The sequence below is a fragment of the Hypanus sabinus genome, chromosome 1, assembly GCF_030144855.1.
Source record: "Hypanus sabinus isolate sHypSab1 chromosome 1, sHypSab1.hap1, whole genome shotgun sequence".
Taxonomy (NCBI): domain Eukaryota; kingdom Metazoa; phylum Chordata; class Chondrichthyes; order Myliobatiformes; family Dasyatidae; genus Hypanus; species Hypanus sabinus.
Genome location: NC_082706.1, coordinates 210,325,121 through 210,397,209, shown reverse-complemented (window position 1 = coordinate 210,397,209; position 72,089 = coordinate 210,325,121). Strand labels below are relative to the sequence as shown.

The following is a 72,089-nucleotide window of genomic DNA, read 5'->3' as shown; positions in this document are numbered from 1 at the left end:
GGACCGAAAGAAGCTGCAGAGGATTGTAAATTTAGTCGGCAAAATTTAAGGGCTGTAAGTTCAGCAACATAGCAAATATCTTGGTCATTATTGATCACTGGACCAGATATGCTCCAGCCTTCCCTGCAAAGGATTTGAGGACATCCACCGTGGCCAAAGTGATATGGGAAAAGAATAGTAGGCTCAAACATGAGTTACTGAGCATGCTTGTAGAGTCAAAAAGTCGAGGATTACGCCTTATCACCCTCAGGGTGATCCCCAGCCCAAGAGGTTCAACCAGACATGCTCAGAACCCTTGAGATCAGCAAGAACAAATGGAGTCAGCATATTGGGCATCTGGACTACTGCTACATCTGTACAGAGAATGAAGCTACTAGATATTCGCCATATTATTTGATGTTTGGGTGCAAAGTGAGCTCTGTTTTGGGACTGATGGGGAAAATTTGCCACAGAAGGCCTTTCTGAAGTATGTTTCTGACATGAGGAGGGAATTGCAAAAGGCTTATGAACTAGTAGTGATCTCTGCTACCAAGCAGAATCAAGAAAACTAGAAGAGATATGATCAAAAGGTTAGGTTCTCCCATCTGATGCCTGGAGACAGAATTTTCATAAAGAATTTGAGGCTACCAGGGAAGCCTAAGTTGGTTATCCACTGGGTGGGTATGCCAGTTTTCCAACTGAAGCCAGAGGATGGGAACGGGCCCATCAAGATTTTCCATTGGAACCACCCTCAGTCTCTGGGACAAGAGGTGCATGTTGACCCAGAGCCTGAAATGGACCCTATATCTAGTAAGAGGATACATCACCAATGTGGGAGAACAGGACAAGCGGTAGAAAGGCCTGGAAGGGAGTTAAGCACTGAATGTGGTATAGACTCAGAGGATGAGGAAATTGTGGTATGGTACATGCAAACTCCCTGATAATTAACAAAGAGATTCCCAAACCTCCCCACACTGTTGCAATGAAATGGGGGAACTAGCAGTGGACAGGTAGGCTTGCGCTGGACTATAAAGGAAGACTGGGTTCTGGCATAACTTGGAATGAAGCTGAGCTCAGCCAAGTGACAGGGGACCTGAGATGCTGGAAGGCATGAGTAATGGACATGGGGAGTCCTCTCCATGTAGACAGGAGTGTCTGAAACTGAAGAAGTAGGTGATGGGATAAGAAGGTCTCAAACAGTCAGGTAACCCACAGATAGGCTGGCCTATGTCATACAGGGGGGAACAGAGTGTTGTGCCTATCCCCCTAGTGAGATATATGTTACCACCATTTACAAATGGTTTGGAGGTCCTGACATCATTAAATTCTTTGAAAAATGTGTTACTAATGAGGGGATGATAAATTATTTCAAAGTCATGAGGACATAAATATTTTGGTGGGGGCAAAGTGTAACAGCCTGGTAAGGGTTTTACTGCTAATGTTGTAGGGTATTTCATGAAATAGTCTTTCTGTAGGAGCAGTGTTTGGGTTACTGTTAGAGATAAAGGATGCGTAGGGATGTGGGTCATCCAACCAGGAGAGTGGAACCGGGAGAAGGCTGGTGGAGGGGTTTTGTGACTGACTCCGGTTGTGGGTCTTTGTCTTTGTTTGGTGGGAGATGAAGAGAGAAGACACTGGAGAGAATCAGTGGTAGGATTCGATCCCATGGGAAAACATTTCGATGGACCAAGGCGCGGAGCTCTGCTAAGGATCAGTGAACAGTGAACAGTGAGCTAGCTCGGGCTTTTCTCTTTGGAGTGAAGGAGGATGAGAGGTGATTTACAACATGTTAAGAGGCATAGTTTGAGTGGACAGCCAGAGTATTTTTCCCAGGGTGGAAATGGTTAATAAAAGAAGGCATAATTTTAAGGAGATGGGAGGAAAGTATGGGGGCAGGGGAACGTCAGTGTTTTTTTACACAGAAAGTAGTGAATGTGTGGAACTCCCTGCCAAAGGTGGTGCCAGAGGCAAATATATTGGGGTTATTTAAAAGGCTCTTAGATAGGCACATGGAAATTAGAAAAATAGAGGGTTATGAGGGAGGGAAGGGTTAGACTGATAATAGAGTAGGTTAAAAGGTTGACACAGCAGCTTGGGCCAAAGGGCCTGTACTGTACCATAGTATTCTGAGTTACTCTGAATTGGGTCACAGTCTGATTGACAATTCTTAGTAGCACAGTTACCTGAAGAAAAACATTGGAGATCAAATTTAGATTGCCAGTTCCCATGGAATCCACTGTCAGCAGTAGGTAGGCCACTTCCTGTCAGAAACAAGAAGAAAAGAGACTATCTCATTAATTACTTACATTAATCTCTTTCCTTTTAGTATAACCAGATTTATGCCTGTGGGTTTGTTTTAATTGGTAAAATTAATAAAGCCAACATACTTTCAAAGCCACTTCACTTGTGAGTAACGAGAAGATTGGTCACAGAGTATTGGCTGACTGACAGAACATTCTTACAACCCATGACGCATGTGTTTTTCTGTTAGTCAAGGAGTAATTTTCTGACAAGTGTTTGGAGCTCTCATTCAAATTATATTTTATAAAATTATTCAGCACAACTGAAATCTTGGTCCACAAACAAATCCAGATGGCCTCTGCTTGAACAACAGGATCATTTGTACCCCAAAGTATAATGGCAGAATTTATACAAAGGAATTTAATCACTGTGTGATTTGTCCTCCCTGTTCTAACTAGTTAGTACGTGCAACTTCTATATTAATTGGTGGTTGTCCATCGTATCAAATGATGACAGGAAACCTGCAGGGGAGAGTCTTTACAGCAGAAAAGCCATTGCACCGGGCAGTTCCACTCTCTCAATCTCGGAAGTCCGAGATCAATGGTACAAGTAGTTATCATGGCTGGGGTCTTCCTTGGTTGCAGAGGATGACCATAACTCCTTCTGTACCTTGTCATGTCCTTCACTGTCACGAAGCACTACGGAACCATCTTCCTGGCTGTTGGATCTCCCGGTAGATCTGATCCACCCAGCCCACTGGAACTGATTTCACATGCTCGGAAAGCATGTCCCCATCTATCTGTGGTTCAAGGGCCACCAGCTACCGCCTGCCAAAGAGGTGTATTGGGGTGGAGCCACTTCACATGCAAACAGCTATTTGAAGTCACCGGTGAGAGTTGAGTGTGCGGAGAGCACCAAAAATGAGAGAGCGGCCCCAGAATGGACATCTCAAGCCCTTTCACTAGAGGTGCAACCCCTCCCTGGACACCCCATTCAGCCCATCCATACTAATTGTGTACAATTAAATTGTGAATGAGTTCAGTTCTTGTAAAGAGTATACTAACCATTTTGTCGTGTTGCCGGTCTCAGTCCCTTCTCTGAGGATCATCACCTTGTCATAGTGGAGAGTCTTGTGAGTTTCTGTGATCCCGACAGTGATGTCACCTGGAGCTTAGCTCCTGGTAGGGTTTCCCATGGCAGTAAGTTCAAAGGTGAGGTTCCAGAAAAAAGTGCAATCCAACCAAGACCTAAGTGGTAGAACTGGTGGAAGATGCTGACACAGCACAATGGCAGTGGAAGCGGAGGGAGGCTGCAGTGGTGAATGGTCCCCAGTCATCTTCTATTCCATGCCACTGGGCCCTGACCTTAATCTGTCACAGATCCTGGAAAGGCTGTTAAGGTCCATGAGGAAGTCCTCATCGGACAATGAGAGGTGGAAAGGGTCAACAACTTTAAATTCCTTGGTGTTATCATTTCAGAGACCCAATTATGAAGAAAGTATTGCAGCACCTCTACTTCCTTAGAAGTTTGTGATGATTCGGCATAAGTTCTAAAACTTTGACAAACTTCTATAGATGTGTGGTGAAGAGTATGTTGACTGACTGTGTCACAGCCCGGTATGGAAACACCTATGCCCTTAGCAGAAAATCCTACAAGAATTAGTGGATATGGCCCAGTCCATCTGGGGTAAAACCCTCTTCAACATTGAGCGCATCTATATGGAGCACTGTCACAGGAAAGCAGCATCCATCATCAAGGATTCCCACCATCCAAGTCATGCTCTTTTCTCGCTGCTGCCATAAAGAAGGTATAGGAACCTCAGGATTCACACCAACAGGTTCAGGAACATTTATTACCCCTCAACTATCAGGTTCTTGAACCAAAGGGGATAACTTCACTTGCCCCATCACTGAACTGTTCCCACAACCTATGGACCCACTTTCATGGACTCTTCATCTCATGTGCTCAATATTTATTGCTTATTTATTATTATTTTGGGTTTTTTCCTTTCTTTTTGTATTTGCAGCTTGTTGTCTTTTGCCTAATGGTTTTCTGCCCTTTAAATCAGTTGAATATTTAAAGCATTCTCTGCTTTTAGTTGCCTATTTTCCTTTATTTAATTTCCCTACCTGCATTGTAAACTCAATTCTCAAGTATTAGGGTACAGACTTCCGGGAATCCCTCAGCTGCCCCAGACTCATGTTACCTAAAGACACTGGGCCCTTTCATCCCTCCCCACATTCTCATCTCCACTGTTTACATAAGTCACAGCCCTTGGCCAATCCCATCATCCAGACTCTCCTCCAACATACCAGGCTTGAAATTTCATTTCTTCACAACAAGGATGTGATCACACCAAAGCATAATTCCCGATTTCACTGTCCCAACCCCAACCCCATTACCTGCCATGTCCTATTCACCTACCCACAAGGTACATCTCATCAAATAACTTCTCTAATATAGAGATAGAAGACATAGGAGCAGAATTAGGCCATTCAGCCCATTGAATTTGTTCCACCAGTCGATTTTGGCTGATTTATTACACCTCACAATCCCATTCTCCTGCCCTTGACCCATAACTTATCATGCCCCATCTAATCAAGAACCTATCAACCTCCATTTTAAATATACTCAATGACTTGGCCTCCACAGCCATCTGTAGTAATGAATTCCACAGATTCACCACCACAGGCCACCAACTTCCCAGAGCAACCCACACAAAATACTGGAGTAACTCAGCAGGTCAAGTAGCATCTATGGAAGGAAATGAACAGTCAACGTTCTGGCCAGGAACGTCAGGCTCAAGACTCCAGCCCCTGCAGAACATCTTTTGTCACCTACTTTCCTGAATTCTGGGCATTTAAAATTCTGCTAAGTCCCTTTTACTGGAAAATTAAAGCTAAAACCAAACCAGAACATTTGCTAAATGTCCAAGGATTTCAAAAGATATTTGAATGAGTAAATTGAAATGATTTATTAAAATAATTTCACTTATGAAAATTATTTCACAGTGTAAACATTTGCCCAGAAATTTCACAATTACTTTTTAAGGTGTTAGCCAGTGTTTGTCACATCCTACAGTTTTTTTGAAGTTCAAGTTCAAGTTTCACTGCCATTCAACCATGCATGAATACCCACAAATACAGCCAAAAGAAACAGAGTTACTCCTGGGCCAAGGTGCAAAACACAGAACCGTCATTCACACACAGCAGAGGCATATATTGCACATATCAGATAGCAAGTAAACATACAGCCACACAAAAAAAATAATACAGGCCAAGTCCTGTGGAGTGATGGTGCAAGGGTGTTGTCATCAAGAACAAGGTCACAGCAGTTCATCCTTCGTGGGTTCGTGCAGTTGTAGGTGAACACAAACCAGCTTGTCTACCACTGAGTGAACACTAGAGGGCAGCACCGACAGGGAGGCAGCCCCAATCCAACACGGATGCCCACCGCGCCCTACCACCTCCAATTCTCCTCTCCTGCACAGCAGCAACAGGCAACACTGTGGCAAGGAACTCAAAAAGCTTGACCTTCTGTTGCAAGGTCCCAAGATAAGCTTTGTCATTTCTCGTTGCCCTGCTGCACTGCCTCAGTGTCAGTGCACATACTGTACTGACCTTCACTGCTGCCCTGATGTGGATATGCCAAACACAAGCAGTATATTTCCAGTAGTGAGGAATGTTGTTGCTGGCTGGATCTACAACCCACAGTACACTGGAGCCTCCACACCAGGCAGTGATGGAAACAGTCAGAATGCTGGCCATCTGCAGAAATTTGCAGGAGTCTTTGGTGACATACCAAATTTCCTCAAGCTCCTTATATCACCACCGGCATTGTGCGTGTGTGTGTGTCTATATATATATATATATATATATATATATATATACACACATGTATACATATATATACATCAGCTGCCTTTGGGAGACTTCAGCGTAGAGTCTCTCAGAACAGGAGCCTTCGTCTTTCCACAGAGGTCACCATATACCAAGCAGTCTGTGTCTCCACCCTCCTTTATAGCTGTGAAGCTTGGGTAACCTACAGCCATCACATCAAGTCCTTGGAGAACTTCCACATAAGCTGCCTTCAGCACATCCTGGGAATTACCTGGCGTGAGCGGGTGCCTCACACTGAAATACTTGTAAAGACCAACTGCAGAAGTATTGAGGCCATGATCACCCAGCGTCGGCTGCAGTGGCTGGGGCACGTGATAAGGATGCCCCCATGTTGGCTACCCCGCAGAGTGTTATACGGTCAGCTACATCATGGTCAACACTCAGCTGGAGGTCAGAAGACACGCTATAAGGATCAGATGAAGAATGCTATAAGGAAGTGCAAGATCAGACCTGAGAACCTGGTGGATGTGGCTGCTGACCGTAACACTTGGCGACAGCTGTGTCGGGACAGGGTTCGTATTCTGGAGATGGAAAAAACAACCAGAGGAGAGCCAGGAGAAATGCAGCCATGGTTGCCATCACTACCACCACCAACACCACATATACATGTCCCACCTGCAGTAGAACTTGTGGGTCCAGGACAGGACTGTATGGTCATCAAAGATCTCACCGTTAAAGGAGTGGACGTCATCCGATTTTGATGGACAACCGAAGAAGAAGAGTCTCTGTGTGTTTCTGTGTAAATGGGGGGGGGGGGCTGTGAGAAAGGATTTGCTATGTTATTTTAGTTTGTTTTTGTTGTGTTGTTCTGCTGAACATTCTGAACATGCTATGCTGGGGTCAGAATGTGTGGCACACTTGTGGGATGCCCCTAGTAAACCCTTGGGTTGTGTCAGTTGTTAAAGCAAACAATGCAATTCACAGTACACATCATGCCTACTTCACTAGGTCCACCTGTACACCTGCTCGTTAACGGAAAACTCCGATCGTGTGGCAGCAGCTCAATGCATAAAAGCAGCAGACATGATCAAGAACTTCAGTTGTAGTTCAGACCAAACACCAGAAATGGGAAAGAAATGTGATCTACCCATGGAATGGAATGATTGTTGGTGTCAGACAGGGTGGCTTGAGTATCTCAGAAACTGATCTGCTTGGATTTTCACACACAGTACTCTCTAGAGTTTACAGAGAATGCTGTGAAAAACAAAAAAAAACACAGTGAGCAGCAGTTCTGTGGGTGAGAACACTTTGTTGATCAGAGAGATCAGAGGAGAATGGACAGACTGGTTCAAGCTAACAGGAAGGCGACAGTAATTCAAATAACCACACGTTACAACAGTGGTGTGCAGAAGAGTACCTCTGAGTGCACAACACGTCGAACCTCCCGGTGCGGCCTCCTCTACATCAGCGAGACCCGACGCAGACTGGGGGGCCACTTCATCGAGCACCTCCACTCCGTCCACCACACCAGACAGGATCTCCCGGTTGCCACCCACTTCAACTCTGCTTCACATTCCCATTTAGATAAATCCATACATGGCCTCCTCTATTGCCATGATGAGGCCAAACTCAGGTTGGAGGAGCAACATCTCATATACCGTCTGGTAGTCTCCAGCCCCTTGGCATGGACATTGAATTCTCCAACTTCCAGTAATTCCCTCCCCCTCCATTCCCCCATCCCAGTTTCACTCTGCCTCCTCCTCCAGCTGCCTATCACCTCTCTCATGATTCTGCCTTCTTCTACTATCCATAGTGCTTTCCCCTTACATTCCTTCTTCACCTTTCCTGCCTATCCCCTCCCTGCTTCACCTCACCCACCCCTTGATCTTTCCCCTTGCTAGTTTTTCACCTGGCACCTACCAGCCTTCTCCTTCCCACCCTCCCCCCCCCACCTTCTTTATAGGGCCCTTGCCCCCTCCCTCTTCAGCCCGATGGTCTCAGCCCGAAACGTTGACTGCTCGTTTCCACGGATGCTGAGTTCCTCCAGCGTGTTGTGCGTGTTGCTTTAACCCCAGCATCTGCAGTGTACTTTGTGTTTACATCGAACCTTGAAGTGGATGGGCTACAGCAGCAGAAGATCACTCAGTGGCCACTTTATTAGATATAGGAGCAGCCTAACAAAGTGGCTCCTGGTGCACTACGAGTCTTTGCTTGTGGAAATTCAGATTCACCAAGGTATCAGAAGCCATTTTTGTCCAGCTTGCATTACTGCTTCTTCACCACACATTGAAAGTATTTCACTGATTTGATATAACAGTCATCCCACAGACCTTATCCATCGCACTGAAATATTTAGTTAATATCTCTGAACTGTTAGCTCCCTCCAGTGCTTCCATGGAAACTTTAACTCTGATTTCTTAATGCACTGTACTGTGTACATGGTTACATCTTTCAACATCCTAACTTTCAAATTTACAAATAAGAACATGCATTTGGAAAGATAAGTGGTTAGGGATAGTGAGCATAAGGATATCATGTCTGGTCATACATACCATCATAGAGCACTACAGCACAGAAACAAGCCCTTCACCCCATGTAGTCCATGACAAACTATTATTCTGCCTAAGACTCTAGCAGATTACTGATGTACCATGGAGAGCATTCTAACTGGTTGCATCATTGCACAGCACTGGAAAAAGCTCCAGAGTGTTCAGCCAACTCCATCATGGATGGGTACTAGCTTCTCCAACATCCAAAAGGTAATGCCTCAAAAAGGTGCCATCCATTATTAGGGTCCATGAGACCATAAGACATAGGAGGAAAATTAGGCCATTCATCCATCGAGTCTGCTCCACCATTCCATCAGGGCTGATCCTGGATCCCACAACCCCATACACCTTCTTTCTTGCCATATCCTTTGATGCCCTGACCAGTCAGAAAACTATCAACTTCCGCCTTAAATATAATCACGGACTTGGCCACCACTAGAGTCTGTGGCCAAGCATTCCATAGATACACTACTCTCTGGCTAAAAAAATTCGTCCTTACCTCTGTTTTAAAAGGTCGCCCCTCCATTTTGAGGCTGTGCCCTCTAGATCCGGACGCCCCCACCATAGGAAACATTATCATTAGTAGCTCCTGTCTATCACTGCTTCACTTTCCCTAACAAGCTGAAGGTCATCGAGCTGCAGGTCAAGTTCACTAACACGGTCTCTGAGGAGCTGCAACTCGATGCACCTGATGCACCTGGTGCAGATGTGGTCATCGGGGAGGCTGGGAGTCTCCCGGAAATCCCACATCTGACACCCAGAACTGGCTCTGCAGACATACCCCCTATTCTCCATCACCCAGGACATGCCCTCTTCTCATTGCTGCCATCGTGGAGGAGGTACAGGAGCCCGAAGACACACACTCAGCAATTCAGGAACAACTTCTTCCCCTCCATCATCAGATTTCTGAATGGACAACGAACCGATGAACACTACCTCACTTATTTTGCTCTTCTTTGGCATTATGTATTTATTTATTTTATATTTCTTCTTATAATTTATAGTATATTTTATGTATTGCACTACACTAATGCCACGAAACAACAAATTTCACAACATAATGCCAGTGACATTAAATCAGATTGTGAATCGATAAACCAAGGCTCATCTCCTGGTCAGACCAGGAACTGCGCATCTGTCTGGAACTGCACCTTTCCGGGGCCAATTCTCTGGGCACAGGACTCGAAAAAAGCGATGCAACAAGCATTGTTAACCAGTGAGTTGTCTGTTATGTCTGACCTCTAGCTGCGAAATGGGGACACCTCATTTTCTCTTATCAGGGAAAGAGAGAGCCAGTGGTATGTCAAACTACCAGGTGACTGGGGCACTGCAAGTCTATGTCTTCATTGATGCTTGCTGTGCACTTGAGTGCTGGGTGGAGGGTGTTGGTGGGGATGGGTGGGGGGGGTTAATTGACTTGCTGCTGCTTGTGTGTGGGAGCAGGGAGTGGGGTGGAGGGGAGCTTTGGGGTTCTAACATTTAACTGTCATTCATTCTTTGGAGCATTCCATTGTTTTTGTGGATGGTTGCGAAGAAAAAGAATTTCAGGATGTACATTGTATACATTTCACTGACATTAAATGTACCTATTGAAACCTATTGATCTATGAATTTGCACTTTATGGTGGTTTTCTTGTTGATGTGATGGACAGTACAATGCACGGTAACAGACAGCATGTTTGAATTGCTGGGCTTCTTCTGAACCTGTCCAATTTAACATGGTGGTAACGTCACACGTACACTAGGTTGTGTCCTTGAAATGCAGACATATCTTACCAAGGACCGTGGCAGTGATATCAGTGCTGGCACAGATTGGTAGGTCTGCCCCTGGACAGGTGACAACGTGAAGAAAGTTTTCCCCTCCTGTGGACTCTTTCCACATCAGTTTAGTACCTGATCACTTTGTGACTCTGCAGGCTTAGTCAGTACTGGTGGATGCTGTTGGAATCTGATGTTTTTGATCCAAAGTTCTTTCAGAAGTCAGGAAAGGACAATGAATCCACGTGCACTACCTCAATATTATCTTTGATCTCTTTTTGCACTACTTATTTAATTTTTTAAATATATTTCTTATCATAATTTGTAGTTTTATTATTATTTTTATGTATTGCAATGTATTGCTGCCACAACACAACAAATTTCACAACATATACAGTTGATATTAAACTTCTGATTCTGATAGAGTATGTTAAAAGATTGACACAACATTGTGGGCTGAAAGGCCTGTACTTCTGTGACTGGTCTTGTAAGTTGTCCCGTGATTAGTCTACTGTTAAATCGGGGGCTTACTGGCTGCTCGGCTCAAAGCGCCGTAAGGGCCCATTCCACGCTATCTTTCTAAATATAAACAGATAAAACTCAGTGGGTCAAGTAGCATCTGTGGGAGGAAAGAGCATGTTGTCTTGATGCAGGTTTTCAACCTGAAACATTGATAGATTCTTCCCTCAGAATCCATACCAGTATCACATTGGTTGCTTGTCCGTCTCTGTCATGTGAGGCTTTTCATTGATTCCTTGTATTTGCTGTGATTGCCTGCAAGAAAATGAATCTCTGGGTAGCATATGGATGTATATTTGGACACACACACACACACACACACACACACACACACACATATATAAATATATTTAGACAAAAATATATATTTATGTATGTCTATATATATTAGATGGATTCTCTCTCTCTCTCTCTCTCTCTCTCTCTATCCCTCCCCGCCCCCCCCCCCCCATTTGGATTGGCAAAAACATCTCGATGGTCTCCAGCAGCATGTGTCCTACAGTGCTGTGTGCTTAGCACCCTGCTCTGCTCACTTTATACTATGATCGTGAGACTAAACATAGCTCCAATGCCATATTCAAGTTTGCTGATGATACTACTGTCATTGGCTAAGCCTGCATATAGGAGGGAGATTGAATATCTGGCTGAGTGGTGCCATAACTCAATGACAGTGAGACTAAGTAGCTGATTATTGACCAGTTGGAAGAAACTGGAGGTCTTCATCTGGGCATCAGAGGTGGAGAGGAAGAGCAACTTGAAATTCCTTGGAGTTACAATCTCAGAGGATCTGTTCATACAGTATTTGCAATTACGAAGAAAATACAACAGCAGCTCTACTTTCATGAAAGTCTACTTTCATGAAATTCGTGGACATGGCCCAGGCCATCACAGCTAAAACCCTCCCCACCATTGAGCACATCTACACAGAGTGCTGTCACAGGAAAGCAGCATCCATCGTCAGGACCCTGACCATCAAGGAGCAGAATTACCACTGAGTACCTTTGCCATTCCATCATGGCCGATTTATTCCCCCTCTCAACCGCATTCTCTTGCCTTCTCTCCATAACCTTTGATGTCCTTACTAATCAAGAACTTATCAACCTTCACTTTAAATATGCCCAATGACTTGGCCTCCACAGCCATCTGTGGCAATGAATTCCACAGATAAATTATAATCCATAACTATGGAGTGAAAGGCACCAGGTATTATAATGCCCTTCATAAAATATCCTCTTGCCATAGTACAGTAAAAGCATTTGGGATGTAGATGTATCTTGCATCTGGCAGCTTCCCCCTTCCTTTCCAGTCCTGATGAAGGCTCTCACCCCAAACATTGCCTGTTTACTCCCCTCCGTAGATGCTGCCTGACCTGCTGAGTTCCTCCAGCATTCTTTGTGTGTGTTGCTCTGGATTTCCAGCATCTGCAGATTTTTTTGTTTGTGAGTGTCCATAAGTTCATATTCCATTCAGAAATCTGATGGTGGTGGGGGAAAAGCTGTTCCAGTGTTTGTCTTGAGGCTCCTACAACTCCTCCAGGATGGTAGCAAAGAGAGGCCTGTCCTGGGTGATGGGAATTCTATATAATGGAGACTGCCTTTTTGAGACATCCCCTTTTGAAGATGTCCTCGATGTTGTGGAGGCCAGTGCCCATGATGGATGGCTGAGTTTACAACTTCCTGCAGATTTTTCTGATCCTCTGCATCAGAGACTCCATTCAAGGTGGTGATGCAACCATTCAGAATGCTCTCTAACATACACCTACAGAAATTTGCAGGATTTCTCACCTTGTCTGCAATCTACTTTTTGGAGCGGCCTCCTAAAATTGATATTTTAACTAAGGAATAGAGATCGCACTCAAACTATTTACAGAGGGCAGGCATTGATTCAAATTTTATTTATTTTTATTTAGTGATACAGCACAGAGCCAGCACTTCCTGTCCTTCAAGCCATGCCACCATAGCAGCCCCTGACAAGCCCAATTAACCCTATCCTAAGCACAAGACAATGTATAATGGCTGATTAACCTAACCAGTATGTCTCTGGGCTCCGGGAGAAAAGAGCAGCCGGAGGAAACCCATGCATTCCACAGGGAGAATGTACAGAGACTCCTTACAGAACGGCACCGGAATTCAATGCCTGGAACTGTAACAGCATCACACTAACCGCTACACTACTATCCAACCGTGACACAACTTTCCAGGGATTATGGATCTGTATTCCGGAGCCCTCTGATCTACAGAACTCCTCAGTGCACAACCACTCACTGTCCAATCCTACCATGGTTGCTCCTCCCACAACTGCAACACCTCACACTTATCTGCATTAAATTCCATCTGCCATTTTATACATTAGTTCTGTCACTTGTTGAAGCTCTGCTGCCAAAAACCTGTTCACCAATCACACTGCTGCTTACATTTATTTGCTGGCTGGTTCCCAGTCTGACAGTGCCTCAGTTTGTAATTGAGGCAATGAGGCGTCTCAATGGTGGAGGAGCAACACCTCATATTCTGTCTAGGTAGCCTCCAACTTGATGTTGTGAACATTGATTTCTCCTTAAGTAATTTTTCCTCCCCTTTCCTGTTTCTTCTATTCATTACTCTGGCCTCTTTCCTCTTCTTAGACCATAAGACATAGGAGCAGAATTAGGCCATTCAGCCCATCGAGTCTACTCCACCATTCCATCCTGGCTGATCCCAAATCCCACTCAACCCTATTCTTCTCACCTGCCCATCACCTACCCTTGGTGTCTCTCCTCTATCAGATTTCTTCTTCTCCAGCCCTTTATCTTTTACACCCATCACTTCCCAGCTTCTTACTTCATTCCACCCTCCCCTACCTACCAGGTCTCACCAATCACCTTCCAGCATGTCCTCCTTCCCTTCACCCCACCTTTTTATTCTGACATCGTCCATCTTCCTTTCTAGTCCTGAAGAAGGGTCTTGGCCTGAAACGTCGACTGTTTATTCATTTCCATAGATGCTGTCTGACCTGCTGAATTCCTCCAGCATTTAGTGTGTGTTGTTCGGGATTTCCAGCATCTGCAGATTCTCTCAATTTGTAAATTGTTGTTCTTGTTTTCAATATTCTCCAAGGCCTCATCTCTCTCCGCCTGTCTGTCTATATAATGTCTTCCAGCCCCACAGCAAACCTAAATCTGGCACTAGTAGGCTGCAGGTCCCAGTGGAGTTGTCACCTTAAAGAAAATTGCAAAATCAAGTCCAGTTGCCCAAATACTGTTTTAACTGGCTACAGGCCAAATAGCTTCAAATCCCTAAAACAAAAACTGGTAGCTGGCACAATCCAAAACATGTGCTCCTGTTTATTTTTTAAAGGTGACTTTTGCCAAAAGCAATAGGAATATTCCTCAAGTAAACCAGAAGACCATAAGACATAGGAGCAGAATTAAGCCTATTGGCTTATTTATCATCCCTCTCAAGCCTATTCTCCAGCCTTCCCCACCCCGGAACCTTTGACACCCTGACTAATCAAGAACCTTCACTGTAAATACACCCAATGACTCGGTCTTCACAGCGTCTGTGGCAATGAATTGCACAGATTAACCAAATTCCTCCTCACTTCTGTTCTAAATGGACATCCACAGTTCTAAAGCTGTGGCCTCCGGTCCTAGACTCCCCCACTATGGGAAACATCTTCTCCACATCCACTCTATCCTGACATCTCAGTATTCGATAGGTTTCATTGAGATCCCCTTCATTCTTCTAAACACCAGTGAGTATGGTCCTAGAACCATCCATTCCTGTAATCTTTCCTGTGACTCTCCTCTGAACCTGCACCAATGGCAGTACATCTTTTCTTAGGTAATGGGCCCAAAACTGCTCACAACACAGTTCAGTCTAAAACCTCAGCATTACACTGTTTCATGTTATGGGAGGTTTTCTTTGACTTCTGCAGGCTGATTTGCTGAAGCCTCAGAAAACAGGAGATTGAATTAAAGCAAGAGACGTCAGCTACCCTTCCTGAAGAAGAAATCCAATCCCCTTCCTCCAAACTTGTATTCACAGCCCCAAATATACCCAGTGGCCATTTGATTAGGTATCTTCTGTCCCTAATAGAGGCCTATGAGTGTGCTTGTGATCTTCTGCCCATCCATTTCAAGATTCAACCTGTCGTGCATTCACAGGGGCTCTCCTGCACACCACTAAAACTTGTAATTTATAGTTTTATTCCTATGTGCAGTGTTGTAATGTACATCTGCTGCAAAACAACAAATTTCACGACATATGCCGATGACATTAAACCTGATTCTGATGCTCGTTCTAATCGTGTTTTACAAATACAACATATAAGGCAAAGCAAATTAATGATATGCAGTTGTTCAAAGATAAGCCTTTAATTTTACAGACCAAACTACCTATTCTGTGCTTCCACTTCACACGCTGACCAGCTGTCCGAGAGAGCGCGTTCGCTTCAGCCGCCGGTCCTTGCCGTTGCCAAGGCAGCGTGCGCGCTCCCGGGCGGCAGCCCCTCGGTTGCGGGCGCGCTCCGTACGTCGAGACGTGAAATATGTGCGCGCGCGTGCGTCATGACGCTGGCTCCAGGCAACCGGCGAGGCCGCGATGGCGGACGACCTGGATGAGCTGCTGGACGAAGTGGAGCTGCGATTCTGCAGAGGCGGCTCTACGGCGGCGGGGGCGGGCCGCGAGGGGGACGAGAGGACGGGCAAAAGCCCGGGCAAGGAGGTGAAAATCAGGTTAAACCCCAGAATTGTGTCTCTGTGGGAGCGAGGGTTGCGGGAGTGATTCACTGAATGAAAGGCCCTGACAGGTGGGACCAGCAACACATTCAACCTCAACATAAACCATAGAGGTTCTACAGATGCTGGAAACCCAGAACAACACACACAAAGTGCTGAAAGAACTCAGCAGGGCAGGCAGCATCTATAAACAGTCAAATATTTGGGACGAAACTCCTCGTCTTGAAGAAAGGTCTCAGCCCAAAACATTGACAGTTCATTCATTGCCATATATGCTGCCTGACCTACTGAGTTCCTCCAGCACTTAGTGTGTGTTACTCTCAACCTCAACGCCATTGATGTAGACAGGAGCTTGTGGACTGCGCCCCCCCCCCCCCACCCTTCCTTAAAGTCTGTCCTGCTCTTTTGCTGACATTGAGAGCAAGGTTATTTTCTAGACATTGAGCTCTCTATCTCCTTACAATACTTCAGCACATTGCTGTTTCGTATACAAAGTCATAAGACAAAGGAGCAGAATTGGGCAATCAGCCCATCAAGTCTGCTCTGCCATTCCATCATGTCTGATTTATTATTCCACTCAACCCCATTCTCCTGCCTTCTCCCTGTAACCTTTAATAGCCTGACTAATCAAGCACCTCCGTTGTAAATATACCAATGATTTGACCTCCACAGCCATCTGGAGCAATGAATTCCACAGATTCACCACCCTCTGGCTAAAGAGATTCCTCATCATCTCTGTTCTAAATGGACTTTCCTCTCTTCCAGGGCTGTGCCTTCTGGCCCTAGACTCCCCTGCTATAGGAGACATCCTCTCCACAGATATATATGTCACTACTGTCGTATCAACTGCGAACTTGTAGATGGATTAGTGCAGAATCTGGCCATGCAGTCATGAGTGTACTGTGAGTGGAGCATGGGGCTGAGGACTCAGCCTTGTGAGACAACAATGTTTAGAATAATGGTAGTGGAGGTGTTGCTTACTGATTGTCAGGAAATTGAGGATTCAGTTGCAGAGGGAGGCATTGACTGGGTTGTGGAGTTTAGAGATGAGTTTGCTTTAACAATAGTATTGAAGGCCGAGCTGCAGTCAATAAACAATCGTCTGAAAAGCTGACTAGATGCTGTTCTTTCTTCTGGTAATAATTTTCCTTCCTTTCACCTCCTGTGTTTGCATCTTAAAATTTGTTACATCACTAACTTTCATTTCTGTTGAGATCACGGACCTGAAACATTAACTTTTGTGCTGTTTTTAGAGACATTGTCTTGTCCTGTGGATTTCTAAAGTTCAAAGTAAGTTTATTGTCAAAGTTCATGTTTGTCATGATTCAAAGGTTTCAAAGGTACATTTAATGTCAGGGAAATGTATACAATCTACTACCTGAATGCCTTTTCTTCGCAGCCATTTGGAAGGAAAAATAGTAGATCAGATTATTATTTAAATAGTAAAATATTGCAGCATACTGCTGTGCAGAATGTCTTGGTAGTGCTTGTGCATGTATTGCAAAAGGTTGATTTGCAGGTGCAGCAGGCTGTCAAGAAGGCCATTTGGTTATTGTATTGTGGGCCAAAGGGCCTGTACTGTGCTGTAGGTTTTCAATGTTTCTATTGTTACACATATACTTACTGTGATTCATTCATTGTTTTCTATATTGCCTATTTCATTGTACTACTGCCACTAATTTAACAAATTTCATGACATATGCCAGTGATATTAAACCTGATTCTACCTATCACCTCCTCGCTTCTCACTTCACCCCCCCCCCCCCAATCCCTTTCCTGGTCTCACCTATCACCTACTAGCTTGTACTCCTCCCATTCCCCCCACCTTCTTATTCTGGCTTCAGCCATCTTCTTTTCCAGTCCTGAAAAAAGATCTCGGCTCAAAATGTCAACTATTTATTGCCCTCCATAGATGCTGCCTAACCTGGTGAGTTTTTCAGTGTGTTACTCTGGATTTCCAGCATCTATAGAATCTCTTGTGTTTATGACCTTTCACTAGAAGTGGCCAATTTTAACAGTCTCAAAAATGAGTGATCTCAGCATTGTGCTCTGAGGACTATAACATCCTTAGAAGATTGATTTCTATTGTATGTACGTGAGCACATGGAATGGGCTGCCGGTGACGGATAGAAGCAAAATCAGAAAGATTAAAATGAAAATAAGGTGGTGTACTGGAGTCCTGAAGTTAGTTGTTTCCTCTAAATCACAGTTTTCCTCAAACTGCTTAACTCTACAACCCAAAATCATGTATTTATCAAATGTACAGTGAAACTCATTGTTTACGCCGACAACCAATACAACCTTACAATGTGCTGGGGGCAGCCCGCAAGTGTCACCACACATGACAGCAGCAATATAGCATGCCCACAATGCTTGGCAAAACACAGAACACAAGCAAAAACAAAATAAGCCCATTCTCCCCCCTCACCCACACACAGACAGCCCTCCAACCCCACTTTGTTCCAATTTCCAAACCCATCCAACATAATGCTGCACAGCCTCATGCCAGTTTTTAGATGTGGAATTATGTAATGAACAATGAAATTTAATAGATGTTTACAGTTTTTTTAAATATCATCTGTGTTTAGATATGATTAGCTGAAAGAAATGCAGCAGTGGTTTTGCATTCACCATCATAGTAAATGTGGATGCCACGGCAGTGTAAAGGTTAGCGTGATCCTATCACAGCTTGGCGTTCCAAAGTTTGGAGTTCAATTCTGGGGCCATCTGCTGCTAAGGAGTATGTGCGTTCACATCGAGAACCACGTTCCGGGTGCTCCAGTTTCCTCCCAAAGTCCAAAGACATACCACTTAGTAGGTTAAATGGTCATTGTAAATTGCCCTGTGATTACCCTATGGTTAATTCAGTCGGTTACATAAGAAATAGAAGCAGGAGTAGGCCATTTGGCCCATTGTCCTTGCTCTACCATTCAATATGATCATGGCCATGGACTCATCACCTCCCTGCCTTTTCCCCTTAACTTTTAATTGTCCTACTATGCAAAAATCTATCTAACCTTGTCTTAAATATATTTACTGAGGTAGCCTTCACTGCTTCATTGGGCAGAGAATTCCACACATTCACCACTCTCTGGGAAAAGCAGTTCCTCCTCATCTTCGTCCTAAATCTACGCCCCTGAATCTTGAGGCTATGTCCCCTAGTTCTAGTCTCACCTACCAGTGGAAGCAACTTTCCTGCCTCTATCTTATCTACCCCTTTCATAATTTTATATGTTTCTACAAGATCCCCTGTCTGAATTCTTCTGAATTTTCGTGAGTACAGTCCAAGGCGACTCAATCTCTCCTCATAGTATAACCCCCTCATCTCTGGAATCAACCTGGTGAACCTCCTCTACACTGCCTCCAAAGCCAGTATATTCTGGCCAGAACTGCACGCAGTACTCCAGGTGTGGCCTTACCAGTACCCTGTACAGTTGCAGCATAACCACTTGAATTCAATCCCTGTAGCAATGAAGACCAACATTCTATTTGCCTGCTGCACCTACAAATCAGCTTCTTATGATTCGTGCACAAGCACTCCCAAGTCCCAGTGCACTGCAGCATGCTGCGATTTTTTTTAACCATTTCACCATTTAAATAATAATCTGCTCTTCCAATTTTCCTTCCAAAGTGGATGGCCTCACATTTACCAACATTGTATTCCATCTGCCAGACCCTTACCCACTCACTTAACCCATCTATATCTCTCTGCAGGTTCTCTGTATCCTCTGCACAATTTGTTTTTCCACTCAATTTAGTGTCATCAACAAACTTTTATACATTACATTTGGTCCCCTCTTCCAGATCATTAACAGTTGTGGGCCAAGCACTGACTCCTGCAGCACACCGCTCACCACTCACTGCCAACCAGAGTAACACCCGTGTATCCCAACTCTCTGCTTTCTATTAGTTAACTGGTCCTCTCTCCATGCTAATCTGCTGAATTCGATGGGCTAGAAGGACCTGTTACGCGCTGTATCCCTAAATAAATAAATAAATTTAACACTTAACCATTGAAATTTGCTATTGGAGTAAATTTTTGCATGGTGGCTTCTTAATTTTTTGTGACCATGAGGATTTCTTTTTCACCTAAAGAATGTGAACATTTCTGTTTTGTACAGTAGTTTCTGACTAATCTGAGTTATTGCTGTTACACATTTTGATTTTAAATGTTTGGAAGGTATACATGTTGCTGTGAAATACTTGGTGCAAGATTTCATTCATCACACTGGTTCTCATATAGATTGCCTTTGACATATTTTGTTCTGGTTTTCAGCTCACCTTCAGTTGAAACTTTCCAAGAAGAAGATGATTTAAATGATCTAATTAACGATATTTTTTATGATGAGCCAAGCGTATCAGACCATTCTGTAAGTGATACGAAATTTGTTTAATGCAAACTCGCCTAAAGAAAATGTCCAGGATAAGTTTAGATAACATTTTTTATGTATTTAAAAATATTACATACAATGAATTTTGTTCATTTTAATATTGTTGTACAATAGTTAGTTTATTGGGACTTTTATTTGGGAATACGGGGTGGAACGGGCTCTTCCAACCCTTTGAGCCGCAAGCCCAGCAACCCTCGATTTAACCCTAAACCAATCATGTTAATGATTGTAAACAGAATTTACAATGACTAATTAACCTACTAGTACGTCTTTGAACTATGGGAGGAAATCAGAGAAAACACACATGCTCATGAGGAAGACGCAGAGACTCCTTGGGGAGAACTTAGGAATTGAACTCTGAACTCCATCGCCCTGAGCTATAATAGTGGCATGCTAACTGCTATGCAGCTGTGGCATGGAGATAATGCAATCTCCTCAGTTTATGATGAAGCACTTTTCTTAATTTACGCTGTGGTTTCTTTTACAGTAGTTAACTGCCTTCTGGTCCCTGTCACGTGCTCTATATTTTGGGAGCGCACATGAAAATTTTGAGCATTTGCTGAGTATAAGACCTAGGAACAGAATTAAGCCTTTTGGCCCATGGAGTCTGCAGCTTTATTCCATCATGATTGATTTATTATCCCTCCTAACCCCACTCTCCTGCCTTCTCTGTGTAACCATTGACAGCCTGATTAATCTATCAACCTCCACTTTAAATATAAGACCATAAGGCATAGGAGGAGAATTAGGCCATCTGGCCCATCGATCTGCTCCACCATTCAATCATGGCTGATCCTTTCCCTTCTCCTCAACCCCAGTTCTCGGCTTTTTCCCCCGTAACTTTTGATGCAGTGTCCAATCAAGAATCTATCAATCTCTGCCTTAAGTATGCCAAATGACCCGGCCTCCACAGCTCCTGTGGTAACATATTCCACAAATTCACAACCTTTTGGCAAAGAAATTTCTCCACATCTCTGTTTTGAAAGGGCACCCCTCTATCCTGAGGCTGTGCCCTCTTGTCCTGGACTCTCCCACCATGGGAAACATCCTTTCCACACCTACTCTGTCTGGGCCTTCCAACATCCAAAAGGTTTCAATGAGATCCCCACTCATCCTTCTGAATTCCAGCAAGTACAGACCCAGAGCCATCAAACGTTCCTCGTATGATAACACTTTCATTCCTGGAATCATCCTTGTAAACCTCCTCTGGACCCTCTCCAATGCCAGTACATCTTTTCTAAGATAAAGGGCCCAAAACTGTTCACAGTACTCAAGGTGAAGCCTCACCAGTGCCTTATAAAGCCTCAGCATCACATCCTTCCTCTTGTATTCTAGACCTCTTGAAATGAATACTAACATGGCATTTGCCTTCCTCACCACCAACTCAGCCTGCAAGTTAACCTTTAAGGCGTTCTGCAAAAGAACTCCCAAGTCCCTTTGCATTCTCAGATTTTTAGATGTTCTCCCCGTTTAGGAAATAGTCCGAACATTTATTTCTACTAACAAAGTGCATCACCAAGCATTTTCCAACATTGTATTTCATTTGCCACATCCTTGCCCATTCTCCTAATCTGTCTTAAGTTCTTCTGCATCCTACCTGTTTCCTCAGCACTACTTGCCCCTCCACCATTCTTTGTATCATCTGCAAACTTGGCAACAAAGACATCTATTCCATAATCTAAATCATCTACAGTAGTGGTCGCCAACCCATCGATCTTGGAGACTTTCCCAGTAGATCCTGAAAAAAAAGGAAATAAATACACAAATACTGTTGAGAGACTGTTTCTGGGTTGCGGGGTTTTAGTTCCATTCTTTCTGCCCAGTGCGCGTGCGTGTAGCTCCCCCGCACTACACAGTGTACTTCAGTGGTCCCCAACCACCAGGCCAGAGGAAACAATACGAGTCAGCTGCACCTTTCCTCATTCCCTATCGCGCCCACTGTTGAACTTGAATACGCGCGAAGTCATTACCCAAGCACGTCAGGGATCACTGGTTGGCCTCGGGTAACCAGCTGGCGGGAAGTGCTGATGCTACTGGCCCAGAGCACCGCCTCTGAACCTGTTCAGCACACCGAATGTTTATGGGAACCCGGTGCTAAAATATTCACAGACCTCATTCGGGCTCAGCGCTTCATAAGCAGCAGAGCAGCTACCTCGCTGCGATCTACTGAAACAAACTTTTGTCAGCCGATAGATCCTACAAGGGGGGCAGGCATGCGTCCTAACGCACTCCTCGCTCGGTCAGTCGCTCTCTCCGGACTGCGACCGCCACAGCCCCAGTACAGGAACAGATGCACCTGGCCAAGGCGGCGGGCGGGTGGGTGGGAGGCTGGAACTCGGGCCCGGAGGCTGTCTAATGAGGCAATGAAACCCTCAAAACTGCTTCGGTACCCTGAGTCCAAGCACCCTGCACTGAAAGACAAACCCGTTGAGCAAGCGGGACAGCAGCTGAGAGCCACGTCAACGAAACTGCGGAATAGACGACATCAGGGACCTGCTTCAAGTGTCACTGTATTCCCGTTGCGTTTAACGCCCTCCCGCCCCCCCCCCCCCCGCCCCGTCGGCTGATCCACAAGAATAATGTCAATATTAAACCGGTCTGCAGTGCAAAAAAAAGGGTGTTTATACATTATTTCTACTTCCGGGTTGTGGGGTTTTACTTCCGGTCTTTTCTGCCCCAGTGCACATGCATGTAACTAATAGATTTGGAGTCGATCTTGCCTTTCACTAAGGCTGAGGTAGGGGATCTTGGGCTTAAAAAGGTTGGTGACCAGTAACCTACAGCATAAAAAGAAGTGGTCCCAACACCAACCCCAACGGAACACACTAGTCACTGGCAGCCAACCAGAAAAGGATACTTTTATTCCCAATGTCTTGGACTTCATAGTCATCTGTGGCAATGAATTCCATGGAGTTGCAATTTTTCAGAAATTATTCCTCACCTCTGTTCTAAATGGATGCCCCTCAATTCTGAGGCTGTGCCCTCTGGTCCTGGACTCTTTTGCAATAGGAAACATCCTCCCCACATCCACTCTATCCAGACTTTTCAATATTTGATCGACTTCAATAAGGTCTCCTCTCATTCTTCTAAACTCCTGTGAGAACAGACCTAAAGTTCTTCATATGTTAACCCTTTCATTCCTGGGATCATTTTCCAGATTCTCCCTATGCTTTTCCAGTACGTGTTCTAGTTATTTGAGAATTCCCTCTGGAATACAATACCCATCAAATTACTCCCTCGAATATTCTGTTGAACTGGAGGTGATCATATTACCAATTAATTTCTGATTCAAAGCAGACTGCCAGCAAGCCAGTTGCTGACTCAAAGTCAAGCATAACCGTGGGTTTGACCAGACTCAATCAATTTCTGATGGATTTGCAACTACCAAAAAAATACATGCAAGATACATTAAACCACACCTAGTTCTTAGGCAGGTTGAACTAGGCCAGAATTCTACCTCGAGCATGACAGGGTGCCCAATCTTTGGGAGCACAATAGGATTTCAATTGAGCAAAATACAAAGTGGCTTACTACTACAAACTGCACATGGATTTAATTTTAGTTTAGAATAAATACTTGGTAGATTATCATAAATGTGACTTTCACATCAGTGATGGTTTAATGCTAGATGAACGCATGGAGGGAAATAAAAACAAATTTACACCATTGAATTTAGATTTAAATTTGCACTGTGGTGTATAAACTGCCATATTTTTTGTTAGGTAGTGCATGTAACAAATAGCACACTGGCTTAAGAATTTAATGACTAAGGTTTACTGCTTAAGTCCTGCTGAAGGGTCATGCAGCCATGTAAATTCACATCTAAACAGCAGGACTTAACAGATATAAACCATTCATTAAAAGGTTTAGCAAACATTAGAATATCTTAGCAAAGTTTGCAGACAAGTTTGTGTTATGTAACCATTTGCATTCAAAAGAGATGTGATTGCAGCAAGCCATGCAAGCTGTAGCTAATCCATTCTTCGGCATGTAATTAAATATAAACCAGTACAACGCCTCTAATGTAGCTGCCTCTACCAGCATTGCATGGTCGATAGTTGCAATTGTAATAAATTCAAAATCCAATACAGAAATGAAATTCAGCAGGCCAGGCACATCTATAGCAGGAGTTTCCAACCTGGGGTCCACGGACCCCTTGCTTAATGGTATTGGTCCATGACATTAAAAAGGTTGGGAATGCCTGATCTACAGAGAAGAATAAAGAACCGACCCTTCAAGCCTAGAACCTTTGTCAGGACCACTCTTCATCAGATCTTGTTGAAGGATCTTGGCCTGAAGCATCGGTTCTGTATTCCTCTCCATAGATGCTACTTGACGTGATGACTTTCTCCTGCATTTTTATGCTTGTGATTTCCAGTATCTACAGAATCTCATGTTGCAAGTTGTCTTTCCTATGAATTCACAGAATTCAGCATGAAAATACTAAAATATGTCAAAATATGATTTTGCTGGTAGCATAAAGTGGACATTTACAGATGTTCTAGGTTTAGACCCATTTTGTGTTCATTACAATGCTGGAAAAAATTTTAATAAGGTTTAGTTTAGATTTTTATTATTTCTATCAGTTGAAACATCACTCATTGCTTTATGTTGTTTTCAGATGTCAAGCCCAGGAGCAGTAACAAATTGCGTAGGTCAGAGGGCCAAAGGTACAAAGTAAGTTTAAAGATTAGGATCCATATACAGATTTACCAATCATAGGTGGTAATGATTAAATGTTAATTGTTTAATTCTAATTGATACAGTTCTGTTCAGTATATAAGGTGTTGAAAGTTAAAAATTGTTCAAACTACTTAATGTCAACCTGTTTATTCCTGGTCACTTCTTCTCCCACTTTTTGTACTGAAAAGACCACAATAATATGAAAGAAAAAAATGCTTGCTTTTAATTATATATTTGAAATTTGCCCAACAACTTGATAATATTTTACTCTTTTCCAACAACTTGATAATATTTTACTCTTTTATATCGCATTAGTAGAATACCTTGACCTACTAATGCCCAAATTCACAATATATGTACCTAACAAAGGAGATATCCCAAAATTATAAGGTGGGAGTACAGCACAGCCCTTCAGCCTACTGTTACGTACCCCGTAACTGGGTGTCTTACCACCAAAGATAGAAGTATCCGTTGGAGTCTGGTGGTACTATTTTCAACAGTGTTTATTAGTAAAATATACAAAACAATATTAATGCAAATATACAGATAATACACATCAGCAATACTAAACCTAGAAGTGTGGGTATAATAATAATCAAGCTCTGTCGTTGTCTAGGGGATAATGAATTGTCATATGTGAGTATAAAGTTCAGTTCAGTTCATACAGGCTGAGGTAGTTGTTGGTCAATGTGTTGTAATTGTTGGAGAGAGAGAGAGTATAATCAAACAGTGACAGCTATTTTCTTGCAAACCTTCCTTTACGATCTTGATCTGTCGATGTGTTGTTGTGGCCATTCAGGTATGACCCCTCTGTCCTTTAGCTAGACCGTTCTTCTATGGTGGACTCATCACCCAGGCAAGAGTGGACACACACACAAGCCCCCACCGGCCTTGCTATAACCCCTGTGAGTGATATTGACTGATCCGTTCGGTCCCCAATGCCCCACACTTTCTCGTGGGTTTCTGATGCTCACTAGTGTGTCTCCTGGTGCGTCTGAGGGGTGTCATCCCAGACCTCACTTTTATCCCCAGTCACGGGGTCTTAGGTGTCAATCAGGTTTGAATAGCTTAACCCATCAAACCAGCCCACTCTGGCTGTCCACTGAGGAATTTTAATAAGCAGGATGGTACCACATAAACAGCCCTCTCCGCAGTCATAAGTCTTTCGGGAGTCATAACATGGTGGATAAACATAACTCTCTCTCAGGCTGTTATCAGTAACAGATGTCCTGGCCTGTTTTCTTTTGTCTCTCTTACTCTCTCATTAGCAGCATCGAAATAGTAACAGTTTGCGATTCTCCAAAAGGGGGGGGGGGGCATGGGCAACTCTGCACCCTTCTGCCCATCAGAGTTGTTCATCCTTCGTAACACCACAATGCTGTGCCAACCTTTTAACCTGCTCTAAGATCAATCTAACCCTTCTGTCCTACATAGCCATCAGTTTTTCTATCATCCATGTACTTAACTAAAAGTTCCTTAAGTGTCCCTAATATATCTACATCTATCGCCAACCCTGTCAGCATGTACCACATTCTGTGTAAAAAAAAATCAACTCACCTCTGATGTCACCCCTATACTTTTCTGCAGATACCTTAAAATTAGGCCCTCTTATATGAGCCATTTCCACCCTGGGAAAAAGTCTCTGGCTGTTCACTCAATCAATGCCTCTCACCACCTTGTACACCTCTATCAAGTCACCTCTCATGCTCCTTTGGTCCAAAGAGAAAAGCTCTAGCTTGATCAAACTATCCTATTAAAAGATGCTTTCTAATCCAGGCAGCATCCTTGCAAATATCCTCTTCAGCCTTTCTAAAGCTTCCACATCCTTCCTATAATGAGTCGACCAGAACTGAACACAATACTCCATGTGGTCTAACTAGGGTTTTTAAAGCTGCAATATTACCTCAAGGTTCTTGAACTTATTCTCCTGACTAATGAAGGCCAACACACCCTATGCTTTTTAACCACCCTATTAACTTGTGCGGCAGCTTTGAGGGATCTATGGATATGGACAAGATTTAAGATTCCTCTGTTCCTCCAGACTATGAAGAATCCTGCCATGAATCCTGTATTCTGCCTTCAAATTAGACCTTCCAAGGTGAATCGCGTTACACTTCTCCAGGTTGAAGTACATAATTGGCTTTTCTTTTGGCATATTTCCATATGACCATATTCTCAACTATCCAACTATAAGCCACTTTTCAGTTTGTGCTACATTGTTTGAATATGTTACTTCAATCTCTCATATAAACATCCCAGCAGCTTTCTGTTCAATTTAAATAAATATTCATCTTCTTGGGGACATTTAAGAAACTCTTAGATAGGTACATGGTTGATAGAAGGATGGAGGGCTTTGCAGGAGGAATGGATCAGATTGATCTTGGAGCAGGTTAAATAGTTGGCATGGCTTCATGCACTGAAGGGCCTGTGCTGTGCTGTTCTAAGACTCCATGCTTACTGATGTTAGGCAACAAATACAAGGAATAACTCCAAAACCAGTTCTGATGTTCTCCAGCGAGAACACAAGTGTGCATTTCAGTAAAGATCAGTGAATAGAAGCCTGGAGTGTGACATCTAGATTGTTATTCTCTTCCAAATGCTGCATTGCTGAGAATAAATTTAACTCTTGCAAGCTGCTTCAAAAGTTCCAACTACCTCAAACCGACCTAGAAATGAACTCTTGTCACTTTCTGCGTTTTGTGTATCTTGTCATCAGAATGGTCTAGGAACATTAGTTTAACTAACTGTGCTTTATAAATATTTGAAATATATGTTGCTTCTCTTCAGAGAACAGGTTTCATTCTGTTTCTAATGCCACAGATACAGGTGCTGTTCCTAGACACACTAGCTATAAATTGATGTAATTGCAGCAATGTAAATGTGAAAATAATAAACACTTATTGTTTGAAGATGCCGTGCTGGGTGGCTAATTAAAAAATAATTGATAAGCTGCAAAGTTTCAAAGCTCTGGTCAATGATCAAATGATTATGTTGTTGCTGCAGAATGACCATGGAGCAATCAACTCCCTCCATATGTATTGACAAGCATTAGTAACAAAACTCTGCCAGTCTAAGCGTTTATCAAGGTGGATAGAAAAAGCTTGTTCAAGTACGTAAGAAATATAAGAGAGATGAGAGTGGATATAGGACCACTAGAAAATGAGGCCGGAGAAGTAATAACGGGACAAGGAGATGGCAGATGAACTAAATGAGTATTTTGCATCAGTCTTCACTGTGGAAGAGACTAGCAGTGTGCCAGCTTTTGAAGAGTGTGAGGGAAGAGAAATGAGTGAAGTTAGTAATACAAGGGAGAAGGTGCTCAAAAAGCTGAATGACCTAAAGGAGTATAAGTCACCCAGACCAGATGAACTACACCCTAGGGTTCTGAAAGAGGTATTAGTAGAGATTGTGAAGGCATTAGTCATGATCTTTCAAAAATCATTGGACTTTAGCATGGTGCCAGAGGACTGGAAAATTGCAAGTGTCACTCCACTCTTAAGAAAGGAGGAAGGCAGCAGAATGTAAATTATAGACAAGTTGGGAAAATGTTGGAGTCTATTGTTATGGATGAGGTTATGGAGTACTCGGTGAGACAAGGCAAGATAGGATAAAGTCAGCAAGGTTTCCTTAAGGGAAAATCTTGCCTGGCGAACCTGTTGGAATTCTTTGAGGAGATTACAAGTAGGAGAGATAAAGGGGATGCATTGGATGTTGTATATTTAGGTTTTCAGAAGGCCTTTGACATGGTGCCACACATCAGGCTGACTACCAAGTTAAAAGCCCATGGTATTACAGGAAAATTACTAATATGGTTAGAGCATTGGCTGATTGGTAGGAGGCAGCAAGTAGGAATAAAAGGATCCTTTTCTGATTGGCTGCCAGTGGCCAGTAGAGTTCTACAGGGGTCAATTTTGTGACCATTTCTTTCTAAGCTGTATGTCAATGTTTTAGATTATGGAATAGATGGCTTTGTTGCCAAGTTTGCAGATGATACGAAGATTGATGGAGGGACAGGTAGGCTGCAGAAGGACCTAGACAGATTAGGAGAATAGGCAAGTGAGGGGCAAATGAAATACAATGTTGGAAAATGCATGGTCGTGCACTGTGGTAGTAGAAATAAATGTATAGATTCTTTTCTAAATGGGGATAAAGTCCAAATATCTGAGATGCAAAGGGACTTGGGAATCCTTGTGCAGAACACCCTAAAGGTTAATTTGCAGGTTGATTCAGTGGTGAGGAAGGCAAATGCCATGTTAGCATTCATTTCAAGAGGTTTAGAATACAAGAGCAGGGATGTGATGCTGAGGCTTTATAAGGCACTGGTGAGGCCTTACCTTGAGTATTCTGAACCGGGTTGGGCTCCTCATCTAAGAAAAGATGTGCTGACATTGGAGAGGGTTCAGAGGAGGTTTTGAAAGATAATTCTAGGAATGAAAGGGTTATCATATGAGAAATGTTTAATGGCTCTGGGTCTGTACTCAATGGAATTTAGAAGGCTGAGGTGGAGGGGGGGGGATCTCATTGAAACCTTTTGAATGTTGAAAGGCCTAGACAGAGTAGATGTGAAAATGACTTTTCCCATGGTGTGAGAGTCTAGGACAAGAGAGCACAGTCTCAGGACAGAGGGGTGTCCATTTAAAACAGAGATGCAGAGAAATTTCTTTAGCCAGAGGGTGGTGAATTTGTTGAATTTGGTACCTCGGGCAGCTGTGGAGGCCAGTTTGTTTGGTGTATTTAAGGCAGAGTTTGATAGGCTCTTGATTGGACATGGGCATCAAAGGTTACTGGGAGAAGACCAGGGAGTGGGGCTGAGGATCAGCCGTGATTGAATGGCGACGCAGACTCAAGGGGCCAGGTGGCCTAATTCTCCTCCTGTTTCTTACTGTCATTTAGAGTAATATTTTTATGCAATGGACTGTTCTGCTGCAAAGCAACGAATTTCACTGCATACGCCAATGATAATAAACCTGATCCTGATTTCTGCTACCCATGAACAGCAAAGTTCCATTTCCATGTACTCTGTGTATTGTACTTCTCAATCATGTCATCCTTTGCTATATTCCAACAAAATGAATAACATATTTCTTCAGGGAATTAACATTTTGAGTTATTGATAATATCTGACAGATTTCTACTCTATTTTGTCAGTTTGTCAGAATTGTGTATAATGCTTCATGTGTGGGTTGATTAGAATTTTGAAAAGTTCTGGCAGAACATTCTCTCCTTTATGTTTTAGCTCTCCAGGTATTCAGTCAGGCTTTTTGAATATTTTTTTATTCCTGATGACTACCTTCTGATGCCTCTCTCTACTCTTGCCTTTAACTGAGGTAATGCTTGCATCTTTATTGGTCCAAAATGAATGGTATCCTTGTAACAGTTAAAGTTTTGTTCTTTCATATAATGCATCAATAAATCAACTTCATTATCTACTCAGATATTGAATTCATTGTTGATGGATGCCATAGATCCCTTAATCTCTGTGTATTGACTATATGTTTATAGATGCGTTTATCCCCATGACATTTAGCACATGGTAGTAAGACTTAGCAGAATTAGACCATTCGACCTATTGTGCCATTCCATCGTGGCTGAATCATTATCCCTCTCCTGCCTTCTCCATGTAACCTTTGATGTTCTGACTAATTAATAACCTATCAACCTCTGCTTTTAATATACCCAATAACTTGGCCTCCAGAGCCATCTGTGGCAATAAATTCCACAGGTTCACCACTCTTCGGCCAAAGATATTCCTCCTCACCTCTGTTGTAAGCGGATATCCCTCTCTTCTGAGGTGGTGCCCTCTGGTCCTAGACAATCCTACTATATGAAATATTCTCTCAACATCCACTCTATCTAGTCCTTCCAATATTTGATAGGTTTCAATTAGAGATCACCCCCCCCCCCCCCGCCTATTCCTCTAAGCTCCAGTGAGTATATGCCCGGAGACCATTCAAACACTCTTCAAATTCCTTTCTCTCCCATAATGATTCTTGTCTGGGCCCTCTCCAATGCTAGCATATCCACTGCCTATAACGAATTTGCATGTTCTCCCCATAGCCACGTGGGTTTCCTCCATGTGCTCCAGTTTCCTCCCACTTTCTGAAGACATATGGGTTCATAGGTTGATTGGTCATATGGGTGTAATTGGGCGGTGTGGGCTCATTGGGCCGGAAGGGAATCTAAAATAACAGTATGGAGAGGTTTCATCTAGATCCTCAGCCCTACTGTCAATACATGGGATTTGTGCTACAGGTCTCAAGCCATGGCTTATTACCACTTCCATTCCTGACCAGAATATTGATATGCTTGTTTGTCGGGTGGAACTCAGACTCAAAAATATCAAACAGGATGAGTTATTAAGATGCAAGTTCTGGCCCTGTAAGGTCCATTGTTCCCTACTGGTCTCCCCTTCCTTTCTAATAATATTAATTAGGGCCTCCTTTATTAACATAATGTCCTATAGATTACTTCCTTTCCTATTCGCTTTATTTATCACACATACATTGAACCATGGAAACCTACAGGGAAATGTGTTGTTTTGTGTCAAAACAGTCCGAGGATATGCTGGGACAGCCCACAAGTGTCACCACATTTCAGTACCATGCCCACAACTTACTAACCCTAATTGGTACATCTTTGGAATGTGGGAGGAAGTGCACAAGGGGAACCTGAAAATTCCTTTTGGACAGCGACAGGAATAGAACCCCCATCACTGGTCCTGTAAAGCCATTGCACTAACTGCAACACTACTATGAAACAGAAACATAGAAAACCTACAGCACAATACAGACCCTTCGGCCCACAAGATTGTGCTGAATATGTCCCTACACTAGAAATTACTACGCTTTATAAGCCCTCTATTTTTCTAAGCTCCATGTACCTATCCAGGAGTCTCTTAAAAGACCCTATCCTATCTGCCTCCACCACCTTTGCAGGGAGCCCACTCCACGCACTCACCACTCTCTGCGTAAAAAAATTACCCCTGACATCTCCTCTGTACCTGCTCTCCAGCACCTTAAACCTGTGTCCACTTGTGGCAACCATTTCAGCCCTGGGAAAAAGCCTCTGACGATCCACATGATCAACGTCATTTCCATTTGTGTCCAATATTACTTCTGTATATTTTTGGATCTGAAAACTGGTTGCTTTATTTTTAGGTGTTCCCCAGTTTATCTGGGTGGTAGCTCTGCACCCCTTGGACTGGGAACTAATACTTCTTACAGGTAACCCATTGTCATATTTTTTATTATTAACCCATAATTTAATTCAATGAAACAAAACATAAGAGAGAAAAATGATGCACATTTTAATATATAAATATGAATATGCATATGCTCAGGGCAATGGATTTCAGAGTTCAGTTCCAGTGTCCTCTGTAAAGAGTCTCTGTACATCCGATGAAGGCGTATGGTGTATTGGTCTTTGTTAATTGTGGAATTGAATTTAGGAGCCGAGAGGTAATGTTGCAGCTATATAGGACCCTGGTCAGACCCCACTTGGAGTACTGTGCTCAGTTCTGGTTGCCTCACTACAGGAAGGATGTGGAAGCCATAGAAAGGGTGCAGAGGAGATTTACATGGATGTTGCCTGGATTGGGGAGCATGCCTTATGAGAATAGGTTGAGTGAACTTGGCCTTTTCTCCTTGGAGCGACGGAGGATGAGAGCTGATCTGATAGAAGTGTATAAGATGATGAGAGGCATTGATCATATGGATAGTCAGAGGCTTTTTCCCAGAGCTGAAATGGTTGTTACAAGAGGACTCAGGTTTAAGGTGCTGGGGAGTAGGTACAGAGGAGATGTCGGGGTAAGTTTTTTAATCAGAGAGTGGTGAGTGCATGGAATGGGCTGCTGGCAACGGTGGTGGAGGCGAATACGGTAGGGTCTTTTAGGAGGTCTTAGATAGGTACATGGGGCTTAGAAAAATAGAGGGCTGTAGGTAAGCCTAGTAATTTCAAAGGTAGGGACATGTTCAGCACAACTTTGTGGATCGAAGGGCCTGTATTGTGCTGTAGGTTTTCTATATTTCTGTCTTTACTATGGAATGCATGGTTTTCCTGTTTCCTCATGACAGTCCAAAGACATACTGTGTAGGTCAATTGGTCATGTAAATGGTCCCGTGATTAGGTTAGGATTGAATTGGAGTTGTCAGAGGTTGCTAGAATGGAGTGGATTGAAGGGACAGAAGGGCCTATTCCACACTGTATAATTGAGAGCTGGGAGCTGATGACCTGAGAGCTTGGATACATACTTGGAATTGTAGAGGCCATTACAGAGAATTGGCTGGCACCAGGGCAGGAATGGATTCTCAATATTCCTGGATTTAAGTGCTTTAAAAGGGATAGAGTGGGGGGAAAGGAGAGGAGGGGTGGCATTACTGGACAGGGATACTATTACAGCTACAGAAAGGGTGGGTAATGTAGCAGGATCCTCTTTTGAGTCAGTATGGGTAGAAGTCAGGAACAGGAAGGGAGCAGTTACTCTATTGGGAGTATTCTATAGGCCCCCTGGTAGCAGCAGAGATACCGAGGAGCAGATTAGGAGGCAGATTTTGGAGAGGTGCAAAAATAACAGGGTTGTTATCATGGATGACTTTAACTTCCCTAATATTGATTGGCACCTGATTAGTTCCAATGGCTTAGACGGGGCAGAGTTTGTCAAGTGCATCCAGGATGGATTCCTGTCACAGTACGTTGACAGGCCAACTGGGGGAATGCCGTACTAGATCTAGTATTAGGTAACGAACTGGGTCAGGTCACAGATCTCTCAGTGGGTGAGCATCTGGGGGACAGTGACCACTGCTCCCTGGCCTTTAACATTATCATGGAAAAGGATAGAATCAGAGAGGACAGGAAAATTTTTAATTGGGGAAGGGCAAATTATGAGGCTATAAGGCTAGAACTTGTGGGTGTGAATTGGGATGATGTTTTTGCAGGGAAATGTACTATGGAGATGTGGTCGATGTTTAGGGATATCTTGCAGGATGTTAGGGATAAATTTGTCCCAGTGAGGAAGATAAAGAATGGTAGGGTGAAGGAACCATGGGTGACAAGTGAAGTGGAAAATCTAGTCAGATGGAAGAAGGCAACATATGTAAGGTTTAGGAATCAAGGATCACATGAGTCTATTGAGGAATATAGGGTAGCAAGAAAGGAGCTTAAGAAGAGGCTGAGGAGGGCAAGAAGGGGGCATGAGAAGGCCTTGGTGAGTAGGGTAAAGGAAAACCCCAAAGCATTCTTCAATTATGTGAAGAACAAAAGGTTGACAGGAGGGAAGATAGGACCGATTAGAGATAAGGGTGGGAAGATGTGCTGGAAGGCTGTGGAAGTGAGTGAGGTCCTCAATGAATACTTCTCTTCGGTATTCACCAATGAGAGGGAACTTGATGACAGTGAGAACAATATGAATAAGGTTGATGTTTTGGAACAAGTTGATATTAAGGGAGAGGAGGTGTTGGAGTTGTTAAAATACATTAGGACGGATAAGTCCCCGGGGCCTGACGGAATATTCTCCGAGGCAAGGGAAGAGATTGCTGAGCTTCTGGCTAGGATCTTTATGTCCTCGTTATCCTCGGGAATGGTACCGGAGGATTGGAGGGAGGCGAATTGTTCAAAAAAGATAGAAGGGATAGTCCAGGTAATTATCGACCAGTGAGCCTTACGTCTGTGGTGGGAAAACTATTGGAAAAGATTCTTCGAGATAGGATCTATGGGCATTTAGAGAATCATGGTCTGATCAGGAACAGTCAGCATGACTTTGTGAAGGGCAGATCATGCCTAACAAGCCTGATAGAGTTCTTTGAGGAGGTGACCAGGCATATAGATGAGGGCAGTGTGGTAGATGTGATCTACATGGATTTTAGTAAGGCATTTGACAGGGTTCCGCACGGTCAACTTATTCAGAAAGTCAGAAGGTATGGGATCCAGTTTGGCCAGGTGGATTCAGAATTGGCTTGCCTGCAGAAGGCAGAGGGTTGTGGTGAAGGGGGTACACTCGGTTTGGAGGGTTGTGACTAGTGGTGTCCCACAAGGATCGGTTCTGGGACCTCTACTTTTCATGATTTTTATTAACGACCTGGATGTGGGGGTAGAAGGGTGGGTTGGCAAGTTTACAGACGACACAAAGGTTGGTGGTGTTGTGGATAGTATTGATGATTGTCTAAGATTGCAGAGAGACATTGATAGGATGCAAAAGTGGACTGAGAAGTGGCTGATGGAGTTCAACCGGGAGAAGTGTGAGGTGGTACACTTTGGAAGGACAAACTCCAAGGCAGAGCACAAAGTAAATGGCAGGATACTTGGTAGTGTGGAGAAGCAGAGGGATCTGGGGGTACATGTCCACAGATCCCTGAAAGTTGCCTCACAGGTAGATAGGGTAGTTAAGAAAGCTTATGGAGTGTCAGCTTTCATAAGTCAAGGGATAGGGTTTAAGAGTCGCAGGGTAATGATGCATCTGGATAAAACTCTGGTTAGGCCACACTTGGAGTACTGTGTCCAGTTCTGGTCACCTCACTATAGGAAGGATGTGGAAGCATTGGCAAGGGTACAGAGGAGATTTACCAGGATGCTGCCTGGTTTAGAGAGTATGGATTATGATCAGAGATTAAGGGAGCTAGGACTTTACTCTCTGGAGAGAAGGAGGATGAGAGGAGACATGATCGAGGTATATAAGGTACTAAGAGGAATAGACAGAGTGGACAGCCAGCGCCTCTTTCCCAGGGCACCACTGCTCAATACAAGAGGACATGGCTTTAAGGTAAGGGGAGGAAAGTCCAAGGGGGATATTAGAGGAAGGTTTTTTATTCAGAGAGTGGTTGGTGTGTGGAATGCACTGCCTAAGTCAGTGCTGGAGGCAGATACACTGGTAAAATTTCAGAGACCACTTGACAGGCATATGGAGGAATTTAAGATGGAGGGTTATATCAGGGGCAGGGTCTAAGAGTCAGCACAACATTGTGAGCCAAATGGCCTGTACTATGCTGTATTGTTCTTTGTTCTTAATTAAATAAAAATTTCCAAAAGCATCTTGAGATTTTTTTAAACTGAAAAGTAAACTGCAATACTCAGATAGACTGATGGTTCAATGTGAATTGTGCAATCCTTGTGATTGATTATAATTACTTTGAATGCATAACTTCTAGAGACGTTTTTATTTACAGAACATGTGATCAACTCCGCTGTACTTCCTGTGACTTCAGGGTGGTGATGCTTGATGACTATGAATGGAACAAGTCATGTGACTACCTTTTTTTCAGGTATATTTGGACGTGGGTGGCACGGTAGCGTAGCAGTTAGCATAATGCTTTACAGTGCCAGCTGGAAAATTGGGGTTCAATTCTTGCCACTGATTGTAGGGAGTTTCTTCGTTCTCCCTGTGACTGCTTGGGTTTCCTCTGGGTGCTCTGGTTTCCTCCCATATTCCAAAGATGTACAGGGTAGAGTTAATGAGTTGTGGGCATGCTACGTTGACACTAGAAGCATGGCAACACTTGCGGGCTGCCCCACCAGCACATCCTCTGCCATCTGATTCCTAAATGGACACTGAACCCTTGGACACTACCTCACTTTTTTTTAATATATAGTGTTTCTGTTTTTTGCATGATTTTTAATCCAGTCAATATACATATACTGTAATTTATTTATTATTATTATTTTGTTTTTTTCTTCTATATGTTGTATTGCATTGAACTCCTGCTGCTAAGTTAACAAATTTCACGTCATCTGCTGATGATAATAAACCTGATTCTGATTCAGCATAAAACATTACATTTCACTGGATGCTTCAAAGACAAATAAAGCCAATCCAATCATGTGCAGATAATCCAGTTGGAACTGAGAATTTTCAGCCAAAGTCTGATAATGTAATGATTTCCTATGCCCCAAAATCTATGCTAATCCTTGTTTTGCAAATAAATATTTGACTGATTTGTGTGACCTGTACAAAAGGGACAAGTTACATCTGAATCTCAGGGGACCAATATCCTTGCGGGCAGATTTGCTAGAGCTGTGGGGGGGGTTTAAACTAATTTGGCAGGGGGATGGGAACTGGAATAAGTTAGACAAGCTTGTGCATTTAGAGATTGGCAGGTATGATATGGTGGACATCTCTTGAGCCGGACCTGAAAGATCATAGTTGGGAGCTTAACATTCCAAGAATACACCCCTTATAGAAAGTAGGCAGATAGGCAGAGAGGGTGGAGTGGTTACGTTAGTAAAAAATGAAAGTAAATCCTTAGAAAGAGGTGACATTAGGATCAGAAGATGTAAAAATCCTTGTGGGTCGAGTTAAGAAACTGCAAGTGTAAAAAACTCTTGATGGGATTTATATACAGGCCTCTGAACAGTAGCCAGAATGTGGCATACAAGTTACAACGGGACATGGAAAAGGCACGTAAAAAGCATAATGTTGTGATAATGGGGGATTTCAATATGCAGATAGATTTGGAAAATCCATAAGACAAAGGAACAGAATTAATGCATTTGCCCCATCGTCTGCTCCACCATTTCATCATGATTCATTTTTCCTCTCAGCCCCAATCTCCTGCCCTCCTCCATATCCCTTCATGCCCTGACCAATCAAAAATCCATTAACCTCTGTTTTAAAGTTACATACAGACTTGGCCTCCACAGCTGCCTGTGGCAACAAATTCCACAGATTCAGCACTAAAAACACGGTTGGTTCTTGATTCCAAGAGAGGAAATTTGTAGAATGCCTATGAGATGGCTCTTTAGAGCATCTTGTTATTGAGCCCACTATGGGAAAGGTAATTCTGGATTGGGTGTTACATAATAGAAAGCATAGGAACAGGCCATTTGGGCTACAATGTTGTGCAGAACCAGCTAAAAAGCAAATCAAAAACACCCAAACACTAACCCCTCCTACCTACACCATGTCCATATCCCTCCATCTTCCTTACATCCATGTGCCTATCCAAATACCTCTTAAAAGCCTCTAATGTATTTCCCTCCATCACCATACCAAGCAGCATATTCTAGCACTCACGACTCTCTGAGTAAAAATCTTAACCCTCACATTCCCCTTGAACCTACTCTCTGTCATCTTCAATGCATCCCCTCTGGTATTAGACATTTCAACCCTGGAAAATAGATAGTCTCTGTCCACTCTATCTATGCCTCACATAATCTTATAAATCTCTATCAGGTCTCCTCTCAGCCTCCGGCGCTCCAGAGAAAACAACCCAAGTTTATCCAGCCTCTCATCACATAACCCTCTTAACCAGGCAGCATCCTGGTAAACCTCTTCTGCACCCTCTCCAAAGCCTCAACATCCTTCCTATAGTGGGGCAACCAGAAATGTATGCAATACTCCAGATGTGGCCAATCCAGAGTTCTATAAAGTTGTATCTTAACCTTTTGACTTTTGATCTCAATGTCTCAACTAATAAAAGCAAGCATTCTATAAGCCTTCTGAACCACCCTATCGACCTGTGTATCCACTTTCAAGGAGCTATGAACTTCGATCCCAAGATCTCTCTGCTCAGCAACACTGTTAAGGATCTTGCCCTTAACAGTGTACTGTCTCCTTGCATTTGCCTTACCAAAGTGCAACACCTCGTATTTATTTGGATTAAACTCCATCTGCCGTTTCTCTGCCCATATCTGCAACTGATCTATTTTGCACTGTATTCTTAGTGTAGAATTCTACACTATCCACAACTCTACCAATCTCATTATCATCCACAAACTTACTAACCCACCCATCTACATTTTCATCCAAGTCATTTATATACATCACAAACAACAGAGTTCCCAACACAGGTCCGTGCAGAACACCATCCTGCTCAAGTAAGTCCCTTCAATCACTGCCTCCAGATTTAATTAGGAATCTTAAGGTAAAAGAACCCTTAGGAGGCAGTAATCAAAATATAGAATTTACCCTGCAGATTGAGAAGGAGAAGATGAAATCAAATGTGTCAGTATTATAATGGAGTGAAGGGAATTACAGAGATATGAGAGTGGAGTTGACCAAAGTTGTTTGGCAGGGACACCAGTAGGGATAACAGCAGAAAAGCAATGGCTGGCATTTATGGCAGAAATTCAGCAGGCACAGGAAAGATGTATCCCAAAGATGAAAAAGTATTCTAAGGGAGGATGAGGCAACCTGTTTTCCTCAATACCTCCTCCCCCTCCACCTACCATTGTCAAACTTGGCCAGAAAGCCATCAATTCCTTCTTCCGAATAAGTGACTGAAATGTGAAAAGAAGTGGTCCCAACACAGATCCCTGTGGAACACCACTAGTCATTGGCAGCCGCCTTTATTTCCACTTTTGCCTCCTGCCAGTCACTCCATCTTGTGTCCATGTTAGTACCTTCCCTGTAATACCACAGGCTCGTGTCTTGTTAAGCAACCTCGTGTGGAAACTTGTCAAAGGCCTTCTGAAAATCCAAGTAAACAACATCAACTGACTGTCTAATCTGTCAGGCAAGGTTTCCCCTTTCGAAAACCATGCTAGTTTCGGCCTACTTTGAGTCATAGAAGAATACAGCGCAGAAACAGGCCCTTCAACCCATCTAGTCCATGCTGAAAGCATTTAAACTGCCTACTCCCATTGACCTGTAGGACAATAGCCTTCAATACCCTTACTATACATGTACCTATCCAAGCTTCTCTTAAAAGTTGAAATCGAGCTCACATGTGCCACCTGTGCTGACAGCTCATTCCAAACTCTCATGACCCTCTGATTGAGGAAGTTTCCCATCATAGTCCCCTTAAACTTCTCACCTTTCACCCTTAACCAATGACCTCCGTTTGTAGTCCCACCCAACTTCAGTGGAAAAAGCCTATCAATACCCTTCAAAATTTTGTATACCTCTTTCAAATCTTCTACTTTGCAAGGAATAAATCCGTAACCTATTCAGTCTTCCCATATAACTCAGGTCCTCCAGACCTGGCAACATCCTTGTAAATGTTCTCTGTGCTCTTTCCAACTTATTTATATTTTTCCTGTAAATAGGTGACCAAAACTGTACACAATATTCCAAATTCGGCCTTTCCAATGTCTATTACAACTTCAACATAACATCACTTCTACTGTACTTAGTATTTTGATTTATGAAGGCCAATGTGCCAGTCTTTCTTTACAACCCTATCAACCTGTGATGACACTTACAATGAACTATGGACTTGTATTCCCAGATTCCTTTGTTCTACCACACTTCTCAGTGGACCTACCCTGGCTGGTCCTACTGAACTGCAAAATCTTACACTTATCTGCATTAAATTCTATCTGCCACTTTTCAGCACATCTTTCCAGCTGGTTCAGATCCCACTGCAAGCAATGATAATCTTCCCTGCTGCCCACTGCAGTCTTGGTGTCATTCACAAACTTGCTGATCCAGTTAACCACATTGTCATCCAGATTGTTGATCCAGAAAGTCTCCTCTCCTTTCTGAGGAGACTGAGGTCGTTTGGAGTGTGCAGGCTTCTCCTTCACATGTTCTACCAGTCTGTTGTCGCCAATACAATCTTCTATGTGGTGGTATGCTGGGGCAATGGCATCAACATAGGTGATGCCAACAGGCTCAATATACTGATTAGAAGGGCAGGTTCTATTATAGGAGTCAAACTGGACACACTGGAGGCTGTGGTAGAACAAAGGACCCCTTGGAAAGTCCTGGCAATTCTGGACCATGTTTTTCTCCCTCTGCATGCCACCTTGGCTGAACGGAGGACATTTTCAGTAATAGACTAAGACAACTGCACTGTTCCAAAGAGCAAACTATGAGGTCTTTCTTACACTCGGCCATTAGGCTCTATAATGAGTCAACTTATAGCCGGGGAAGTGATTACCCCATCCTGTTAAACTGTTTGAAGTAACTTTTTTTTTAATTCTTTCTTATTTCTCTTCTAATATTTGTGTATTTATATATCTGTGCACTTGTAATGCTACTGTGACATTGTAATTTTGTTTGGGATCAATAAAATATCTGTCTATACATGACAAACAACAAAGGACCTAGCACCAATCTGTGCAGCGCACAACTAGTCACAGGCCTTTGGTCAGAGAGGCAACCATCTATAAGACCACAAGACATAGGAGCAGAATTAGGCCATTCAGCCCATAGAGTCTACTCTGCTATTTCATCATGGCTGATCGTGGATCCCACTCAACCCCATACACCTGCCTTCTCAGCACACCCTTTAATGCCTTGACTGATCAGAAAACAATCTGCCACCTTAAATATATGCACGGACTTGACCTCCAATGTAGTCTGAGGTAGAGCATTCTGCAAATTTACTACTCTCTATTGTAAAGGGTTGCCCCACAATTTTGAGGCTGTGCACTCTAGTTCTGGATACCTGCACCACAGGAAACATCCTCTCCACACCCACCCTAACTAGTCCTTTCAACATTCGATAGGTTTCAACGAGATTCCCCCCCCCCCCCCCCCGCATTCTTCTAAATTCCAATGAGTACTGGCCTAAAGCTGCCAAATGGTCCTCATATGTTAACCCTTTCATTCCCAGAATCATGCTTGTGAACAACCTCTGGGCTCTCTCCAATGACAGCAGAGATACAGGGCCCAAAACTTTTGACAATACTCCAAGTGCGGCCTGACCAGTGTCTTATAAAGGCTCAGCATTATCTACTTGCTTCTATATTCTATTCCCCTTGAAATAAATGCCAACACTGCATTTGCCTTCTTTACCACAGACTCAACCTGTAAATTAACCTTCTGGGAGTCTTGCACAAGGACTCCAAAGTCCCTCTGCACCTCCGATGTTTGAACCTTCTCTCCATTTAGATAATAGTCCACATTCTTGTTCCTTTAACTGAAATGCATTATCATACATTTCCCACTGTATTCCATCTGCCACTTTTTTGCCCATTCTTTCAATTTGTCTAAGTCCTGCAATCGCATTGCTTCCTCAGCACTACCTACCCCTCCACCTATCTTTGCATCATCCGCAAACATTGCCACAAAGCCATCAATTCCATTATCCAAATCATTGACAATGTGTAAAAAGCAGTGGCCTCAATACTGACCCCTGAGAAACACCACCAGTCACAGGCAGCCGGTCGGAAAAAGTACTTTATATTCCCACTCACTGCCTCTCACCAGTCAACCATTCTGCTATCCATGCCAGTATCTTTACTGTAACGTCGTAGGATTTTATCTTGTGCGGCACCTTATCAAACACCTTCTGAAAATCCGAGTAAATGACACCCACTACCTCTCCTTTGTCCACCCTGCTTGTTACTTCCTTTAAAATTTCTAACAGATTTGTCAGGCAGGATTTACCTTTACAGAAACCATGCTGACCGACTTATTTTATCATTAGTCTCCAAGTACCTCAAAACCTCATCCTTAATAATAGACAACATATTCCCAACCACTGAGGTCAGACTAACTGGCCTATAATTTCCTTTCTTTTGCTTACCTCCCTTCTTAAACAGTGGAGTGACATTTGCAATTTTCCAGACATCCAGGAGCATGCCAGAATCAAGTGATTCCTGAAAGATCATGACCAATGCATCTGCTATCTCTCCAGCAACCTCTCTCAGGACTCCGGGATGTAGTTCATCTGATCCAGGTGACTTATCCACCTTAAGACCATTCAGTTTGTTAGCATTTTTTCCTTTGTAATACCAATGGCACTCAGTCCTGCTCCCTGTATGATCAGCCATGATCACAGTGAATGGCGGTGCTGGCTAGAAGGGCCGAATGGTCTACTCCTGCACCTACTGTCTATTGTCTGACACTCATGGACCTCTGGCACACTGCTAATGTCTTCCACAGTGAAGACAGATGCAAAATACTCATTAAGTTCATCTGCTATTTCTTTGTCCCCCATTACTACCTCACCAGCATCATTTTCCAGTGGTCCAATATCAGCTCTCACCTCCCTTTTGTTCTTTATATAACTGAAAAAACGTTGGGTATCCTCCTTTATATTATTGGCTAGATTGCCCTCATATTTCGTTTCCTTTTTTATCGTTTTTTTAGTTACCTTTTATTAGATTTTAAAAGTTCCCCAATCATCCAACTTCTCACTCATTTATATGCCCTTTCCTTGGCTTTTATGTAGTCCTTAACTTCCCTTGTCAGCCATGGTTGCCTAGCCCTACCATTTGAGAAACATGCCTTGTGAACTATTCCCAGAAACTTCAGCCATCTCTGCTCTGCCATCACCCCCACCAGTATCCTCCTCCAATCCACCTGGGCAAGCTCCTCTCTCATGCTTCTGTACTTCCCTTTATTCCATTGTGATACTGATGCATGTGATTTATGCTTTTACTACCACTCTTTGGCTTCTCCCACAAAGCCAATGTCTAATCCAATTTACTACCTTATCTTGAATGACTAATGCCTGAACCATCTTGCCCAACCTCCCACGCAGAACCTTGTCAAATGCCTTGCTAAGGTCCATGTAAACAACACGCACTGCTTTGCCTTCATGAACTTTCCTGTTAACTTACTTAAAAACACTGTAGGATTGGTTAGACATGACTTACCATGCACAAGAGCTATGCTGACTATCCTTAATTTTCTCATTGCCTCCGAGTTATCCTTAATAATAGACCTCACATCTTCCCAACCACTGAAGTCAGGCTAACTGGCCAAAAATTTCCTTTCTTCTGCCACCTTCTCTTAAAGTGTAGAGTGACATTTGCAATTTTCCAGTGCTCAGGAAGCATTCCAGAATCTACTGATTCTTGAAAGATCATCGCTACCATCTTCAGCTACCTCTTAAGAAACCGTGGTGTGCAGTCCATCAAATCTAGGTGACTTATCTATCTTCAGGCTTATCAGCTTCCAAAGTTTTTCCTCAGTAAAAGCAACAACGCTCACTTCTACCCCCAACACTCGAATTTCTAGTGTCTTCCACACTGATGTAAAATACTGAAGTTCTTTCACCATTTCTATGTCCCTCATTACTACCTGTCCAGCATCATTTTCCAGCGGTCCTCTCTCTATATATGTCAGAAAAAACCTAGTGGTTGGTAAGTTGATGGAGAAAATCCTGAGAGGCAGGATTTATGAACTTTTGGAGAGGCATATTATGATTAGGAATAGTCAGCATGGCTTTGTCAAAGGCAGGTCTTGACTTACGAGCCTGATTGAATTTTTGAGGATGTGACTAAACACATTGATGAAGGTAGAGCCATAGATGTAGTGTAAATGGATTTTAGCAAGGCATTTGATAAGGTACCCCATGCAGGGCTTATTAAGAAAGTAAGGAGTCATGGGATCCAAGGGGACGTTGCTTTGTGGATCCAGAACTGGCTTGCCCACAGAGGGCAATGAGTAGTTGTAGACAGGTCATATTCTGCATGGTGACCAATGGTGTGCCTAAGGAATGTGTTCTGGGACCCCTACTCTGTGATTTTTATAAATGACCTGGATGAGGAAGTGGAGGGATGGACTAGTAAATTTGCTGATGACACAAAGGTTGAAATGTTGTGGGTAGTGTAGAGGGCTGTCAATGGTTACAATGGGACATTGATAGGATGCAAAGAAGTGACAGATGGAGTTCAACCCAGATAATTGTGAGGTGGTTCATTTTGGTAGGTCAAATATAATGGCAGAATATAGTATTAATGGTAAGACTCTTGGCAGTGTGGAGGATCAGAGGGATCTTCGGGTCCGAGTCCATAGGACACTCAAAGCTGCTACGCAGATTGACTCTGTGGTTAAGAAGGCATACGGTGCATTGGCCTTCATCGATCATGGGATTGAATTAAAGAGCCAAGAGGTAATGTTGCAGCTATTTAGGACCCTGGTCAGACCCCACTTGGAGTACGGTGCTCAATTCTGGTTGCCTCACTACAGGAAGTATGTGAAAACCATAGAAAGAGTGCAGAGGAGATTTACAAGGATATTGCCTGGAATGTGGAGCATGCCTTATGAGAATAGGTTGAGTGAAGCAGCGTTTTCTCCTTGGAGTGACAGAGGATGAGAGGTGACCTGATAGAGGTGTACAAGATAATGAGAGGCATTGATCATATAGATAGTCAGAGGCTATTCCCCAGGGCTTAATTGGCTAGCACGAGAGGGCATAGTTTTAAGGTGCCTGGAAGTAGGTACAGAGGAGATGTCGGGTAAGTTTTTTTACACGGAGAGTGGTGAGTGCGTGGAATGGGCTGCCGGTGGCGGCGGTGGAGGCGGAAACTCCTGGATGGCGACATGGAGCTTAGGAAAATAGAGGGCTATTGGTAAAGCCTAGATAGTTCTAAGGTAAGAACAAATTTGGCACAGCTTTGTGCGCCAAAGACCCTGTATTGTGCTGTATGTTTTCTATGTTTCTATGTATCCACTTGTATTATTGGCTAGCTTCTTCCTTATTCCTGCAGAAGGACATAGACGGGGAATGGGCAAAGAAGTGACAGATAGAATATAGTGTAAGGAAGTGCATGATCATGCACTTTGGCAGAATGAATAATGGCATGGACTAATTTCTAACTGGGGAGAAAATTTTTAAAAATCACAGGTGCCGAGAGGCTTGGTAGTCCTCATGCAGGATTTCCTAAAGGTTAATTTTCAGCTTGAGTCAATGGTCAGGAAAGCAAATGCAATACTAGCATTTATTTTGGGAAGACTGAAGTACAAAAGCAAAGGAGTGCTGTTGAGGCTTTGTAAGGCCTTTGCCAGACCACATTTGAGTATTGTGAGCAGTCTGGGGCCTCTTATCTAAAAAAGGACGTGCTGTCTTTGGAGAGGGTTCAGAGGAGGATCACGAGTCTATTAAATGGCCCTGAGTCTGCCTTTCTATCCACTCTGATTAGTGTGTTCCATACACCTACCATGCTCTGCGTAAAAAATCCTACCTCTGACAGTCCCCCTATACTTACCTTCAATCACCTTAAAATTGGCCATTTCTGCCTTGGGAGGGTCTTTTGCTGTCAAATCAATCAATGCTTCTTATCATCTTGTGCACCTCTATCAAGTCACCTCTCATCCTTCTACACTTCAAAAGGAAAAGCCATAGCTCACACAACATCTCCGCATAAGATATGCTCTCGAATCCAGTAAATCTTCTCTGCGCCCTCTCTAAAGTTTCTATATCCTTCCTATAATGAGGAGGCATCAAACTGGGTGCAGTGATTTACTAGTAACGTTCTCATAAAAAACTTCACAAATTTTATAAACACATTCACTTCAATAGCTGAAAGTAATTTTTACCAAAATTTTATATATATATGTGTGTGCATATATAAAAAATAAAAATTATATATATATTATATATAAAAATATTATTAGAAAAATAGAGGGTAATGGATAACCCTAGGTAATTTCTAAAGTAAGTACATGTTTGGCACAGCATTGTGGGCCAAAAGGCCTGTATTGTGCTGTAGGTTTTCTATGTTTCTATATATATACTTGAATACCATATACTTCCTGGAGATTCTCTTTCCTGCAGGCAGTTATGGGAAAATAAATAAAGAAATACAATAGAGTTTATGAAAAGCTATACATAAATGAAGGTTGACAACTAACCAATGTGCAACAGAAGACCAACCATGTAAACAATAATATAAAAACAATAAGTAAATAACACTGAGAACATAAATTGTAGACTTTTTGAAAGTGAGTCTGTAGGTTGTGTAATCAGTTCAGTGCTGAGGAGAGTGAAGTTATCCACTCTGGTTTAGGAGCCTAATGGTGTTGTGGCAGCAATGACTCCTGTACCTCCTTCCCAAAGGAAGCAGCTATGCAAATTATACTAGGAAATTCCAGCAAAACTCAAATGTGAGTGCTGGCTGAATCAATAACTTCCAGAATTTAATCACTAGCTCTAGTGATTTTAGAAAAACTATGCTTAAGATTGACATAATAATTAACTGATGATGAATAAATGGGTTGAAAATGCGTCAGTCCTGACGAAGTGTCTTGGCCCGAAACGTCGACAGCGCTTCTTCCTATAGATGCTGCCTGGCCCGCTGTGTTCCACCAGCATTTTGTATGTGTTGCTTGAATTCACCCATTGTTAACTTTCACCAACAGAAACAACATACCTGATATAAATAAACTGAAAACAAAGGCATTACGTAAGAGAGGTGTGCGAGCTTACGCCTGCCAGTGTAGCTGGAGATCCATCCAGAACCTGACTGACCTCAAGGAAGAGCAACAACTTCGATGGGTCTGTGGCAAACATTAAGGATGATCTGTTTTGGTCTTGCCCATTCTCCAGCAGACTGATTATAGTGGAGACTGTTCCAATGCATTACCTTAAGTAATACTGGGGCATAAGCTGCTGACAGCAGCTCACCAGGGTCCTCTGCCCTGGGCCATTCCTTCAAGTTGTCTCCAGGTGTAGTCCATCGAAGATCCTTCCTCTCCCAGGGGTGAGGTCTTTGGAGCTCCTGCTGGCATTTCTGTAGCTCTGGGTTTTCACGGGATGGGGTTGCAAGCCCCTTTGCCCAACACCCCTCTTTTCACAGCTGGGCTTGGGACCGTCCATGGTGGAGTTAATACCACATGTACAGAATTTTTATTAAACACAAGACAAGCTACAGCAATTTTAGCAAAATTCAGTTTTTCCTAAGGTTTGATGTTCGGGAATGGCTCTTTGGCTGCATGGAACCAAGCTGAACTGAATATCAATTTTACAGTGAAACCATTGTGATATATCTAGTCATGCAAAACTAGAATTTACCCTATTTCTTGCCACAAAGTGGAACAAAACTGACATCATGGAAGACAAAATTGAAAATGCCACAGTAACATAGCAATTAGCGCAGCACTATTTTACAGCTCAGGGCATCAGTGTTTGCAGTTCGATTCTGGCATCCTCTGCAAGCAAATCTGTATGTTCCTTTATGTGTGCGTGTGGGTTTCCTCTCCAGGTTCTCCGGTTTCCTCCATTCCAAAGACATACTTCTTAGTAGGTTAATTGGTCATTGTAAATTGCCCAAGATTAGGCCAGGGTGAAATCAATGGTTTGTTGGAGGTACGGCTCGAAGGGCCCATTCCATGCCATGTCTTTAAATAAAATTTATTAAAAAAAATTTCAATTGAACTCGTGTCATTCTACATTTAATCCCTTTACTACAAGATGTACTGACGTTGCCTTTAGTGATGGAGTATTGTGGGACGTTTATGTAATTTTTCATGATTGATCATGGTGAAGGTTGGCTTCCCCACAAGGACAACAGTTTAATCCAGTGATTCACTGTCCGTTCTAGAATGCAATAAAAAGCGAGTAATCTGGAACATTGGAGATGGATTTCCTCCTATGGATTGGATTTGCTGAATATTATACAGCCATTGTAATGGTAAAAAGCTGTAGTCAACCCCAAATGTACATTTGTGATTTTGGGGAATTACTCAAATTGGCAAACTTAAGTTTAAAAAAAGTGTTCCACAGAGAAAGAGGAAGTTGTTTTAAAATCACCATTCTTCAGTCAGGTAGAGATTTATTGAGTTTATTAAATTTTCTGGATTAGAACTTCTGGCATCAAAATTCTTAAACACTGGATAAAGAAAAGTGGGAGTTCCATTTTATGTTCTAGTTTATATAACTTGTTTGATAGTTTGTCACTTTTCATTGTGTTTCCTGCTATGTATTTGGTCAAGTATGTAAATAAAGTTGAATTTTGACAAGTAACTGCTGTTATAATTTATTTTTTCTGGTTTAGCCGTATGTCTTTATCAGGCTAAGGAATAAGACCCTGATGGGATTTGTATGCAGATTACAAATTACAATGGGAGACAGAAAATGCATGCCAAAAGGGCAATGTTACAATAGTCATGGGGGACTTCAATATGTGGGTAGATTGAGAAAATCAGGCTGTTGCTGGATTACAGGAGGGGAATTTCTGGAGTGCTTACAAGATGACTTTTTAGAGAAGCTCATGAGAGCATCAGCTGTTCTGAATTGGGAGTAAAAGAACTCTTAGGAGGAATTGATCATAATATGATCGAATTCACCCTGAAATTTGAGAAGGAGAAGCTAAAGTCAGATGTATCAGTATTACAGTGGAGTAAAGGGAATTACAGAGGCATGAGGGGGGAGCTGGCCAGAATTAATTGGTAAAGAACACTGGCAGGGATGATGGCAGAGCAGCAATGGCTGGAATTTCTGGAAGCAATTGGGAAGGCACACGATATATACATCCCAAAGAGGAAAAAAGTATTCTAGAGGAAAGATGACACAGCCGTAGCTAACAAAAGAAGTCAAAGCTAACCTAATAGCCAAAGAGAGGGCAAATAATACAGCAAAAATTAGTAGGAAATTACAGGATTGGGAAGCTTTTCAAAACCAACAGAAGGGAACTAAAAAAGTCCTTAAGAAAGTAAAAATGGAATATGAAAGTACGCTAACTGATAACATTAAAGAGAACATGTATTTAGATACATAAAGTGTAGAAAGTGGCAAGAGTGGATATTGGACCACAGGTAAATTTTGCTGAAGAGGTAGTAATGGGGGACAATGAAATGGCAGAAGAACTAAAGACGCTAGCAGTAAGGTGGAAATTCCAGCTATCAGTGGTCATGAAGTGTGTGAAGTTACCACTACTAGAGAGAAAGTTCTTGGGAAACTGAAAGGTCTGAAGGTAGATGCCCAGGGTTCTGAAAGAGGTGACTGAAGAGATCATGCAGTAATCATCATGCAAGATACATTAGTACTGACCTTTCAAGAATCACTAGATTCTGGAACGGTTCCAGAGGACTGGAAAATTGTAAATGTGACTCCAAAGAAAGGAGAGAGCCAGAAGAAAGGAAACCGTAGGCCAGTTAGTCTGACTGCGGTGGTTGGGAAAATGTTGGAGGATTAAGGATCAAGTGTCGGTATTTGGAGGCACATGATAAAATAGGCCATAGTCAGCATGGTTTCCTCAAGTAAAAATCGACAAAGCTGGAATTCTTTGAAGAAATAACAAGCAGGATAGACAAAGGAGGTTCAGTTGATGGGTACTTGGATTTTCAGAAGGCCTTTGACAAGGTGCCACATATGAGACTGCTTAACAAGCTATGAAACATAGAAAACCTACAGCACAATACAGGCCCTTCGGCCCACAAAGCTGTGCTGATCATGTCCTTACCTTAAAACTACTTAGGCTTACCATTAGCCCTCTATTTTTCTAAGCTCCTTGTAATCATCCAGGAGTCTCTTAAAAGACCTTATCGTTTCCGCCTCCACCACCACTGCTGGCAGCCCATTCCACGCACTCACCACTCTGTGTAAAAAACATATCCCTGACATCTCCTCTGTACCTTCTTCCAAGCACCTTAAAACTATGCCCTCTAGTGCTAGCCATTTCAACCCTGGGGAAAAGCCTCTGGCTATCGATGCAATCAATGCCTCTCATTATCATGTACACCTCTATCAGGTCACCTCTCATCCTCTGTCACTCCAAGGAGAAAAGGCTGAGTTCACTCAACCTATTCTCATAAGCCATGCTCACATATCCAGACAACATCCTTGTAAATCTCCTCTGCACCCTTTCTATGATTTCCACATCCTTCCTGTAGTAAGGTGACCAGAATTAAGCACAGTACTCCAAGTGAGGTCTGACCAGGGTCCGAAAAAGCTGCAACATTACTTATCGGCTCCTAAACTCAATCCCACAATTGATTAAGGCCAATCCATCGTATGCCTTATTAACTACGGAGTCAACCTGCATAGCAGTTTTGTGTGCCTTATGGACTCAGACCCCAAGATCCCTTTGATCCTCCACACTGCCAAGAGTCTTGTCATTAGTACTATATTCTGCCATCATATTTGATCTACCAAAATAAACCACCTCACACTTATCTGGGTTGAACTCCATCTGCCACTTCTCAGCCCAGTTTTGCATCCTATCAATGTCCCACTGTAACCCCTGTCAGCCCTCCACACTATCCACAACACCTCAACCTTTGTGCCATCAGAAATTTACTAACCTAACCTTCCACTTCCTCATTCAGGTCATTTATAAAAGTCACAAAGAGTAGGGTTCCCAGAACAGATCCCTGAGGCACTCCACTGGTCACCAACCTCCATGCAGAATATGACCCATCTACAAACACGCTTTGCCTTCTATGGGCAAGCCAGTTCTACAAACCCCATTTCCAGAAAAGTTGGGATATTTTCCAAAATGCAATCAAAACAAAAGTCTGTGATATGTTAATTCACGTGAACCTTTATTTAACTGACAAAAGTACAAAGAAAAGATTTTCAATAGTTTTACTGACCAACTTAATTGTATTTTGTAAATATACACAAATTTAGAATTTGATGGCTGCAACACACTCAACAAAAGTTGGGACAGAGTTAAAATAAGATTGAAAAGTGCACAGAATATTCAAGTAACACCGGTTTGGAAGACCCCACATTAAGCAGGCTTGACTGGGTATAACAGTAGTGTCCATCAAAGGCTCAGTCTTTGCAAGCAAGGATGGGTCATGGCTCACCCCTTTGTGCCAAAATTTGTGAGAGAATTGTTAGTTCAAAAGGAACATTTCTCAACGCAAGATTGCAGAGAATTTAGGTCTTTCAACATCTACAGTACATAATATTGTGAAAAGATTCAGAGACATCTCAGTGTGTAAAGGGCAAGGTCGGAAACCACTGTTAAATGCATGTGATCTTCGAGCCCTCAAGCAGCACTGCCTAAGAAACCATCATGCTACTGTGACAATTATAGCCACCTGGGCTTGGGAGTACTTTGGAAAACCATTGTCACTTAACACAGTCCGTCGCTGCATCCAGAAATGCAACTTGAAACTGTATTATGCAAGGAGGAAGCCATACATCAACTCTATGCAGAAACACTGGCGAGTTCTCTGGGCCCGAGCTCATCTCAGATGGACTGAAAGACTGTGGAACCGTGTGCTGTGGTCAGATGAGTCCAATTTCAGCTAGTTTTCGGAAAAACAGGCGTCGAGTTCTCCATGCCAAAGATGAAAACAACCATCCTGATCGTTATCAGCGAAAGGTGCAAAAGCCAGCATCTGTGATGGTATGGGGGTGCATCAGTGCCCACGGCATGGGTGAGTTGCATGTATATGAAGGTACCATTGACTCTGAGGCATATATTAGGATTTTAGAGAGACATATGTTGCCATCAAGGCGACGTCTCTTCCCGGGACGTCCATGCTTGTTTCAGCAGGACAATGCCAGACCACATTCTGCACGGGCTACAACAGCGTGGCTTTGTAGACACAGAGTGCGTGTGCTTGACTGGCCTGCTGCCAGTCCAGATCTGTCTCCTATTGAAAATGTATGGCGCATCATGAAGAGGCGAATCAGACAACGGAGACCACGGACTGTTGGGCAGCTGAGGTCTTATATCGAGCAAGAATGGACAAAATTTCCAATTGCAAATCTACTACAATTAGTATCCTCAGTTCCAAAGTGATTAAGAAGTGTTATTAAAAGGAAAGGTGATGTAACACAATGATAAACATGCCTCTGTTCCAACTTCTGTTGTGTGTGTTGCAGCCATCAAATTCTAAATTTGTGTATATTTACAAAATACAATTAAGTTGGTCAGTAAAACTATTGAAAATCTTTTCTTTGTACTTTTGTCAGTTAAATAAAGGTTCACATGAATTAACATATCACAGATTTTTGTTTTTATTGCATTTTGGAAAATATGCCAACTTTTCTGGAAATGGGGTTTGTAGATCCACAAAGCAATGTCCCCTTGGATCCCATGCCTCCTTACTTTCTCAATAAGCCTTGCATGGGGTACCTTATCAAATACCTTGCTGAAATCCATATACACTACATCTATGGCTCTGCCTTCATCAATGTGTTTAGTCATATCCACAAAAAATTCAATTAGGGTCGTAAGGCATGACCTGCCTTTGACAAAGCCATGCTGACTATTCCTAATTATATTATGCCTCTCCAAATGTTCATAAATCCTGCCTCTCAGGATCTTCTCCATCAACTTACCAACCACTGAAGAAAGACTCACTGGTCTATAATTTCCTGGGCTATCTCTACTCCCTTTCTTGAATAAGGGAACAATATTCGCAACGCTCCAATTCTCCGGAACCTCTCCCATCCCCATTGATGATGCAAAGATCATTGCCAGAGGCTCAGCAAACTCCTCCCTCACCCCCCACAGTAGCCTGGGATACATCCCGTCTGGTCCTGATGACATACCCAGCTTAATGCTTTTCATAAGCTCCAGCACATCCTCTTCCTTAATATCTACATGCTCAAGCTTTTCAGTCCACTGAAAGTCATCTACAATCACCAAGATCCTTTTCTGTAGTGAATACTGAAGGAAAGCATTCATTAAGAACCTCTGCCATCTCGTCCGGTTCCATACACACTTTTCCACTGTCACACTTGATTGGTCCTATTCTTTCACGTCCTATCCTCTTGCTTTTCCCAAACTTGTAGAATGCCTTGGGGTTTTCCTTAATCCTGTCCGCCGAGGCCTTCTCATGGCCCCTTCTGGCTTTCCTAATTTCATTCATGAACTCCTTCCTTCTAGCCTTATAATCTATGAGCTCATGGTATTACAGGAAATATTCTAGCATGGATAAAGCAGTGGCTGATTGGCAGAAGACAAAGAGTGGGAATAAGGGGAGCCTTTTCTGGCTAGCTGCCAGTGACTTGTGTTGTTCTACAGGGTACTGTGTTGGGACCAATTCTTTTTATATTATATGTCAATGGTTTGAATTATGCAATTGATGGCTTTGTTGCAAATTTTGATAGATAGAATACAGTATCACAATGTATGGTCATGCACTTTGGTAGAAGAAATGAAAGGGTTGACTATTTTCTAAATGGAGAGAAAATACTAAAGCCTGAGGTGCCAAGGGACTTGGGAGTCCTTGTGCAGGTTTAGCTTGCAGGTTGAGTCTGTGGTGAGGAAAGCAAATGCAATCTTACTATTCATTTCAAGAGGACTAGAATATAAATGCAAGGACGTAACATTGAGACCTTATAGAGCCCTGGTGAGGCCTCACTTGGAGTATTGTGCGCAGTTTGAGCCCCTTATCTTAGAAATGAAGTGTTGAAACTGGAGAGGATTCAAAGGAGATTCACAAAAAATGATTCCAGGATTGAATGTCTTGCCATATGCAGAGAGTTTGATAGATCTGGGCCTGTATTCACTAGAATTCAGAAGAATGAGGGGTGACCTCACTGAAACCTACCAAAAGGTGAAAGGCCTTGATAGAATGGATGTGGAGAGGATGTTCCCTATCGTGGGAGAGATTAGAGAGGTGTCCTTTTAGAACGGAGATGAGGAATTTCTTCAGCCAGACAGTGGTGAATCTGTAGAATTCTTTGCCACAGGCAGCTGTGGAGACCAAGTCTTTATGTAAATGTAAGGCAGAGGTTGATAGATTCTTGATTGGTCAGGGTATGAAAGGATACAGGGAGAAGGCAGGAGATCGGGGCTGAGAGGATGAAATAGCTGAGCAGACTCAATGGTCTAAATAGCCTATATGTTATGGTCTTATTTAATATACATATATGATCCTCCATCAGTCGGAGTCAACCATGCATGGTGCATTCTAGCTGCCTAGGTACGCAAGCCTGGACAGTAAGATTTGGAGAACAGGCTATTGCTTGTGTAGCAAGCTCCCCCTCTCCATGCATCTGATGAACCCAAAGAAACGACAGACACCGATTCACTTTGGCACCAGCAGCATCACAGGAATTGCCAGTCAACATGGAACTCAATGTAGGAATGCCTTAGGGCCTCCACCTCCAGATATTTCCTTCAGGGTTTACTCCCAAAGTCTTCCCCATGTGTAGCCACTAGGCAGCAGAGGTTTGAGATCAGAGTTTTCTTTCTCCTAGATGAGCTACCAGCCACGGCTGATGAGCCCCATCTGCCCAAAGCAACTGGTTTTAAGACGCCAGTAACCCGCCTTTGTGTGGAAACTGTTCCATTGGGTTTAGTAGCTAAGCCACGTGTGAGAGCCAGGAGCTGGACTTGATTGTCAGAGGCTATTTGAGGTGCACGCCATTGGGAGTATTTAATAGATAGTGGGAGCTTTTCCCCATTACCACCCTTCCCCCATCTATAGCAACCTTAAAGAACTATATATATATATATATATATTTACTGTAATTCATTTATTTATTCTTTTCTAAATTTATCATGTATTGCATTGCACTGCTCCCTCTATATTAACAAATTTCACATTTCCCAGTGACAGTAAATGTGTTCTGATTCTAATATATTGCTCTGAGATTCATTGTTGTGCAGCTTTTTACTGTAGAGCAAAGAGAATCAATGAAAAACTACACACAAAGACTGAAAAACACCTGATGTGCAAAGAAAAACAAAACTGCAGTTGCAAAGAAAGGTAATAATAAACAATTAATACTGAGAACTCGAGTTGCAGTTTATTGAAAGTGAGTCTACAGGTTGTGTTCAATGATCAGTTCAGTGAGGTGAGTGAAGTTATCCACACTGATTCAGGAGCCTGATGGTTGATAGGTAATTACTGTCCCAGAACCTGGTGGTGTGGGTCCTGAGGCTCCTGTACCTCCTTCCTGATGGTTGAGGGGTAATTACTGTCCCCGAACCTGGCGGTGTGGGTCCTGAGGCTCCTGTACCTCCTTCCTGATGGTTGAGGGGTAATTACTGTCCCCGAACCTGGTGGTGTGGGTCCTGAGGCTCCTGTATCTTCTTCCTGATGGTTGAAGGGTAATTACTGTCCCCGAACCTGGCGGTGTGGGTCCTGAGGCTCCTGTATCTTATTCCTGATGGATGAACGATGATAACTGTTCCTGAACCTGGCGGTGTGGATCCTGAGGCTCCTGTACCTCCTTCCTGATGGTTGAGGGGTAATAACTGTTCCTGAACCTGGCGGTGTGGGTCCTGAGGCTCCTGTATCTTCTTCCTGATGGTTGAGGGGTAATTACTGTCCCCGAACCTGGCGGTGTGGGTCCTGAGGCTCCTGTACCTCCTTCCTGATGGTTGAGGGGTAATAACTGTTCCTGAACCTGGCGGTGTGGGTGCTGAGGCTCCTGTATCTTCTTCCTGATGGTTGAGAGGTGATTACTGTCCCCGAACCTGGCGGTGTGGGTCCTGAGGCTCCTGTACCTCCTTCCTGATGGTTGAGGGGTAATTACTGTCCCCGAACCTGGTGGTGTGGGTCCTGAGGCTCCTGTATCTTCTTCCTGATGGTTAAGGGGTAATTACTGTCCCCGAACCTGGCGGTGTGGGTCCTGAGGCTCCCGTATCTTCTTCCTGATGGTTGAGGGGTAATTACTGTCCCTGAACCTGGCGGTGTGGGTCCTGAGGCTCCTGTATCTTCTTCCTGATGGCAGAAGCGAGAAGAGAGCATGGACTAGATGTAAGCGATCAAACTGGACTATCACACAAAAAAAGTTCTGCAGTATTAATTTTAACTTACAAATCTGGGGTGTAATATCTAGAATGATATACAAAGCACAAAAAAAAGTTTCCAAGATTTAACGATTTGCAGTGTTGCAAAATGATCCTAAATTAAGTAGATTAGATTCCCTTGCTGAGAATTCTGATGAAAGTTCTTAGCCAGAAACATCAGTTCTTTATTCCTTCCTATAGATGTTGCCTAACCTGTTGAGTTCCTCCAGCAGTTTTTGTGCGTTCTGATTGCCTTGACCACTTTCATGTTTCTCACATGAATGTAAATCATTTCCAGTGTGTTGTTTGCAGAAATTTTGTCTAAATCTCTTCATTGACAGTTTACATGGAAGTTAGTCATTTAGTTTGGAACGGGCTCCTTAAGGTTGTTATAGTCAGGGGATGGTGGTAGTGGGGGTAAGCTCCCACCTCTTATTGGATGCTCTCAATGGCGAATGCCTCAAACAGCCCCTGACAACCAAGTCCAGCTCCAGGCCTTCAAGTGTGCCCTATCTACAAAGCCTGGCGAAACCATTTCTACTGCCAGGAGAAGGGGCAAAGGTGGGTCACGGGCACCTTAAAACCAGTTGTTTTGGGCAGATGGGGCTCATCAGCCGTGGTTGGCAGTTCATCTAGGAGAAAGAAAACTCTGATCTCAGACCTCTGCTGCCTTGTGGCTACACATGGGGAAGCCTTTGGGAGTAAATCCTACGGAAGAATGCGGAACAAGAACCCCTAGTGCAGTCCTACATTGAGTTCAACGCCGACTGACAACTCCTGCAACACTGCTGCTGCCGAACTGTATCAGTCTCTGCCATTGCTTTGGGTTCATCAGCTGTGCAGAGGGCAGGCAACAGCTTCCATATTATACTACCCTGGCTTTTGCAACATGTAGTCAGGTGGAATGCAACATCCATGGTCAACCCCAACCAACAGAGGCCAAGTTTGGAAATAAAACAGATCTTCACTAGAGAACAAATTTCCTAAGAGGAAAATGTGGAAAGGTTGTGTAGAATCACTTGCATTATAGACCAGGGTGCTCTTTACCTGATGAGGTAACCATAGCCTTTGGCCAGGAGCAGATGGAGTGAAGTGTTGCCCAACCTTCACAGAGTGCTTCAACCTTTAACCATGACACTCTCCAGTTGGCAGTCACTGCCCACCTGCTCCTGACTTCCAGCTCAACTCCTCTCACCTGCTCCATATCCAGCAAGAGGCTCTTTCTGCTTCCTCCCCCATCCTGCGAGCTGCTTGGTTCTTGCTCTTTCCATCAAGCACCAGGGGAGACAACAACCTCCATGTCAACTTTGTCGGGAACCCTCTACAGCCGATCACCATGGGGAGTAGATACATTTGCCATCTTTTGTCCCTGCACTCCTGGACTAAGGGCTGGTATTTCAGGGGTTTCCACTCACAAGCCTCTTCACATCCTTCCTCTCATGGTACTGTGAGCTCCACCAGGATGTTTTCTGTACTTCAGTGAACCACAGTTTGATGTCTGGTCGAAGTGTGGTTTGCACAACCTCTAGGAACTGCAGCTTCCTCCCCACATCAACCCTCATGTCCCATGATTTGGCAGTTCGCAGCAGATTGGATTTAGGCCAGCTGGCCCTCTCCTTGATGAAAATGAATACCCTGTTTGCCTCTCTGCCAGCTGGTCTCTTTGTACACCTCTCCCACCCCAGTGTGTCAACAAGGGACAGCAGGACGTTGTCGTGGTATGGCTATGCCATCGTTGTGTTAAAGCTGCATTGCGTCCTGATACTATGTGAACCCTGCTGACCACAAAGCTTGCAGTTAGGGTCCTCTCTCAGCCCCCATATATTCAGCTGTGAAGGTGTAGGGAAAGAGTCATACACAAACCGCAGAAGGAAAGAAATGCGGAAGGGCTCCAGTCTCCAAAGTTCTGCCCAAGTGATAGACCATAAGACATAGGAGCAGAATGAGACCATCTGGCCCATCGAGTCTGCTCTGCCGTTCAATCATGGCTGATCCTTTTTTCTATCTCCTCCTCAACCCCAGTTCCCAGCCTCCTCCCGTAACCTTTGGTGCCACGTCCAATCAAGAACCTATCAATCTCTGCCTTAAATACACCCAACGACCTGGCCTCCACAGCTGCATGTGGCAACAAATTCCACATATTAACCACCCTTTTGGCTAAAGAAATTTCTCCACATCTCTGTTTTGAAAGGGCACCCTGCTATCCTGAGGCTGTGCCCTCTTGTACTAGACTCTCCCACCATGGGAAACATCCTTCCCACATCTACTCTGTCTAGGCCTTCCAACATTCAAAAGTTTTTAATGAGATCCCCACTCATCCTTCTGAATTCCAGCAAGTACAGACCCAGAGCCATCAAACATTCCTCACATGATAACCCTTTCATTCCTGGAATTATCCTTGTGAACCTCCTCTGGACCCTCTCCAATTCCAGCACATCTTTTCTACGATGAGGGGCCCAAAACTGTTCACAATACTCAAGGTGAGGCCTCACCAGTGCCTATGAAGCCTCAACATCACATCCCTGCCCTTGTATTCTAGACCTCTTGAAATGAATGCTAACATTGCATTTGCCTTCCTCACCACCAACTCAACCTGCAAGTTAACCTTCAAAGTGTTCTGTACAAGAACTCCCAAGTCCCTCGGCATCTCAGATTCCTAGATATTCTCCGTTTATAAAATAGTCCGAATATTTATTTCTACTTCCAAAGTGCATGACGATACATTTTCCAACATTATATTTAATTTGCCACTTTCTTGCCCATTCCCCTAATCTGTCTAAGTCCTTCTGCATCCTACTTGTTTCCTCAACACTACCTGCCCCTCCACCAATCTTCATATCATCTGCAAACTTGGCAACAAAGCCATCTATTACATCATTGAAATCATTTATACACAGCATAAAAAGAATTGGTCCTGACACCATCCCCTGTGGAACACCACTAGTCACTGGCAGGCAACTAGAAAAGGATCCTTTTATTCCCACTTGCTGCCTCCTACCAATCAGCTAATGCTATAACCATATTAGTAACTAATTAATGGGCTCTTAACTTGGCAAGCAGCCTCATGTGATGCATCTTGTCAAAGGCCTTCTGAAAGTCCAAATGTCCAACATCCACTGCATCCCCTTTATCTATCCTACTTGTAATCTCCTCAAAGAATTCCAACTGGTTCGTAAGGCACAATTTTCCCTGAAGGAAACCATGCTGACTTTGTACTATCTTGTCCTGTGTCACCAAGTACTCCATCACCTCATCCTTAACAATTGACTGGAACATTTTCCAACTACTGAAGTCAAGCTAACTGGTCTATGATTTCCTTTCTCTATCTTTCCACCTAATTTTTGCTTTGGTATATGCCCTTTCTTTTGCTTTTACAACAGCTTTGACTTCCCTTGTCAGCCACAGTTGTACTATTTTACCATTTGAGTATTTCTTCATTTTGGAATTCACATGTCCTGCACCTCCCTCATTTTTCCCAGAAACGCACACCATTCATGCTCTGTTGACATCCCTGCCAGCAGCTCCTTCCAATTTACTTTGACCAACTCAAGTCAAGTCAAGTCAAGTTACTCTTATTGTCATTTCGACCATAACTGCTGGTACAGGACATAGTGAAAATGAGACAATGTTTTTCAGGACCATGGTGTTACATGACACAGTACAAAAACTAGACTGAACTACGTAAAAAAAACACAGAGAAAGTTACACTCAACTACAGACCTACCCAGGACTGCATAAAGTGCACAAAACAGTGCTGGCATTACAATAAATAATAAACAGGACAGTAGGGCAAGGTGTCAGTCCAGGCGTTGGGTATTGAGGAGTTTGATAGCTTGGAGGAAGAAACTGCTACATAGTCTGGACGTGAGAGCCCGAATGCTTCAGACCCTTTTCCCAGATGGCAGGAGGGAGAAGAGTTTGTATGAGGGGTGCATGGGGTCCTTCATAATGCTGTTTGCTTTGCTGATGCAGCATGTAGTGTAAATGTCTGTGATGGCGGGAAGAGAGACCCCGATGATCTTCTCAGCTGACCTCACTATCTGCTGCAGGGTCCTGCGATCCGAGATGGTGCAATTTCTGAATCAGACAATGATGCTCTCAATACAACCCCTGTAGAACGTGATGAGGTTGGGGGGGGTGGGAGATGGACTTTCCTCAGCCTTCGCAGAAAGTAGAGACGCTGCTGGGCTTTCTTTGCTATGGAGCTGGTGTTGAGGGACCAGGTGAGATTCTCCATCAGGTGAACACCAAGAAATTTGGTGCTGTTAACGATCTCTACCGAGGAGCTGTCGATGTTCAGCGGGGTGTGGTCGCTCTGTGCCCTCCTGAAGTCAACAACCATCTCTTTTGTTTTGCTCACATTAAGAGACAGGTTGTTGGCTCTGCACCAGTCCATTAGCCGCTGCACCTCCTCTCTGTAAGCTGACTCATCGTTCTTGCTGATGAGACCCACCACGGTCGTGTCATCGGCGAACTTGATGATGTGGTTCGACCTGTGTGTTGCAGCACAGTCGTGGGTCAGCAGAGTGAACAGCAGTGGACTGAGCACACAGCCCTGGGGGGGCCCCGTGCTCAGTGTGATGGTGTTAGAGATGCTGCCTCCGATCCAGACTGACTGAGGTCTCCCAGTCAGGAAGTCTAGGATCCAGTTGCAGAGGGAGGTGTTCAGACCCAGTAGGCTCAGCTTTCCAATCAGTTTCTGAGGGATGATTGTCTATGAACAGCATCCGAATATATGTGCCTTTTTTGTCCAGGTGGAGGGTGGTGGCAATGGCGTCATCTGTTGAGTGGTTGGGACTCCTCTCTCATACCACTGTCATTTCCCTTACTCCACTGAAATACTGCTACATCAGATTTTACTTTCTCCCTGTCAAATTTCAAGTTGAACACAATCATATTGTGATCACTGGTTCCTAAGGGTTCTTTTATCTTAAGCTCACTAATTGCCTCTGGTTCATTACATAACACCCAGTCCAGTATAGCTCATCCCCTAGTAGGCTCAACAACGAACAGCTCTAAAAAGCTACCTCTTAGGCATTCAACAAACTCACTCTCTTGAGATCCACTACCAACCCAATTTTCCCAATTGACCTCTCACGACTATCATAACATTGCCCTTCTGACATGCCTTTTCTATTTCCTGTTGTAACCTGTGGTCCACATCCCAAACACTGTTGGGAGGCCTGTATATAACTGCCATCAACGTCCTTTTACCCTTGAAGTTTCTTAACTCCACATCTTCCGATCCTATGCCACATCTTTCTACTGAGTTTGATGCCATTCTTCACCAGTACAGCCACACCACCCTCTCTGTCCACCTTCCTATCCCTCCGATATAACGTGTAACCTTGGACATTCAGCTCCCAACTACAACCATCCTTCAGCCACGATTCAGTGATGGCCACAACATCACACCTGACATTCTGTAATATTGCAACAAGATCATCCACCTTATTTCTTATACTCCGCGCATTTAGATACAACACTGTATTTGCTATCCTTTCTGATTCTTCATCCCTAATGATTTGATACTCAGCCTGTTGGCTGCAACTAAATTCCACCACCTGCCTCAACTTCCTGACAATCTGACTGCATGTTATCTTTACTTTTTACCATTCACCCTATCCTGAGTTCCTTCAGTCCGGTTCCCATCCCCTCTGCCAAGTTAGTTTCAACCCTCTCCAACAGTTCTCACAAGCCTGCCCTTGAGAATATTGGTCCTCCTTGGGTTTAGGTGCAACCTGTCACTTTTGAACAGGTCCATACTTCCCCCAGAAGAGATCCCAATTATCCAAGAACCTGAAGCCCTGCCCCCTGCACCAGCTTCTCAGCCATGTATTTATCTGCCAAATCATCCTGTTTCTACCCTCACTGGCATGTGGCAAAGGCAGCGATCCAGAAATTACTACCCAGGAGGTCCTGCTTCTCAGCTTTCTACCAGCTCTCTAAATTCTCTTTTCAGGATCTCTGCTTTTCCTTCCTATGTCATTGGTACCAACATCTGGCTGCTCTCCCTCCCTCTCCAAAATGTTGCAGCTGGGAAGATCCCATTTCATTCAGGGGCACTGTGACTCCAGCTCCACTGCCTTCGATACCCACCTTTCATCCTCACGGTTCTGCACCTCTGTCTGGAGCATATCACGCCTATCCCTTGCAGTCGCACTCCTCCATCACTGGAAGCGTGCAGAGTCGAGGCTTGCCATCCCAGGGATGATGTACCTCAGCTGTAGGGAGCTCACTGCTTGGTCCATGGCCGAGTTGGCGGCCCACTTTTGTCCCAATCTTGTGACTTCTTCTTGGTTCATTAGCTTGTCATTGGAGTCTCTCAGTGTTAACACGTCTCTACAGTTCGCCACCTTGAACCCCTCCTCGAGCAATGCTGTAGCTGACCTGTTCTCATGTACAGCCCCACACCACTGGCACAGGTCATGAAACATGCTGTTATGTGGCCGCATTACAAGTTCAATGTAAACTTATCAAAGTACATATATGTCACCATACATTGCAATACGTAAAAAACTATAAATACATATATTTAAAAAGTAGGCAAAAAAGAGAGGAAAATAAAATAGTGACATATTGTTCATGCTCAGAATCAGGTTTAATACCAGCGACATTTCTTGTGAAATTTGTTGTTACGTGGCAGCTGTATAGTGCAATACATAATAATAAAACATTATTATTATAAATTACAGCAAGTAGTAAGTGTGTATATATTTATTTATTTACAAGTTAAATTTAAAAAGTAGTGCAACAAGAGGAAAAAAGTAGGGAGGAACTGTTCATGGGTTCAATGTCCATTCAGAAATCTGATGGTGGAGGGGAAGAAGCTGTTCCTGAAACGTTGAATGTGAGTCTTCAGGTTCCTGTACCTCCTCCCTGATGGTAGCATTGAGAAGATGGGATGTCCTTAATGATGGAAACCACCTTCTTGAGTAAATGCCTTCTGAAGATGTCCTTGATGCTGGGGAGGTGAGTGCCCGTGATGGTCAGATTAATAATCTTCAATCAACTTTCAGCCTTTTATTGTCATAAAGGTGGGCATTGGGAGCAGACCTAAAAGCAAATCACAGACACTGAACTACCAGGAACAGGACTAGGCATGAGAAGGAAGCAAGGGAAGTGAGGAAGAAAGGACACCGGACATGACTCAGGCCCCGGACGAGACGAGGATTCTGGGCCTGGGCTAGGACTTGATGAGGGTAGTGGAACCAGGACATGGAACTGGGAACTGGGAGCCTAGGCTAGGACCGAGCCAAATACTGGACAAGGACTCAGAACCTGGGTCTTGACTCGGGCTTGGACTCCGGAACCAGGCGAGGACAAGACGTGGCTACAGGACAAGGAGAGGCACAGGACTGGACGAGAGACTCCTGGACTGGACAAGGCACATCGACAAGACGAGAACACAGAATCCTGGTCGAGGGAGAACAGGAAAGCAGAACACAGAGCCTGGGTCGAGGGAGAACAGGAAAGCAGAACACAGAGCCTGGGTCGAGGGAGAACAGGAACACAGAACACAGAGCCTGGGTCGAGGGAGAACAGGAACACAGAACACAGAGCCTGGGTCGAGGGAGAACAGGAACACAGAACACAGAGCCTGGGTCGAGGGAGAACAGGAACACAGAACACAGAGCCTGGGTCGAGGGAGAACAGGAACACAGAACACAGAGCCTGGGTCGAGGGAGAACAGGAACACAGAACACAGAGCCTGGGTTGAGAGAGAACAGGAAAGCAGAACACAGAGCCTGGGTTGAGAGAGAACAGGAAAGCAGAACACAGAGCCTGGGTTGAGAGAGAACAGGAAAGCAGAACACAGAGCCTGGGTCGAGGGAGAACAGAAACATGGAACACAAGAGTCGAGGGAGAGACAGGAACATGGAACACCGAGCCAGGACCCCTCCATGGGTACAGGACATAGGGCCAGGCCTCATAACACAGAACACTGAGCTGGGACCCCTCCTTGGGTACAGGACATAGGGCCGGGACCCCTCCTTGGGTACAGGACATAGGGCTGGGACTCATCACACAGAACACTGAGCGGGGACCCCTCCTTGGGTACAGGACGTAGGGCCGGGACTCATTACACAGAACACAGAGCGGGGACCCCTCCTTGGGTACAGGACATAGGGCCGGGACCCCTCCTTGGGTACAGGACATAGGGCCGGGACCCCTCCTTGGGTACAGGACATAGGGCCGGGACCCCTCCTTGGGTACAGGACGTAGGGCCGGGACTCATTACACAGAACACAGAGCGGGGACCCCTCCTTGGGTACAGGACGTAGGGCCGGGACTCATTACACAGAACACAGAGCGGGGACCCCTCCTTGGGTACAGGACATAGGGCTGGGACTCATCACACAGAACGTTGAACATGACGAGACAGTTCCCAATGCTAGGTAGCGGCAAAATGGCCAGACCTACCTAGCGAAGGCGTAGACACGGACAGACAGTGCGAGGCTCCAGGCAGAGGCAAGGCAAGGCAGGGCCCCAGGTGAGGTGAGGCGAGGCAAGGCCCCAGACACAGGTTGCAGGCAGGGCTTCAGAGGGAAGGAAGGGAACAGTCCAGCCTCAGGGTAGCGGCAATGACAGCCTGATTTACCCAATGGAGGCAAGGACCAGGATGGACAGATCCCACCATAGGGTAACAGCAAGGACAGCCTGACTTACCCCCCCCCCCGGAGGCAAGGACAGGATACTGACAAGACAAACCCCACAGAGACGAGGACAGGATACTGACAAGACAAACTAGCAACCAGCTGTGAAGCCAGGGCCACTTAGATTCCCAGCTTCAAGTCGAGAATCAGGTGCCTACGATTAAACCCAAATGAGACAAGGGAATGCTGGAAGACCCAGAGTCTGCAGTCCACGGACCGGACCGTGAGTCAGAACACAGATTACATGGACTGGACCATGGCATTTATGGCTGCATGATTGAAATTATTATAATATCCAGCTTCTGTGAAGAATGCTAGCAAATTTATTCCATTTATTTTTCTTTCATATTAACGTATAAATATAAAATTCATTAGTCTGTCATATGAAGCAGCATCCATCATCAGGGACCCCCACCACCCAGGTCATGCTCTCTTCTCATTGCTGCCATCAGCAAGGAGGTACAGGAGCCTCAGGACCCACACCACCAGGATCAGAAACAGTTATTACCCTCAACCGTCAGGTTTCTGAACCAGAGGGGTAACTTCACCCGAACTGATCACTGAGTACACCCTATGGGCTCACAGTCATCTCATGTTCTCGTTAGTTATTGCTATTTATTTATTATTATTTCTTTCTTTTTGTATTTACACAGTCTGTTCTGTTTTGCACACTGGCTGAACACCCACGTTGGTGCAGTCTCTCGTTGATTCTATTACGATTATTCTATCATGGATTTATTGAGTATGCCCACAAGAAAATGAATCTTAGGATTGTAGATAGTGACATGTATGTATTTTGATAATATAGTTACTTTGAACTTTGAAATAAAAAATCAAATAGCATATGTTTTTTCGTTTGGGTTCTCCAGTAAATAGAGAGAAGATTTACAATGACATTGTGGGGACCCGAGGACCTGAGTTTTACAGACAGACAGACAGACATACTTTATTGATCCCGAGGGAAACTGGGTTTCGTTACAGTCGCACAACCAAGAATAGTGTAGAAATATAGCAATATAAACCATAAATAATTAAATAATAATAAGTAAATTATTCCAAGTGGAAATAAGTCCAGGACCAGCCTATTGGCTCAGGGTGTCTGACACTCTGAGGGAGGAGTTGTAAAGTTTGATGGCCACGGGCAGGAATGACTTCCTATGTCGCTCAGTGTTACATCTCGGTGGAATGAGTCCCTGGCTGAATGTACTCCTGTGCCTAACCAGTACATTATGGAGTGGATGCGAGTCATTGCAGACACCATCGTCAGAGAGTTGAATAGGGAAAAGCTGATTAGGTTAGGACTTTATTCTCTGGAGTGTAGGAGAATGAGGGAAGATTTGACAGAGATACAAAATTATGAGGGGTATAGATAGGGTAAATGCTAGCAGGCTGAGGTTGGGTGGGACTACAACCAGAAGTCATGGGTTAAGGGTGAAAGTTAAAATGTTTAAGGGGAATATGAGGGGAATTTCTTCACTTAGAGGGTGGTGAAAGTGTGGAGCAAGCTGCCAGTGGAAGTGGTGGATGTAAGTTTGATGGCAACATTTGTAGAGTGATAATACAACACAGAAACAAGCCCTTCAGCCCATTTAGTCTGTCCCTAACTATTTAAACTTCCTACCTCCATTGACCTGCATCCAGGCCACACCCTCCTATATATGTACCTATCCAAACTTCTCTTAAACATTGAATCGAATTTGCATGCACCATTTTTGCTGGCAGCTCGTTCCACACTCTCACAACCCTCTGAGTGAAGAAGTTTCCCCTCATGTTCCCCTTAAACATTTCACCTTTCACCTTTAACCCATGACCTCTGGCTGCATTCACCCTATCTATCCCCTCATAATTTTGTATGCCTCTGTCAAATCCCCTCTCAATCTTCTACATTCCAAGGAATAATGTCACAAACTGTTCAGTTTTGCATTGTACCTAAGGTCCTCCAGAGCCGGGAACATCCTTGTAAATTTCAGAGAAATTCTGGTCAGGTTGATGGGAGTAGGTAGATTAATAGTTTGGCATGGACTACATGGGCTGAAATTGTGTTTCCATGCTGTAGTACTGTATGACTCTCTGAATAGGTTAAATGCGCTTTCATTTTATCAAAATCACATTAACTTTAGCTGAGTGTGTAGCTATTTACAAAATAGCTCCCAACACTTCCCCAATGATAGATAGAAACTAATTGGCTGTGGTTTCCTGCTTTCTGCCTCCATTTATATAAATTATAAATTTGCTGTTTTCATCCCAAAATCGAAGGGATTTGGGAAAGTTAACAAACATGCTTCACTGTCACTGGCCAGTTTCAAATCCCTGGGATGAAATCCACCAGGATAAGGAGCCTTGTTCACCTATCAGCTCCAAGAATTTGGTCCGTAAAAATTTCCTAAGATCCTTCCATCCCATTCTCAACTTAGAGCTACAGTGCCTTGAAAAAGCGTTCATCCCCAAGAACTATTTGCACATCTTAGTGCCTCATCTTCTAAATTAAAAATAATATTGAAGCAGGAAACATAAAAAATAGGTGCAGGAGTAGGCCATTCGGCCCTTCGAGCCTGCACCACCAGTCAGTATGATCATCCAACTCAGAACCCTGTACCTGCTTTCTCCCCATACCCCCTGATCCCTTTAGCCACAAGGGCCATATCTAACTTCCTCTTAAATATAGCCAATGAACCAGCCTCAAATATTTCCTGTGGCAGAGAATTCCACAGATTCATCACTCTCTATGTGAAGAAGTTTTTCCTCATCTCGGTTCTAAAAGGCTTCCCCTTTATCCTTAAACTGTGACCCCTCATTCTGGACTTCCCCAACATTGGAAACAATCTTCCTGCATCTAGCCTGTCCAATCCCTTTAGAATTTTATACATTTCAATAAGATTCCCCCTCAATCTTCTAAATTCCAGTGAGTATAAGCCTAGTCGATCCAGTCTTTCTTCATATGAAAGTCATATGATTGTAGATTTTTGACCTCATCTACAAAACATTGTTCATCATGTCAAATCAAAAGAAAAATTCCAAAACTTGTCAACAATTTACTAAAAATTAAAAACCAAAATTGTGAAGCTGAGAAAGTATTCATCCCCTTTGTATTTACTACGCTAACCTTCCTCAGCGCAGTAGACTCATTACCTCACCAACTCACCCAAATTTTTGATGTAAAAAATTGGAAGATCATGCATTTTCAATTAATTCACAAGAATAATAAAGTCCAACAGTATGGTAGATTTTCAACAGGCCAAACCAAAATGAAGACAAAAGAGCATTCGAGTCAGGGAAATGATACTAGAAGCACAAATCTGGAGAAGGGTACAAGACTGTCTCAGAGGCTGGCAGTGGCTGCCCGTGCATTAGCCTCCTCACGTTTAACAATGTCGTGCATCCACCCTAATATCCCAGTTCTGTGGATCCTGGATCAGCCTCGACAGTAATAACAACTCCTCAGCAGAACCTCACACTGGACTCGAATTATCTCTGTACAACTAATAGTGGTGACGGGCTGCTGAAATTAATTTGAACAGTAGATGGCGCCATGTGTAAGAGAAAAGAAAAAGTAATTCTAGAAAATAAACTGGTACTTAGTCTGGAAATAATAGAACAATTAATGTAATGAGAAGCAAATGAGAAGTAAGATCAGAGCTCATGGCATTGGGGGCAGGGTTTCAACATGGATAGAAAACTGGTTGGCAGATAGAAAGCAAAGGGTAGCAGTGAATGGGTGTTTCTCGGACTGGCTGGAGGTGACTAGTGGGGTACCACAGGGCTCTGTATTGGGACCACAGCTCTTTACCATTTATGTCAACGATTTAGATGAGGGCATTGAAAACTATATCAGCAAGTTTGCTGACGATACTAAACTGGGTGGCAGTGTGACATGCGAAGAGGACGTTAGGAGAAAACAGGGAGACTTGGATAGGCTGGGTGAGTGGGCAGATACTTGGCAGATGTCATTCAATGTGAATAAATGTGAAGTTATCCACTTTGGAAGCAGGAACAAGAGGGTAGAGTATTGTCTGAACGGTGTAGAGTTAGGTCAGGGAGAAATGCAAAGAGACCTAGGAGTCCTAGTTCACCAGTCAATGAAGGTGAATGAGCAAGTGCAACAGGCAGTGAAGAGGGCAAATGGAATGTTGGCCTTTGTTACAAGGGGAATTGAGTACAAGAGCAAGGATGTCCTTTTGCATTTGTACAGGGCCCTGGTGAGACCACACCTGGAATATTGTGTACAGTTTTGGTCTCCAGGTTTAAGGAAGGACATTCTGGCAATTGAGGAAGTGCAGCGTAGATTCACTAGGTTGATTCCTGGGATGGCAGGGCTGTCTTACGCAGAGAGATTGGAGAGATTGGGCTTGTACACGCTGGAATTGAGGAGATTGAGAGGGGATCTGATTGAAACGTTTAAGATAATTAAAGGATTTGATAGGATTGAGGCAGGAAATATGTTCCAGATGTTGGGAGAGTCCAGTACCAGAGGGCATGGATTGAGAATAAGAGGTCAGTTATTTAAAACAGAGTTGAGAAAGAGCTTCTTCTCCCAGAGAGTTGTGGAGGTGTGGAATGCACTGCCTCGGAAGACGGTGGAGGCCAATTCTCTGGATGCTTTCAAGAAGGAGCTGGATAGATATCTGATGGATAGGGGAATCAAGGGATATGGGGACAAGACAGGGACTGGGTATGGATAGTGAATGATCAGCCATGATCTCAGAATGGCGGTGTAGATTCGAGGGGCCGAATGGTCTACTTCTGCACCTATTGTCAATTGTCTATTGTTCTATTGTTCAATGCTGGAAAATTAAATTTAAAGGATTTGATGGACCTGGGCCTGGAGTTTAGGAGAATAGAACATAAGAAATAGGAGCAGGAGTCGCCATCAGGCCCGTCAAGCCTGCTCCGCCATTCAATAAGATCATGGCTGCTCTCATCTCCACCTACCTGCCTTTTCCCCATAACCTTTAATTTCCCTATTATGCAAAAACCTATCCAACCTTGTCTTAGATATATTCACTGAGGCAGCCTCCACTGCTTCATTGGGCAGAGAATTCCACAGATTCACCAGCCTCTGGGAAAAGCAGCTCCTCCTCATCTTTGTCCTAAATCTACTCCTCAGAATCTTGAGGCAATGTCCCCTAGTTCTAGTCTCACCTACCAATGGAAACAACTTTCCTGCCTCTATCTTATCTATCCTTTTCATAATTTTATCTGTTTCTATAAGATCTCTTCTCATTCTTCTGAATTCCAGCCAGTACAGTCCCAGGCAACTCAATCTCTCCTCATAGTCTAACCTCCCCGAGCAAGATCTCATTGAAACCTATGGAATGTTGAAAGGCCTGGATAAAGTGGATGGGGAGAGGATGTTTCGCATAGCAGGAGAGTCTAGGAGGAGAGGGCACAGCATCAGAATACAGGGACATCCATTTAGAACACAGATGAGGAGGAGTTTCTTTAGCCAGAGGGTGGTGAATCTGGAATTCATCGCTACAGCTGGCTGTGGAGGCCAAGTCATTGGCTATACTTATGGCAGAAGTTGATATGTTCTTAATCAGTCAGGGCGTCAAAGGTTATGGGGAGAAGTCAGCAGAATGAGGATAAAAGGGATACTAAATCAGCCATGATGGAATGGTGGAGCAGACTCAATGGGCTGAATGGCCCAATTCTGCTCCCATGCCTTCTGGTCTTATGGTCTTGTAGTCTTGTGGTGCAATTTGCAGGTTTAATATTCACAATGTGTGTTTGTTCACCAGTAGAACAAGGAAAAATGAGTAGGACTATGAGGAAGTATAGTTGACTGTGAGAAATTGGATAACCACTTCAAAGAGCCAGTACAGTCACAACATGCCGAGGGTCACAGTTTGCCACTGTTTGGATATTAAACATAAACAATAAATTACAGCAAGCACCCTACCAGGAATATGTTCAGAAAATTAAAACAAGGAAAAATTAAATATATCAGTCAACTCAATAATTAGGCAATGCTTAACAATGTTTTCCCAAGTGTATAACATGCAATCCCAGCAGGTGAGCCTTCTCTTGAAACAGAAAGTTGTAATGTACAGTCAGTGGCCGCCTGTACACCTGGTCACTAATGCAAATATCTAAACTGGAGAACGGCCAGACACCACGGTTCAAGCCGACAGGAAGACGCCAGTAACTCAAATATCCACAACACTTAACAGTGGTGTGCAGAAGAGCATCTCTGAACGCAGAACACGTCGAACCTTGAAGTGGACGGGCTATGGCAGCAGAAGACCATGAGCATACACTCCGTGGCCACTTTATTAGGTACAGGAGTTATCGAATAAAGTGGCCACTGGATATATGATACATTATTTCCACAAAAGAACATGAATTCATTATTGCCCAGAGAAGATCTGAGTTAAATCTAGGTAATCCCTACCACTGTGTGGCAGTAGTTCCAAGGAAACTGAGCAGAAGTTAGTAAACCAAAAAGACTTGAAATAAGGTCACAGAGTCATAGAAAAGTACAGCACGGAAACAGGCCCTTCAGCCCATCCAATCCATGCTGGACCATTTAACCTGCCTACTCCCATCAACCTGCACCGGTGACATAGATTTCCATACCCCGCCCATCCAGATATCTATCCAAACGTCTCTTAGTAGAGCTCGTGTGTATCACTTGTACTGGCAGTTCATTCCACACTCTCACGGTCCTCTGAATAAAGAAGTTTCCCATCATGTTCTCCTTAAATTTCTCACCTTTCACCCTTAACTATTGTAGTCCCACTCACCTCAGTGGAAAAAGTCTGTTTCCATTTACCATATCCATACCCCTCATAATTTTGTATACCTCTATCAAATCTCCCCTCAATCTTCTACATTCCAAGGAATAAAGTCCTAAACTATTCAATTTTTCCTTATAACTCGGGTCCTTCAGACCCGGCAACATCCTTGTAAATTTTCCCTGTATTTTTTTCAACCTTATTTACATCTTTCCCGTAAGTAGGTGACACAATACTCCAAATTATACCTCACCATTGCCTTACACAACTTCAACATAACATCCCATCTCCTGTACCCAGTACTTTGATTTATGAAGGCCAATGTGCTGAAAGCTTTCTTTATGACCCTATGCCATTTTTAGTGAATTATAGATCTGTATTAAAATATGTCTAAAATGGTGAATCAGTGAAGAACTTTCTTCTGTGTTCTGTCTGTGGAACAGAGAAGATTGAGAGATTTGATAGAGGTATACAAAATTATGACCCCCTCAGAGCCCTGATGAAGGGTCTCGACTGTTTACTCTTTTCCATAGATGCTGCCTGGCCTGCTGAGTTCCTCCAGCATTTCGTGTGTATCGCTCTGGATTTCCAGCATCTGCAAATTTTCTGGTCTTTTTCCCCTAAGGTTGGGTCAGAATAGAACTAGAGGTCATGGGTTAAGGGTGAAAGGTGAAATGTTTCAGGGGAACGTGAGGGGGAAGTTCTTCACTCAGGGGTGGTGAGAGTGTGGAACGAGCTGCCAGTGCAAGTGGTAGATGTGGGTTTGAT

General features: G+C 43.6%; 1 protein-coding gene across 3 annotated transcripts; it reads left to right on the top strand.

Moving 5' to 3' along the window:
* Positions 1–15,435: 15,435 nt before the first annotated feature.
* cfap418 (cilia and flagella associated protein 418) lies at positions 15,436–48,237 on the top strand. Of its 3 annotated transcripts, none has more exons than XM_059985198.1 (6): positions 15,436–15,585; positions 19,876–19,969; positions 24,612–24,667; positions 31,831–31,896; positions 35,830–35,925; positions 46,641–48,237. In XM_059985198.1, the coding sequence occupies exons 1-6, from the start codon at positions 15,479–15,481 to the stop codon at positions 46,792–46,794; spliced, it is 573 nt and encodes a 190-aa protein (XP_059841181.1). In that variant the 5' UTR covers positions 15,436–15,478; the 3' UTR covers positions 46,795–48,237. The 3 variants fall into 3 exon arrangements, with proteins under 3 accessions (XP_059841181.1, XP_059841175.1, XP_059841187.1); XM_059985192.1 differs by having other exon boundaries at positions 15,436–15,596; XM_059985204.1 differs by lacking the exon at positions 46,641–48,237 and adding an exon at positions 42,117–45,830 and having other exon boundaries at positions 15,436–15,596.
* Positions 48,238–72,089: the final 23,852 nt, after the last annotated feature.

Coding starts and splice junctions, on each gene's coding strand:
- cfap418 (XM_059985192.1), top strand. CDS start 15,463: ATGGCGGACGACCTGGATGAGCTGCTGGACGAAGTGGAGCTGCGATTC. Junction 19,970..24,611: donor CAAGCGTATCAGACCATTCT/GTAAGTGATACG, acceptor TGTTGTTTTCAG/ATGTCAAGCCCAGGAGCAGT. Junction 35,926..46,640: donor TGTGACTACCTTTTTTTCAG/GTATATTTGGAC, acceptor TTTCACCAACAG/AAACAACATACCTGATATAA.